The sequence below is a fragment of the Cryptomeria japonica genome, chromosome 8, assembly GCF_030272615.1.
Source record: "Cryptomeria japonica chromosome 8, Sugi_1.0, whole genome shotgun sequence".
NCBI classification, from domain to species: domain Eukaryota; kingdom Viridiplantae; phylum Streptophyta; class Pinopsida; order Cupressales; family Cupressaceae; genus Cryptomeria; species Cryptomeria japonica.
In genome coordinates, this window is record NC_081412.1 from 354548374 (window position 1) to 354620462 (window position 72089).

The 72089-nt window shown below is 36.5% G+C and overlaps 1 protein-coding gene across 5 annotated transcripts; it reads right to left on the reverse strand.

The window, feature by feature from the left end:
- Positions 1 to 5902: 5902 nt before the first annotated feature.
- Positions 5903 to 53773, reverse strand: LOC131045347 (AT-hook motif nuclear-localized protein 7). 5 transcript variants are annotated; one of them, XM_057978932.2, is made up of 6 exons: positions 52899 to 53773; positions 51734 to 51786; positions 28650 to 28760; positions 11230 to 11385; positions 10826 to 11132; positions 5903 to 6189 (listed from the first exon to the last, which is right to left on the reverse strand). In XM_057978932.2, the coding sequence occupies exons 1-6, from the start codon at positions 53407 to 53409 to the stop codon at positions 6125 to 6127; spliced, it is 1203 nt and encodes a 400-aa protein (XP_057834915.2). In that variant the 5' UTR covers positions 53410 to 53773; the 3' UTR covers positions 5903 to 6124. The 5 variants fall into 5 exon arrangements, with proteins under 5 accessions (XP_057834915.2, XP_059065657.1, XP_059065656.1 ...); XM_059209674.1 differs by having other exon boundaries at positions 5903 to 6222; XM_059209673.1 differs by having other exon boundaries at positions 5903 to 6222; positions 28650 to 28775; positions 52899 to 53682.
- Positions 53774 to 72089: the final 18316 nt, after the last annotated feature.

Here is a 72089-nt window from a genome sequence, read left to right on the forward strand (position 1 = left end):
CATGTTATATCTGCGGCTATTTCAATTCAGTTGCTTAAATGACAGAGTTGTGATTTTTCTCAGTATCATTACAGTATCTGATAAGAGTTCTTTATTGTCTCAAAATGACAGTGAATATGGTCCAGGTAGACAACATTCTCTCTCATTGTTGTTTGGTACAAATTGATTGATACAGTTGATTCTTGGAACGTGTGTTGATACCTTGAATACTTTCATATTTCACAAGTGGTGTGCTCTATTGCTTTTGGCAGATTTGTTTCAGTAATTTTTTTTCTCTCTTGATCATGGAGAAAGGGGGAGCATTGCTTACATATTATTTACCCTTATGACACATTGTGGCCTTGTATGCTTTATCTCTCGGTTCTACCCCTACGGTATTTTTTTTATAAGATATTCTATAGTAAGTGTATGTTGCATTCATATACTTCGTGTATTTGTATGCAACCTATATTTGCATGTAGTGTATCTTATCTCAGCATCTCTCCTTTGGCATTGATGTCAAAGGGGGAGATTTTGGGTAATACTTCAGTCTTCAGATTTGTCATTGTTCAGTTTTTTTCCTTATAGTGCATGGGAGATTTCATAAAGAGATTTCGTAATACAAAGATTTTGTACAAAGATTTCAGACAGTTCTTTGCTTTGTGTTTATTAGATTTCTTTATTCTATGTGACCGTGACCAATTTCAGATTATGGGCTTCAGTTATTTGCTCAAAGTTGTTCTGATGCTTTTATGATCTATGTAGTGACTATGAAATTCACACAGGGGTTATGACTCTCAGTTACAATTGTGACATCTAGGTATATTGGTTTTGCTTGTGATATACATGAATATTGGTTTCAATTCTAGTTCTTCTTTTCAGATTTGACACCAATGCCAAAGGGGGAGTTTGTTCACCCCGAGGCATTTTTAGTTGGCATCGTGTCAAATATTCATGATCTACATTGACTCTTGATATCCTTGAAAAGATGTGATTTGTGATTAACTGTTGATGATGAGATGAAAAAGGGGTTATAGAAGTGCCAACTTAAATATGTTTTCTTAGTGACTAAGTCACTAGGCTTTGGTAAGATGATAAAGTTGCCTTGTGACAAGGTAACATATTTTTAATATGTCCCCTCTCAACATGATATTCACGGACACATTATTTTTTCTTTAATATCCCATCAAATTCTTGGTTGTTGAGATATGTATCGGGCTTGGTCATCTTGCATTTGACTGTCGGTTTCACTTCTATACATACATGTAGTCAGTGGCATTCTTCACAGATTAATGATTTCTTGGCATTCCACGAGGGCGTTGATTTGGCACATTATTATGTTGGTCATCCAAGTGTTTTGACAAATGTCTTCATCGGACTTGAAAGATTTGTATACTTTGACATAGTATTTGATTTGGGAAAAGAAAAAAGGGCAAAATGATTTCAGTTTGTTCATTAAGGGTTTATGGAACCCTAGCTGTTGTTTCTAGCATCGTCACTTACCATGCACACCATGGATACGTTCTGTGAAATCTATGAAAGACAAGGAAATAATGTTGTTGTCCCTATTGACTTGGTCGCGCTAAATCGGGGGTTGTGTTTCTGGACAGGGTTGAGTTGGTTCAATTTTTGTCATTTTATCGGCCTGCAAACAAGTAGAATCTTTTCACCATATTTTTGATTCTCTTCTTTTTAGTTAGAGAAGTTAGTCAAAAGAAAGATTTAGATTAAATGAACACAGTTTTTGTTTTTTGTTTCGAAAAATAATTCTTTAAGAGATTAAGCTCATGTTGCAAAAAGATGAAATCAGTTAATCATTTGATAAGTAGTGGGAATGGAAAAGTTTTTTTTACTTTTCTCGCTTTAGTAATTCCATCTCTTTGCAAAAGAAAGGAAGAATTTCAATTGCTTATGAACAGAAAAAGGAAGAGATTCAAGTTTTTATTGCAAAAAGTGGTTACGGTTGTTTAATTTTTTCAACTGTTTTTGAGCTTCAGTTATTTTTTGAAACCCTAACTCGAGGCTTTGTTCTTGACTCAAGTTTTCAGTTGTTGTAAGGGTTTCATTTGTTCTACTCTATAAATTCATGACTTCAAGCCATTGCTCAGTTAGATGATTGTACAAAGGAAACAAAGCATTATGAAAGATTCTTTGTGTTACATTGACTATCTGAAAAGTTTGAAAAGAGGGTCTGTGATCTCTGGTTTGCACAACAGAGAAGTTTATTCAAATCCAAGAGAAATTATATTGTAGTGTTGTTATATACAATACATTTTGTAATTGGTATCATTCAAAATCATACTCTGCATTTTGTATTCATTAATGATTTTGGGATTGCACGATTAGTGTAGTTTTAAGGCTAGTAGTGATTACAAATTATGAAAGTGACTTTGTAGTTTGAGGAGTTGGTGCTCCCAAGAAATTGGAATTCAGATAAGGTGTTGAGTTGATACTCCGCCATTGTAAAGAGTTGGTTTTTGAGTTAAATAAAGAAGATAGGTTTCGAGTGGTTTTTAATACCCCATGAGGGTTTTCCCATTCAAGAAATCCATGTGTTATGTGATGCTATTTATTCTTAGTCTTTGTGCCTAATTGTTCAAGTCTTTCTTTCTGTTCATGCAAAGCTCTGATAGTTTTTCTCACTGTTCAAGTTGTCTAAAAGGTCAATACTCAATTGTTCAATTCTGTCATGTAATAATGTATGCTTAAATGATAAAGAAATCTATCATTTGTTGGCTTATGTGTTCAAGAAAGAATCTAAAGGTTGTTCATTAGTATAGTTGAACAATACTATATCATGCTTTTAACATGAACTGTAAATCTCTCACATTGCATATCATACTGCTCTAAGGTTCATTATTTACTTTGCATTTACAAGTCACGTCCATTTGCATTTGATCAAGGTCTAAAGTGTGTATCTACCTTTTAAGTCAAAAGTTGAATTTATTCAATACTCTGATTCACCCCCCCTCTTAAAGTATTTCCACTTCCAACAGAGGGAAAGAAAGGAAAGACAAAGGCAACATGGGGTCTCTTCAAGAAAGGAAACAATTAGAACAATACAAAGGATTTTCAAGCTTTCCTTCAAGGCAATGAGGATTTTTTTTCTGTTGTACAAGTTGCTAGGATGTATGAAGTGGGTGCTAGGATTAGGTTCATTTTACACAAATATCTATAATAAGCACCTATGCAACTTTATTTTATTTTTAGTGTAATAAAGGGAGCTACCCCACTAGTAGCACTTACCTTAAAATTAAATAATTATAAATGATAATTATGTGTATACAATGATATTTTTTAAAGTATTATAGTATAAGAATGTTGGTTTGCAAAAGGAAAAGATATATGAAATTTCGTTGTGAAAATAAAATTGCAATATGAATGTGAAATTAAATTAATTAAAAAAATAAATAAAGATATTGTAAAATAAGTATATTGTCGATCATTTTCTATTGTAAAAGATTTTTCATTTGACAAAAATGTTTTATAGACCCTATTTCTAGTTATTAAAAATATGTAAACAAATAATATTCAAGTAATTATGGCATTCAAATCTTTTATCACAAAGATACTCCTTACTTTTTAATATAGACCTTGGATGAGTCAACACACTACTTCCATCTCATAGCCTTTTTGGAAAAGAAGGCTTTCTATAAACTTAATTAATCATGATTAAATATTAATGTACTACTAAGAGACATTACCTTTTGTCTTGATGGAACACCTCCGATTGAATGTATTTTTATTTGCATATAAATATACTTGCCTTATTCATTCATTTTCACTTATCAATTATTATATTGTTGTTCTTTGTTGCAGTATCTTATATGTGTGTGACACATTATTTTTAACCATTTGATCAACCTTTTATGAGCTTCAACCATTATAGCGAATTAGCATTAGTCAATAATTTATTTCATAGTCCTATATTTTATTTCACAATGTTCATTATGTAAGGTCCATTTATTTTTGTAACTATCTTCCATAATTATTATGGACATATATATTATAGATCTTGACTTTGATGGAAAGATAAAATAATCACCACAATCATACAAAATTTCGAAAGAATGCATTAATAGAGGTCATCTACTTTATATATTACTTGCATGTAAGCCTATATATAGTTCTAATTTTACATACGATTATGTATTTTTTACAATATTTTTTTCTTTTATCACTTAAACTTAAGAACCTAATTATTATTCATGTCTCTCTTGCATCTATATCCATCTATAATCCTAATTTATACTATTTTTTTTCTTCTAATTTTAGATACAATTCACACAGTATAACTATTATTCATATCTCGCTTTCATTTATATACATCTATAATCGTAATGCATACTATAAACCACCATAAAATTTATAACATTCTTAAAAAATTAACTCGAATAAAATATAATTTTATTTTAAAAATATTTGTTATACTACAAACAATAATGTAAAAACCCATGTGCATTAGAGCAGAAAATTGCATTGCTTTATGGTTTGCATAACATTTAGAGAAAATAAGGTAAATTATATACAATCTATCATAGTATCTCAATAAAGAAAAGAAAAATTGACATATAATTGCCAAGTGATTCCAAACATCGCTTTAGTCAACGTGTGCATCCCAAGTATCATTGTTTTTGTTTTAGTGGGGTTGTGTGTAAAGTGCTAGAGAACTTCAATTAATCTTCAACACCATTATATGTTCGAAAGAGATGTAGGTAATGTTTTTATTGTTTCTTATTTCTTATATTATTAGAGAAAGAGTAATAATTAGATTGTTACATGCGATAGAATATATTTAGTGTTCAAGGTCAATGTGGAGATCCAAAATCAAAGTTCATGGAACATATAATATGGAATTCTAAGTTATGATTGTTAGTCTTTCATAAGTGATTTCTAGTGTGGTTTGTAATGGTGTCATGTTGATACTCATATTAGCAAAATATTTGTAAAAAAATTAACAATATAAAAATTAAATAGAATATTGTTAGTCATTAAGAATCCTAAATTCTTTCAAACAAATTACAATTTAAGTAGTAAATAAAGGATCATTAGCATCAAAATAAATATTATTAAGAACTTGTACTAATCATGGGACAACCATGAATAAAACTCACTTGAGAAAAGTTGTTTCAATTAAGAAAAACATGTCGAGACTCAAACAAATCTAATTTGTCAAACCAACAAGTTTCAAAAGGGGATATCATATTCATTTTTCATGTATAAAAGAATGGGCATCACACTTTTGTTGAAATGACAACGGTAGACATCAATAATCTTATATGTAGATGTATGTATGAATAACATTACGAGTCTTCAATGTTATGTTAGATGAGTAAGAAAATGAATGATACTCTTTTCTAAAAAAATCACCTTTTGATGAACAAGGAGGGTGAAAAGAATATTACATTTCACAAGCAGATTAACAAAAAACTCATACAAGATTAAGCTTTTGCAAAATCAAAACTTACAATTTTATCTGCAAAATCATGATTTAATTTACATGATTTTTCTTAATAAATTTGTCTCTAATTTCTCAAAATTTCTATTGAGTAAATCCCTAATTAATTGAAAAAATATTTTTCTTTTGGTTTGCTAAGTCATCCTAAAAAAGATATTTGCTACTAACAAATCAATTTCCCTTAACAAATTTCTCAAGAAACATCTATTGTATATGACTTATTTATTATTCTTTAATTACTCCAAACATTAAATTGTAACTCTTTACCATTAATTTAGATTTTCATACTATACATGTCCTTTTCAACATTTCAATTGTACAAGAAATTACAAATCAACAATTGCCATTCAAATAATAATTAATGCAAGAGACACTAGAATTTATTTTCTCAATTATACTAATAAAAGTAAATTAAATATCAATTAAAAAATTCATTGAAAATCAAGAATAAGAGAGCCAAAAGAATTTACAAGATATCAAGTACAAGTACTATTAATAAAAGAATTACAAGGAAAAGAGATAGCTATGGAAAGGGATAGCTATGATTTACAAACTATAAAAACGAAGAATAAATCGAAACAATGTAGCCCAAATCTCTTAAAAAAGGTCACGTGTCATGTACTCTTTAGTTTGAATTAAAAAGTTAGATCACAACATGAACATGATCACAACATGATCACAACATGATCACTCTGTATGAACTTCATCTTCACCTTCAACTTTATCCTTGAGGCTTCTGATGTCTGCTGCTCCTGCATGAGATGTATTCAACTTCATTTTCATCTCTTACATACTTCCCATAAAGACAATTGAAATCAATAGACTAAAACCAGGATTGGCAAGACATATATTGGGTATCAATTTTAAAGTAGGGGATAACAAGCAGTAAGCATATAAAATAATTATTTAATGCCAACACCCTATTTGCACTCATCAAAGACCTGCTCAATCACAAGAAGCTTTTTATACAAAATTGTCCAGGCAAACCAACGTCAAACATTTCATTTTGTTAGCATAAATATGACAAATGCTAAACCAATGTCAAACATTTCATGTTGTTAGTACACAAAAAAATGCTAAAGCATTTTTGCTAAAGGTTGTTAATCACTAGAGTTCTGGAAACACCACACCATCTGAGAAATGAAAATCCATCATTGTAAAATGACCACAACTTTACCACTGGACCACATCCCAATTGACCAATATATAAACCTAATGCTCCATTAAGCACAAAAAACAATACTTAGCAATTAAGCCTATGAGCCGAGCTGAGCAATTGCTTAGTAAAACCAACTCACAACGCTCATGCGTAGATTGTCATGTTTCATGGAACACTTTAAAATGGTCTTTTACTAGTAGATTATTCCATATATTTTCTTGGAGATTAATCCAACAAAATGCCGATGAAAAAGCACATTTCATTACATATAAAGTAATCCATAAGGATGAAGATAATAATCCCAATACATGCTATTAGTCAATGCTGATAAAAATCACAAAAATAACAAAACCAAATTAACATTTTGACTACAACTGGGACTGAAAGCCATCAAACGAAATAAGTATACCAGAATCATAGGCATAAAAAAATTTCTCCTAACGAAGACATTTCTAGAAGAAAAGTTACTTTATTAGTTCATGGGCCAGAATCCTAACATGTTAAACCTACCAGAAATAATATTCAACTGCCAAAACAAAGCTCAGAACATTTGTAACGAAACTTCCAGTATAAATGAATAAATGTATCCAATATGCCATCAAGGAATGTAATTGTAATCGAATAATGAAAGTATTTGCCTGACGGTCAAACATAGAATATTCTTTTTCACTGACCTAAACTAAAAGCAAGTATTGAAATTATACTATATGTAATATAATACATTGTTAAAAAATCTGAAATTTGAATTACACTACAAACTTATGAAATGTGTGTCACATTCCTCGCAGTAGGCAGGAAAGACATTTATCAGAGATTAAAGAAAATTTGATGAGGACAAATTTTAAATGGTATTCATGAATTGAGGGGAGACGAATAACAAGGCATTGGCTGCGTAGACTGAGAAATAGGGCTTGTTCATCAAAGCATAATAAACAATATGGCACAGGTATGGTTGCCCTGTCAAAGGGTATGGGATGCCCATTAAAGTAGAATCAAAAGGAGAGTTTGAGGGATGAGAAAGATGTGACAGATCTGGTCTAAAACATCTTCAACTCTCTTATTGGATACGGAATCATAATCATATGACATCTCTTTACTTTCACTTTGGTATAAAAAAAAATAGTTCCATGAAACTATTCTGTGTATCTGTGAACCTAATTTAAAAGATGTAATGTCTAAATTACCATATTATAAGCATAGACTGTATAATGGACCATTCAAATTTCAGAAAACAAGTTGGTATGATAGGACACTGGCAAACCCACAACCTTGTAAAAGTGAAATTTTGTTCAAACGCATGATATCTTGAATTAAAGTTGTAAATCCTAGAGACTAAAAACTATTTTTGAGAAATACTATGAAGTATGGACTTTGTAATCCATGTTGATTTATAATGTATTTGTTACACGATTATTTTAGCTGTCTACTTGAGACCTATTTCAGAGGCTATAGAAATTAATTTATTGTCTAGATATTGTATTTATTCCTTGAAATGAATTGGAGTTTATGTGTTTAAGTTTGAACACTATGGCCTTGTGTCTTCAATCAATGAAACGTATAGCAGGGTATAGGTTAGTCACAAAACCTGGTCTACTACTCTAAATATGTACTTGATTTTGTGTTGATTTTAGGATGATGTTCATTGTGTCCACCTTTGCCAAGTACAAGCAATTAACAAGGAAGGGCATTTTTTCTTTACATCTATTTGGTGCATAAATGTATGATAAGCCTTAAATTAGTAATATACAAAATTGATATATACTCAGGTAGGACATTGTTTAATATTACAATTTACTCCTATGAGTTAATTTATGTCTAATAAATAATATGTGCCCAAAAAACAATTGAATAAAGTGAATGGACTTAATTGCTTTATTAGTTGGTATTTGTTTATGTATATGTGTTGACTGGAGGGCAACTCATGTGGATTCAATGTGTTAACTGTGTGTTGGTAATTCGACCCCAAGGCAATAGGACCTGATGTATAGGTTTGTGGATCACTTTATGTGACATATATCTAAGTCAGCTTGATTACTATTTGTAAACCCTAATGATGCATGTATTTTGTGTGCTTGGCTGTAAGATGACCCTACATGTCAAAATCAAGTCTGATACAAGTGCAGATAATCAAGTGTCACTGATATTGTGCAAGTGAGATGCTATATGCTATAAATCGTATCATATGGATTAATCAATTTTCACTAGTGGCATATAGATGAAGGATGCCAAAAGCTGTTTATGATATGATGCAAGTGTGGTTTAAGTGATTATCACCAATATTGTGCTAGTGACAAATGTTAAGGGGCTAAGTTGCTAACAACCATAATTTAGGGTCTAACCGACTGTTGCTAGCAGCATAGAGGTGATGGAAGCCAAGAGCTACCCATGGTATGATAGGGCTTGGCCAGATTTCACCATTACTATGAGGTTGATAGATGCCAAGAGCTACCCCATACTAGGTTGGACTAGCTTTCACCAATGGCATGAAGGCATCAGGATTCAAGATCCATTGACTTGAAAGGTTTAACGAGCTATGAGATCTTATTAATGGTCTTATGTGATGTGTGTTGCAACATTGACACTTTATCTGGTGATAATTGCAAGTAGTATGGGATGCTTTCCCATCATCACAAGCAACGCAGAGAATTGGGGAAAAGGATCAAACCCACAATGTAGTATGAGATGCACCAACATTTATTTTTCTAGTTGGGATGCACTTAAAGGTTAAGTGTTAGTGAACTAGGCAATAGGAAGATGCATGCAGAGTGTCTGATTCATTTGCCATTGCTAGTTGGTCACAATGTATGTGAGTCAGTCATTGTGTACTTGTGTAAAAATGGCCTTGGGTATTGTGGATGAAGTTATATGTATGCCCTTGCCAATAATGACAAGTAGTATGAGATGCTTGCTTGTCATCCTAAGTGGCAGTTGATTGGAAAAAAGGATGGGACCCACAATGCAGTATGAGATGCATTGACATGCCTTTTTGAGATGGGATGTACTTATAGGCTTAAGTGTTAGTGAACCATGAGAAAGAAAAGATGCTTCTGATAAAGCTTCAACTAATTCCCTTTTGTTACCTGGCGACTATGTGTACTTGTGAGGTTAAGTTATTCATATTGTGTATATGCATTAGGTGCTTGAACTAGTTGCATTGTGTATATCAGTATATGTGATGCATGCACCGATTATTGCAATTGTGTATATATGATGTAAATGTGAATTATTCAGTGTGTATGTGACTATGGTTGGTAAAGCTATGAAGTTGGCACTTCTAATTTAGTTGGAAGATGATTGATCACTAATAGGTTAGTGCTGGATGTGGAAAAAAATAGTAACTAAGGAGCGGTTACAACAACATGAACATGGCTCCTATCTTACACCAATGTAAGCCGCATACAACATTGTCTAACATAAATATGCAAATGATTCCAGATTTCTTTTTGGATATACAATACTCAAAAATGTGTACTGAGCTGTTACCTCTAAACAATCACAGGTAAAAAATTATGGATCAGTTGGGCATTTAAGAAAAGTTCAGACAGTCTAGACTCCACACTGTGAATAATATAATGTAAAGTACAAGTTTGTGCATACTACAGAGTCGAGAATCTACCTTTTAGTAATTCAGATTTAATTTTTTTTCAAATCCCTATTCCTATTAACAATTTCAGCTAACGTGTCAATTTAACACAGGCTAAATTGATGTACTATTTACATAAACAAGGCCCAGCTTACAAAAAATCCAATAAAATAACACGTTAATCCCTAGCACAATTCACCATATTGATATAACACACACTTAACAGCAATTCCTTCAAATATTGTAACTGCAAGATAATTAAATATGGCAAAATATAGCCATTACTAAAGGACAAAATTTCTGCAAAATAAAACCTTGTCTCTTTCATCCTCACTTTATATGTGTGTTTCTAAGTTTAAAGTACAAACTCCGATTCAATCATAACCTCCAAAAAACAAAGCACGCAGATAGTCAATTAGAAACCACCTATCTCCCAAGGTGCAAATCCTCTCAAAAGACAGTAACTGAGAATAATTATCCCTCAGAAAAAAACTGATATTCTCTGAGACAGGTTCCATTTGAACATTAGAAGGCTATTTAAGAATACCCATTGATAAAGTATAAACCAATCTTGAAATTCTGAATTATTTTCATAAACAAAGCGTAAAGAACACAGCTGCAAACTGAAACTATTTAGTCAAACTACCTGCTATTCTTAACTTGGGATTGGATCTCATCTGAGCTTCAAATTCAGCGTGCATCCAATCGATTGGGTTTGAAGACATTGTGCTCAACACCTGAATCTGCTGGGGAAAACTATGGCTGTTGGTATTTTTATCACTGTAGCCTTTTAAGCCTGCCCTAGACTTACCGAATACTTCAGTTGACAGTAAACCAGCTCGAGGTGGTGGCAACTCTGGGATAGGTGATGACATGGTACCACTGAAAATATCACCATTTCCATTCCGTACAATGCCTTTTTTGTCATTCACTACAAAAGTACCAACTATTACCTGAAAGTTTAAAAACAGTATGTGATTAATAGATTGACTGGGTAGGAAGTAACCTGTATGAACATAAGCTTAAAAAGAGCTACTAAAGTACCATTACCTGTACAGGACTTGCGGCCATAAGACAACCTGGCACTGCACCACCCATAATAATCCCATCTGGCCCAGAAAAACAAACACTAAGACCACCAATAGGCCTTTCATCATCTTCGGTACTTTGAAAAGAGCCAGACAAAGAATGAATTTCATAGTGTCCCTGGAAAATGGTAGCAACAAGAATTATATCTGTATTCAAATAAAGGCTGTATTGCCAAATGTGCATTGGTCTTGATCAGGCTTACACCTCATCAACTGTGTTTTAAACTACATGGTGTACAAACAAACCTGATAAACCTCATTAACATTCTCTATGACATCATGGATCACGTCGTTTCAACTCAAAATTCAAGAATATAATTGGAAAAGCAACAAATTGGATTTTAAATTTCAACCAAATATTCAGGAACTCGATGACAAATGTGATGAAAATTTTTGGACAACTGCAATAATAAAGTCCACTTTTACAAAGCATTTCAGAAAATTCTCAAAATTACGAACAAAATCCTCTCTGACAAATTATCTGGGTTTCAATATGCATTAAAAAAATGCTACTTGATTATAACTTGCAAATTCATGCTATACCACATGATTTTAATTTTAAAAACAATCTATACTTTGAAAATGAGAAACAAAGATTGATAAATTCTGTAATCTGAAATAGCTTATAAAAAGTGTTGTTATGTGTATGAGTTCAAAGTGACTAGACTGACATATGATGCAGAGTAATACTATATTTGATATTTACTAATATTAGCACTAACGTGTAGCACATGCAGGAATACATATTGAATATGTACACAAGTTGGTATGGCGAAATAAAAAATCACTATTTAACAACACTATGGCCTTTACACAGTTTAACTAAACTTGGATTATTGACTCCATTTAAGCATATTGGCTCCATGTCAAGGAGTCTATTCAGGAAGATGTTAAACTGCTCATTGATGATTTAGCTACTGTTAAAAGATGACTTCTTTTCCCCCCTCTCTCATGTACAAGCAGAAGCCTTCTCAAAGTAGCTCTCCCTCTAATGCTCTTATGGAAGACCAAATGTAGGATCAAGGCCCATGGCTGGTGGCAGATGCTGGTAAGACACTGGTTGTTATTATTGAACAATAATTAAGGAAATAAGAGCTTTACAACAGACCCAGCAAATATATACTTTGTTTAAGGATTTTATTTTCTGTTCATGTATAGCAAAAAGGGTATGCCCTCAAGGGCCAATGTTTATATGTCGTTTACTTGAAATTTTTAATTTGTTCACGAGTTCTTATTTTTTCATTACATTCATGGACCTGTTAGAGTTCTATCTATAAACAATGTTTACAACTCATTTTAGTTTTGGGATCTCTTCTGGACAGATAGAGACCCACTAGTGCTACTTGTCTTTTTCTAAATAACACAGGTTTAGTTTGGTACATTGTTGGAAATTCGCTAGACAAGAATATTGTGGCAGCCATGAAAATCGTAGTTATCTGTTTGAACTTATAATAACTAAACTTTTTCCTTCCAAAAAAATGTTGGTATAGAAATATGAAATATCCATAACATGTATTTGAATCAATGTTCCACCGGCATTGGGGACGGGGGACGGGTTTTGAGGATGGGGGGCAAAGGGCCTAAGTTTGGGGATGGTGGGCGGGGTGGCGCTGATATACATATAGACTTATAATACTTGAAAAACTAGTTGTGAAAAGATGTATAAGAATTACATTCCAAATGAAACTTTGGCAAATTAGTAAAATTATAGAATAGCAAAATTGCAAATACTAAGTACTAAGATTTCTTGAAATACTAAATAGAATTTGACAACTGAAATTGTCAAATTGGAGATTTCTATTACATCAAAAATATCATAAAGATGGTTACATCATTACAATGAGTAGCACAAAAATATCATAAAGATGATTAAAAATTTACAATTACTAGAATGATATCAAAATAAGTACAAATGTCAATATGTCAAAATGTAGTTGTTGACGTGTTTTTTATGACAGCGTCTAAAGTTCATCAACAATCACTCTATTCTCTCTTGATCAAAGTTATACCGTATGCTAAGATTGCAGGAAAGTTCAAACGGCTAACTCCAAGGTTCCTTTAATCCTGGACGTGACTCAATCGGTTGATGAGTGTGCTGATAACCAAGGGGCCTTATGCATTCACTTGAAGAGGATAACAAATTTGTGCAAGTTCAAGGATTTGATACGAATGATTTAGCTTTGAAAACAATGTTTTTGTGGGACTTTTTGATTTGGAAAATACTAAAAGGAAATGGGGAAAGGGTTTAGAGAACTAAGCTAAGTCTAATCTAGGCCTAAGAACGAAGAGACGGGATCACTCACGCAAAATCTAGCCACACTTTGTTTCGCCAACAGAGCACAACTACGTGAAGGCTGCTTCAAAGGGTGTGTAGAGGGTTTTCAAATCACCAATGAGGACCATCAATTCGAACAATCTTCACTAATAATCGAAGTTAAGCATACACATATAATGGACGCTCATGCTAACAATGCACAATATGCAACAATCAGCTGCACACCAAAAGTATGAGCTCGGACTTTGCAACAAGTAATCCTGTCAAATACAGTTCTTCTAACAACATAAAGCAAAATCTTTTCTAACTGAAGAGAGCAAACCATGCGGATTGCTAAAATAAAACAAGAATACACCATCAAAATCGAACAATGTATTAAGTTGGCTACTTCAACAATCTTAATGCAACAATCTCAGAAAACAATCTCTCCTCCTAGCGCCTTTCCATTTTCATGGGTGCAATTTTCATTCTGTCATGGAATTCAATGTTTTCCATGCTTTCCATGATTCCTTACTTTTGGCACCATGACTCATGCCTTGGGCGCTATAACTCAATGAAGGAGGAATTCCTTCATTTTCAATTTTTCCTTGGCACTGCCACTTTAGCGCCCTAGTGGCTACTTAGGCACTATTTTGCCCTGAAGGAGGATTTTATCATTTGTTGCATTTTTCCATGAGCATCATGATTTTGGTGCTTTGACTGGCACTTGAGCGATGTTTGGCCTTGGAGGAGGAATTCACAATTTTCCTTGAATTCCATGAGGTGAGCATTTTGGCGCCTTCATCCTTAGCTGGGAGCTATTTAGGCTTGAGGAGGGAATTCCAACATTTCCATGCTTTCCATGCATACCTTTGTTTGGCGCCTTTACCAAGGCATGGGCGCAATTTTCCATGAGTGAAGAAATTTCATAAATTTTGGATTCTCCATGACCCACTCCTTTTGGCACCCTATCCACTTCTTGGGCGCCAATTTTCATAAGGCAAGGAATTTTGATGCTTTCAATGAATTCCAAGACAACTCAACTTCAGCGCCCCACTCCACTTCATGGGCACTATTTTGATTAAGGCAAGGAATTTGGAGTTTGATGGCCTTTCCATGGGTGCCTCATCCCAGCGCCCTGTCTCCTGCCTGGGCGCCAAATTCATTATGCCATGGATTTTGGCACAATTTCATCTTTCAGACTTGATCAACTTCAGATGCCTTCAAATTCAGGATGCCATTCATGAACGAAAGGGAACTTTCTAGACTTAGATGATTTTCAAACTTTCCACTTCAGGAATGGATACCAACACTTAGCTAGTTTTGACCGATCTTGTCTACTTCTGACTTTCCGGATTTAGAAATAGTCATGAATGCTCAATCTTCATCGCCCGCTTGAATGGTCCTGTCAGAAATAAACTTTCCAAAAATAGAAACTTTTCAAAACGTCAGTGTTAGACCCCAAAACAGGACGCAAGATGACTTACTATAAATAGAAACTTACTAAAAATAGAAATTACTAAAAATAGAAATTACTAAAAATAGTAAGTTTTCTTTTTGGCAAAATGAAGACATTCCAAGACGCAGTAAAACCCCTAAAAAATAGGAACTTTCTAAAATAGAAAGTTGCTCCGATTTAGCTCAAATTTTACTGGGAGGTTCCTCGAAGGGTCCTGATTCTAGTTTTGCATTTAGTTTTTCCAAAACCCTAACAAAAACCCCTAAAATATAGGACTAAGGGCAAGAACCCTAAAATTGACAAAACGAGCCCTAGACTTAACCAAATTCGCTCAAACGAATGGCAGACTTGATCAATTTAACCCCCACACACACGCAAAGCAGAGAGACTGACGAAACCGCCACCAGAAGACCCCAAAAACCAAAACAAAAGACCGAGAGGGCCTAAAAGTAGGGGGTCCCCATCTGGGATGGGGTGATGTGTGATTAGGTCACAACATCTGGCAACTCCACGAGTGAAGTGTTGAAAAACACTTCATGGCTTGAACCCACGGTAAAACATTCTATCTTTGATTGCTCAGGTGTACATATAATGATTCCATCTCTGAAGACCATCCAAAACTCTTAAAATCAGTTATGACAGGCTAATAGTATCTATACTTCAAAAGCATCTGGGACATTGCCTCGCTGCTAATCAAGCGTCCATAGCTCCGACGAGGTTGTCTCTAGAATTCCACGAATATTGCTCCACTGTTGGTCGGACGTCCATAGGCCCGGTGGAGTTATCTGCATGCTCCCAAAGCCAATAATTTGATAATTCTTTTAATTTTTCATCTTTCTTTTTCTTTCTTTTGATATTTCATTTCATTTAGTCAATTCCTTTGGCTCGTAAGCAGTGAAGCCTACTATGGGTTTCAAGATTCCAATGGCGCTAAAGCATGATGTAAAGTTTTCACCAACCATAACCTCTTCTAAGAGATCTGAATGACTCAGAGCAAATGTTCAGAAGCCGTGGAAAACATAGGTGGAACATAATCAAAAAACAACATCACCACCCCACCCACAAACAAAGACTCCGAACAATTTAGGCCACTCAAAACCCTAGACCTAAGCAAAACCACATGAGCGGACAAGCTCGAGGGAAACCAGCACCAAGGGCTGAAAACCAAAAACCCAAACCCAAACCCAAAGCAAACAAAAGAAAAACAAACCAAAAGGAAAACCAGAACCCGCAAGGGGAAAGAACAAACCAACAAACAAACCAAAATCCCAGAGGGAAAACCCTAATCTACTATAGTACAAAGCAGGCCTCAAAAGGAGACCTACGACTGGAAATAATGCTTGAGGAAATGCCCATTAACGGGCAATGGAACATCCTCCCCTGTTAAAGTCTTCAATTTGAACGCATTATCTCCGAGGATTTCGGAAATTTGATAAGGACACATCCATAACTTGTCAAACTTATTGAGATCACCTCTTCTTTCATGGGCCTTATCCCAATACAAAACCAAGTAAAAAATCCTGAAACATTTAATCTTGGCCTGTTTGTCAAACCATCGTTTGACTACTCCTTGATGCTTCGTGAAATTATCCAATGCCTAATCTCTTTTCTCTTCAAGGTGCAGTAACTGTGAAAGCCGTGTCCAAACTGTGTCTTCGCCATCCAGGTATTCTTGCAAAAACTGCAGAGTTGGAATTCTCAATTGAATAGGGAAGACTGGATCTTGCCCATAAACCAGATGATAAGGGGATGTTCCGAAGGAATTCTTTGTTCTAGTCCTGTTTGCCCAAAGAGAAAACCTTAACTGTGTATGCCAATCCTTGGGATTCTTATCCAACAACTTCTTAATCGTACTCAACAAATTCTTATTTGTTGATTCAGACAGCCCATTACCCCGAGGGTAATAATTTGAAGAGAATTTCAGTGTGATCACATACTCAAAGGCCAATTTGAAAACTTCGGCAATGAGAATGCAGGGCCATTGTTGCACACCAGAGCGTGTGGACACCCAAACCTTGTAATAATGTTCTCTTCGAGATACTTGATCACTACATCCGTGGTACATAATTTCAGAGCTTGTGCTTCTAACCATGGAGTGCAGTAATCTGTGGCCGTGAGGATGTATTTATGCTGAGCCGAAGAAGGGGCATTGATTGCTCCAATAAAGTCTAATCCCCATTGAGCAAACGGCCTCACTTCAATAACTGGTTGAAGTGGCATAGCAGGATTCTTATCTTGAATAGCGGCCACCTGACATGTGTGACATGCCTTCACATGTTCATATGCATCCTTAAACAACATTGGCCAGTAGTATCTTGCTCTAGCAATCTGATGTGTTGTAGCCAAACCACCTCCGTGACTCGTTCCAAATTTGCTATGAAAATGCTCCATGATTTGTTTGGCTTCTTCCTTCCCCACACATCTCAGATAGATACCTTCATGATTCTTTATGTACAACACAACTCCCTGAAGCATGTATCTCTAACTTTTCATTCTTAAAGCTTTATTCTGGACAAGGTTCAAATGTGAAGGGTACCTGTGGTTCAACAAGTAGTAAACAACATCATCGTACCATTCTCCGGGAGATACCTCTTCAAGAACATAGGTTTGTTGTACCAACCTGGGCCCTGTAGTGACAATTGTTTGTGCTAGAGCTTGTCCATAGACTATCTTCATAGGTTGTATCTCTATGTTGTATTCTTGGATCGTGGCGACCCACTTGCCTCTTCTTTCACCCAATTCATTCTGCATCAATAAGGTCTTCACAGCCACGTTAGGAACTATGGCAAACACCTTGCTTCTCAATAGATAATGCTTGATTCTTAATACCCCTAACCAAGGCGTAAGCCTGTTTCTCAAAATTTGGGTATCTTAGCTTTGCTGGTGAACTCATGAAAGCAATTGGATGTTCATCTTTCTCTTCCGTTCTCTAAGTGAGAACTGTTGCACAGGTATGCTCTAAAGCAAAGGAGTATAAATAGAAGGGTTTAGTATAATCAGGGCTAACAAGGATCGGGGCATTCACAATTGCTTACTTGATTTCCCCAAATGCTCGCTTTGTTGGAACTGTCCACTCTATCTTCGCTCCCTTCTTTAACATATCATTCTATGGTTTCACGATCTCAGCAAATCCAATAATAAACTTCCTAACGAAGTTAATCTTGCCAAAGAATGACTTCAATTCTCTTTGACTGGCAGGCAAGCCAATCTTTGAAATAGCTTTGATGCGTTCCGGGTCAATAGAGATTCCTTTCTCTAAAATGACGTGCCCAAGAAGCTTTCCCTCTGTAACACCAAACATGCATTTCTTGGGATTTAAGGATATCCCATACCTTCTGCATCGTTGAAAGATCTTCCTCAAGTCACCAATATGATCTTCCCTTCTTTTGGAAAATACCGTGAGATCATCCATATAAATTATTATGCACCTTCCAAAGTCACGAAATGCAATGTCCCATCACCCTTTAGAAGGTGGCTCCTGCATTGATGAGGCCGAATGGCATCCTCCTGTAGGCGAAAGTGCCCCATTTGGTGGTAAAAACAGTCTTCAATCTATCTTCTTCCTCCATCAAAACTTGGTTATACCCAGAATAACCATCTAGAAACGACATCATTTGAGAGCCATTAACAATTCGTAACACTCGTCCAGAGATGGCAAAGGGTAGTTGTCCTTCTCAGAGGCCTTGTTCAAGTTTCGGAAATCAACACACAACCTTATTTCTCCATTCTTCTTTCTAACCGAATCCAAGTTGGCGACCCATGTCGAGTGCCTAACTGGAAAAATTATCCTTGCTGAGAGTAATTTCTTTACTTCTTGATAAATCAACGGCTCCAGCAATGGATTCACAGGCCTCTGCCTTTGTCGGAAAAGCTTGCTTCCTAGTTTCAGTGGAATGGTGTGTGTGAAGAGAGGTATCATAAGTCTTCAGATCCTCGTATCCCCATGTGATAACGTCACAGAATTCCTTCAAGTTCTTCAATATTCCTTCCCTCTCTTCTAGGGTGCATACTTTCCCAATAAACACATTCTTTACTTGTCCATCTTTCCCCAGGTTTACAGCTTCACACTCACTACCTTCCGTAGTTTGATTCTAGGTTAGTCTATCGGGATCAAAGATCCTTTCTAATCCAATCATTCCACAAGGGATGGTATTTGTTTTCAAATTCATTATTCCCTCAGCATCAAACTCGGCTTCTTCGAGTTCCTCTTATCAATTATCTGTGCCGCAAACACATCTGAATTTGTGAGGAAGTCCAGAATATGCTTATCGTCCTTGAACACCTGAAAATTTGTAACATTGTCGGGCATTGAGGGAGCTGAAGTTAATTCCACTGTGAATTTCTTCAAGCCTTCCATAGCAAGGGGCTCCAATGAACTAGCTGCTTGGGCTAATGCATTCGCTGTTTCATTATTAGCTCTGATCACTGGCATAATGTTGAATGCATCAAAGCTCTCAATCAAGTCCCATACTCTGTTGCGGTAGCAGCACAATCTTTTAGTGACATGCATATAATTTCCTCACTTGCCGCACAACAATCTCTGAGTCTCCAAACACGTGTAGATTTTTTGCACCTTTTCGGATTGCACAGAGCAATCCATGGACTAATGATTCGTATTTCGCCATGTTATTAGTGCACGGAAACTGCAATCTGTAGGCAGCCAAATAAGCTTCTCCAGTTGGGCCGAACAATTCAGTACCAGATCCGTTTCCACTCTTAGACTTGGACCCATCAAACCTCAAGGTCCACACTTGATCAACATTTTGAGCTTCGGGCGGTTGGACTACTTCTTTCTCCTTTTCTTCTTCTTGAGAAATTTCCATTTTTTCATTTTCAGGTTCCGGCACTACCTTGGAACAATCTCCAGCATTACTAGCCTCTGCAATACTTATCATTGTTGGGCTTTGCAGAACCATCTTCATTACTATTTTTAGTAAGTTCTTTCCTGACTTGTTTTGCCCTAATCCTAAAATTTTGAAACACTTACTATTTTTTGAAAGTCTATTTTTGGCAAGATCTTCACAAGTAGACACTGAAGATTAAGCATTCCTAAACATTTCTAAATCTGGAACGTCAAAAAAGCAGGCTAATTGATCGAAAAATGGTGAGTGTGGACTCCCATTCCAAAATTGGAAAGCACTGAAAATCCTCAAGACATAGAAAATCACTTCAATTCTGAACATGGCATCCTAATTCGAAAATGAGCAAAAATTGACTAAGTCAGGAAATCCACTTCAACTTCAAGCATGGCATCCCAAGGCAGAAGTAAGCAAACATAGTCAAGAACAACGAAATTCCATGGCATGATGAAATTGACGCCCAAGAAAGAGCATGAGCGTTGAAGGAATTTCTTCCACCCCCCAAATTTCCTTCACCTAGTGAAATTTCCGCCCAAATGCAAGTGTGGGCGCTAGAAAGGATGTGTGGAGGAATTTTCTTCCACACATAGAATTCCTTCATGATGAGCATTTGGCGCCCAAAGCTAGGTAGGAGCACCAAACAAGGGGTATGCAGGAAAATGGTCTAAGGCACGAAATTCCTCTAGTGTATCATTTTGGTGCCCAGTCAGAGAATCGAGCGCTAGGTGAGGGATGCCAAGGAAAGTCATCAAATTTTAAATTTCCTTCACTTAGTGCTTTTGGCCCCCAAGTCCAGTTGAGTGCACTAGGAGAGGGTGATCATGGAAAACACACCAAGGTCAAAATTCCTTCACTCCTTGGAAATGGCGCCCAGGTTGGAAGAAGAGCACTAGGAAAGGGGACTCATGGAAAAGCAAGAAATTCCTCCTCCCTAGCATTTCAGCGCCCAAGTCAGGTGTGTTGCACCCAAAAGGGGGTGTCAAGGAAAAAGTGCTCAAAGGCAAAATTCCTCCACTGTAGTGTTTTAGTGCCCAAGGCTAGTCGAAGGGGCCATGGAAAAGGTCAACACAAGAAGAATTCCTCCACAGTAGCAATCTAGCACCCAAGTGTGCATCAGGGCGCCAAATCAAGGAAGGCAAGGAATTTCCTTCCAAAGGAGAATTCCTTCACAACATGAATTCCATGCCCAAGTTTAGAGATCAAAATTCCAAGGCATGTGAATTTGAAGTTCAAGGATGAATTGGAAAAGAAAATTCCCCTCAGACAAAATTTTGAAAAATCCATTTTGGGCATCAAAAATCATCCGAATTACAAAATGATGATAGATTTGGCTAAGCAAGTGAATTTTCTCTCTCCTGGACCCTAAAACTCAAAATTGAAAAAATCCCTAAAAAATAGGAGATGTTAAAAATTGATGGAAAATCTCCTCCAAGATAGGGCAACTTCAAAATCTCAAGAAAATTCATCCTGAATTAAATTTTATCTCTTTATAAATTTTCTCTCTCCAGGGGTTTCTCACCAAGTGGAAGCCAGGTCAACGCATGCTGAGGTAGTGGAGCATCTTTTTGCATGTAGCCATCACATTTAAGGCATTATGGCTGACTCTTTTGCATGCAATCGTCGCATGGGGGGATGATGGGCATTTATGGCAGCATGAGCAGTTTTGCATGGAGGAATCTTTATTGCACGATGGGCGATCTTTTGCATGAGGGTGCATTCATTGCATAGTGGGCACTTTTTGAATGTAACGGTTAATTAATGCTTTATGGGTGCCATTTTTGCCAAGATTGTAATTAATTGTATATGGGCATAATGGACATTTATTGTTGATTCCCACCTTGTTGCACCATGTGTGGGGAATATTTTAGGGGAAAACCCTAATTAGGGTTTTGCATGAAGCCTATATAAAGGGGTGACCCCCCTCATTTGAAAAAGAGGGAGATTTGTATGAAATTGTTGCAATAAGTTTTTGAGATAATAACAGTGAAACATTGTTCTCTGATGGTGTCCACTTAAGCTATTTTTCAAAACTTGCATGGTTTCATCTTCCTCACTTAGAGTAGTAGTATAGTGCTTTGATTTCAATGGAGAATGTAATGGTGTTTGATGAATTTCCATGGTTCATACTTTTTGCATCTTGTTGATTATAAGTTGCAATGTAAAGTTAGCTTGAGCCACCAAATTTGTGCTAAGTTCGATTGTGAATAGTCATTTGGATTGCGTCGTGTTCGGTATTCAAATGCACTTTCTCAATGTGAAAATCCTTCAACATCCTCAGAAGATTGCACTGGTTCTTGAGGAGTTGTACTTAAACTTGGCGAAGCAGAGCTTGGTTTTTTTGGAATTTGTCCACTAAAGCATTATCTATTGATATCACTGCCTTTAGGAGTAGATTTAGATCCTTCTAACCCTTTCCCCTTTATTTTCAGTTCATTTTAGTTTAAGCAGAAGCATCACAGAATTGCTATATCCGATGATGAAGTTCCAGCCACAGCAAAGAAGTGAAAGAACGATCCAAACGTAAGTCCCCTTGGATTACTAGCATAACACATCAAGCCAACTGAGTCATGTTCGTTACACATACGAACCTTGGAGTCAATTGTCTAAACTCACTGCAATCTTAGCAAACAATCATATTTTGATCAAGAGAGAGTGAAGTGACCGTTAGGCAACTTTATTTTGTGTTCGATGTTGTCATAAAAAACACGTCAACAAAACCCTCACCAACCACTATCCCCTTGTTCCCAAATCAAGGTCCTTGATCCTTCCATCTCCCCATGTCCCATTCCAAAACTCTGTGGAACTATGCTTATTTACATTATTTCATATATTAGTCTTCCTATAGTTGTCTTGTTTATTTCCGTATATACTATTTGTATTTGATGCTTTTCACAATGTTGTTTCATTTACTTTATTGCATACATTATTGTTCATACACATTGTATCCTTGCTACCTACTTAGTACCTTCTTTGATTCCTTTTAGTGTACACAAAAGAGGCCCTCTAAATTTTCCTATTTAGATTTATAAAGAACAAAACATATCACCATTGTAAGACAAAATAGTGTACTTAGTTATGGAAATTTAGCAGACCATAATTTCTAAGGTGGTTTTTCGAAAGGTTAAATACATGGTTATATTAATAAAAAGATTATAGGTTGATATCAGCATTTAATATCGTTGGTTAGGTGGCTCAATCACCCAAATCAATTGTTAGGCCTCTTATTATCTGCCTACAAGAACAAACAAAAATATGCAGTTGAAATGTACAGAATCAATTCTCTCAAGGCTGCTAGAAATCTGTGATTACAATTAAACATTCAGAGAGAAAACAATAAACCATATAAGCACAAATGTGGTCCTATCATCATGGGGTACTTATAGAAACATTTATAGATCAATTTCCCTGCATATGATGTCTGATTTTGATTTTGTTTTCGAGGTTGTGAGATTTGAAGTTTAGAATCTGATTTGTGCCTCAGTCTAGCTTTCTTTTCTTTAATCCAGTTCTAAACAGTGTATCTTTTCCTTTTTATATACTTATATATGGCATCATTCTTCTCACATATTAGGTGATACTCCATACATTTCAGATACTAGCTTCTATTTCCATTGATTGAATTTGAAGATTCAAGTAGCAACTTTGGTTATGATATGTCCAAGACTCCAAACTGTATCTACTAAAGTAGTAACAATGCCATCCAATCAAAATTAAACATAAAGGGAGTAAACATCCATACTTTTTCCACATAGGGGGGACCACTTCAAATCCATTAGTTAAATATGCTTAATGTTGTCTGTCATTGCATCATAGCCTACCTCTAGAGTCTTTTAAGTTACAAAAATCATAAGCTAATAATCTCTCATAATATATTTAATAAGGCAGAATCTAAACAAAGTCTACCTAAGATAAGATAAACCCCATATTTACTTGAAAATGAAATGGAGGATGCGTGGAGAATGAGCTCTATTAGGGCTTTGTTGCTACCTTGATCTGATTGGATTTTCTACTGTGATGTCTTAGAATCCATCTGTTTATTGGGCTTTCTCCTATGGGCCAAGGTCGGGGGAATCTTCCCCGTCTCCCTACGGATCAAGTTCATCCTTGTGGGATAAAGAAATTGATGCAATAATGAAAATAGAAGGAAAAAGGAAGCTTGGCCAAATGGCATTCAGTCATGGAGGAATCTACGATCATAAACCTCAATGTTTCGAAATTCCAAAGAAATGACTTGTCCTTACATATTAGGAATCTAATTTGTGAATTCTTGCATGCCCAAATTCCCCTTGAAGATTTATATTCCTATGCAAGAAGATAATAAAAGACTAGAGAATATGAGATCCGTTCATGTGCTAAAAGATATTTCATTGCAACTTTTGCTAATGTTTCTAATCATGATCAAGTCTTTAATGGAGGGACTTATTTCTTTTGAACCTTATGAGGAAACCCCAACTATAGCACTAGTCTGGATACATTTGTACACTCTCCCCTTGGAATTTTGGTCCCATTATGTTGGAATGTAATAACACAATATTTAAAGGAAAGGAGAAAAATCTTGCTTGTTCTAAAAGTCTTTCCGTTTAGCATCTTCCAAGAACAAGGAAACCAACATAGAGGAACTAGCTATCCTTAATAAATGGCCCATCATAAGGAAAGTTGACATTAAACCCCCTAAAGCTTCTTGGAATATGCAAACACATTCATGACGCCCATCTCAATAGCTTCGGATGAAGCTAAATTTTGGTGGCACTACAAAAGGGAATCCTAGGATCTCAAGGGCAAGAGCTATACTCAAACCATAAAGTACTCACAAATTCTAGTTTGGATATTCGATCTTTTGGCACCCTATTCACAAGCATACATTCCAACAACATAGCTGAAACAAAAGGTCTACTTTCGGGGCTCTAACTTGGTAATAAGCTTCGCCTTACAAACCAAGTACTGGAAGATTCTTGATAGTTATCATTGGTTTGGAAACAAGAAACATACCTAATTGTGCCTTCAAATTCAAATTTCAAAAGCGACTTCATTGGCATGTACAATACGTATTGCTCAATGTACTCAAGGCAATAAAAAAACAAAGTAGCAGAGAAGGCAACTAACCAAGTCTCAAGGAAAGTTTCCATTCCTTTTCTAGCTAATATCCTTTATAATGAGTCTAAGTAGGTGGAGTAAGGTCAACTTTTGTGATTTTTCATCTTTGAAGAATTGGAGATTTCTACTTCAAATTGACTTTTCTTCTAGAGATGCATGCATGCAAATAACATTATGAAAATGATAAGAACAAATGCTTATAGAAAAGCATACATTCATTTATAAATCCTTTTAATTTATGTTGATTGGTACCCTCTTGGAGCCCTTTTATACCTCGTGGGAGTTCCTATTTTACTTCTTCCTGCATGGCTCTCTTTGCTTATTCACCCAATGGCATTTTTTCTTTAGCTCTGGTTTATGTGCATCAACTGCTTTAGGTTTTTTTTTGTTTTTTTAACTGCTTCAAGCAATTGACGTGTTGGGTTTTGCATCACTTCATTTGCATAGATTTTGCCAGCCTTCCTACTCTTGCTGGCACATTTATCTTTGCCGATTTCGTCAATCCTCCTTTCATTTTCTGATGTCTTGCATGATGGTAGATCTCCATTGGCGATTTCCCTAACTCAACTAGCCTCTCCTCTATTATGTTTGAATCTCAATGCTCTCCTCGATCGTCTCCTACTTCTAGTTCTAACCAACAATGTTTTATCCACATTGATGATGCCAAGAATGTTATGCCACCTCCAAGGTGTATTTGGACCAGCCTTCCTCCAATTATGTTTCAGCTGCCAACGGCATTGGCTCTTCTCCAAAGCACAAATGTAAACATAAGATTAATTTTAATGATCACTCTGAGCAACAAAATGAATGTTGCTATCTCTGGTGATACTCTGTCAAGCAGATCTATGCCAATTTAAATAAAAAATTTGCAGATGGAGGCTTCTTCTAAGATTCAAACCATTCTTCAGGAAATGAATTCTAATCGTATTTCCATAGGGATGTGGAGACGAGGATGAAATGTCCACCCAGCACCACCAACAAGCAAGATTGTCTCAGGGACACTGGGAAGTTCCTGTAGCCTGGGCAGCGATTAAGTTTATTTTTTTAAAGAACATTCTTTTATGAAAAAAACACTTTCTATGCCATGATAACAATTTTGATTTGTATCAAAGCTTTGAATAAACAAACGATGTAATGGGCTGTCAGAAGTAAAGAATATTTACACAGTATTGGAGGCAAACAGACTACTAAAACAATTATTGTTTTTTTACTCGGATGCATACTTAACTTTAGGCAGCTGGTGCACCATGGGCTTGGTATAGAGTGGAGGAAGTGAGCGAGGGTGGGATGGTGGTGGATGTTATCAAATTTTCATAAATGGTCGTGAGTTTCTGCTGACTGTTGTTTGGAGTTTCTAAAAACATAGAAGAAATAATAAAACAGATTTACGAATGACAATATTCCTATCTAAACCTGCACAGCAGCATCCATCGTATACACTGATCAGATGCCCTAGCTTCACTTTTAGTTCTTTGAAGAATGAAGATTTGGCCAAAATAATGAAGATTTGGTGTTGATGAAAACATAGTGATTAAATTATGAAAAAGGGCATGTGCCATGATGATCCATGTGGTCTTGAAGGCCTTAATTTGGGCTTAGCGATAGGGGATCTACCCTACCCTATTTTGCAACATGAAACATGTAAGGGCATTTCTCCAAAACCCCCATGAGAGGCATTGCCCCTTGACCCCCACTCTTGTTTTAAAAAGGAAAAAAGAAAATTTGTTTTGATCCCATGTTTTTAATTTGTGTGTATGTCGATATGTATTGGGTCCATGGTCCCCCCATCTCCCCTTTTGAAACTCCCTAGAACAATGATTCCAATTGGTTGAATTACTATCATGAATTCAAATAAGAAAGAGCTGTTTTCCAAACCTCATCATTCATGACTTGCTAGATAACAGAAATAGTCACCTATTTCAAATTCAGCAAGAGGGAAAGTAAAGACAAAATTTACTTGAAGATCATCCAAAAACCCTAAATGTTATCAACACAAATGTGGGTGGTATAATGGATGATTAAGGAGGTCTTTGTATCCTATCCAATGAGCTAAGAAGCTTAGAAGGACAGATCCATCACTGTATCTTTCATTAAAACCAGCATGTCTGAAACAATTCTCAGATTCTTGAGGCTAAATTCTAAGTTACCAGGTTCGCCCTTGGACCCCCCTGGTACCGGTCCTGGTTCGAACGGGTTCCTGGTTAGGGTCCGATTTGGACTGGGCTCGACCAGGGTTAGAAAAACCTAGAGGTGGTTCGTCCCTGGTCGAACCCAAGCAAACCCGGGTCGAACCCAGTCGAACCAGGCGGCTGGGTGGCCCAAAAAAGAAAATTATATGCAAAATTTAATTTTTTTTAAAATTCCGCCTGCTAAAAAGTGAAACTTATACCCTAAAAGTGACTTCTAAAACATTATATTCACTCATTTCACCTCTAAAAGTGGCATTGGCTCATCTAATGTCAATGTCAATGAGGAGGAGGAGGAGGATGAATTAGATGATCCATTTGATGATTAAACTTTATATTGTTGAAAGTTGAAACAATGATACTTGAATATTTTGTTATTTTGATATTAAACTTGATGTATATGATGCTATTATGGTATCATCATGATGCTATGATTACAAGCTTATGTTTGTTTTGTTGTTTATATGATGCTATGTGACATGCAAATTTTATTTCATGCTTATAGGCTTCACAAATATCAAAATATATATATATATATAAAACAAAAATTTACATGTTTTTGTACTAACGAACCCAAACCCCTTTTCAAAATTTTGCCGTACCGGCGAACTGGTGCCCGAACCCGAACCGGTAACTTAGGCTAAATTGAAGAACGAATTCGAAGAGAATATGTAACCTTCCCTCTTCTAGCTCTTAGGTGGTGATCTTCTCTAGATGCTTGTGTTTCTTTTCATATGTTTCCATGTAATAATGGAATTTATGCCTCTTCGATATAATAAAATAATAACAATTTTACCAAATAAATAAATCCTACTGACATTTATCAAAATTAGAAAGTATTATAAAAACATTTGCATGAAACTACAAGAAAATACTTTTGAGCACACTGCATTGTGGTGGCTGTCTGGACCCTCCTTTTGTTGACAATTATGTGGCCTTTGATATAAATCTTATACCTCACATGGCACCTAGCCACATGAAGCACCCATTTTAGTTCAACTTCTTTTTATTCCAATCAATGTAACATTACATGTGTCTGCATTTAAAAAAATAAAAGAAAGAAACTAGGCAAATTAGTTGTCATTTAAACAATGTAACATCTGTTTACAAAAGCAGCATCATGTGAATCTCCTACGCATTTCTCTGCTAGATATTTATAGCCTGATATAATTTTAAGCTTTGAAGGATCTTTCTATAAGTAGAAATCAGAGCAATAGTACTGTAGGTTTACAGGCTATGATGGATGTATATCTTGGATTGCTGGAAGAGTGTGGAATTCCAGCATGAGATAATCCGTTCTCGGATTCAGCACATCCTTGCCTATGAGTATGATTATCCTGGCATGGATTGAATCATTATAATGTGTAGAAGTTTTCCTATCTTTAAATTTGATTATGTAGTGAATAAAATACCATCTGCAGATGGCATCTTGCCACTTATTGCTAGGTCTAGGGTCCCTTGACCACTGCTATCTTAAGAAAAACGTTGAAATTTTAAAAAAAAAGATCAAGCATGGTATCGAACCTTTACCTCCAATGTTTTCTTAGTAAGGGTTACATTTTCAATTGCACCTTTAGCAGAGAGCACACAAACTACCCCAGGTCCATGTTGCAATAAAGCCAATATTTTCTCAGACACATCCTGCATGCCATATATCTTGTCATAACAATATTATCATATCAGGCATTCTGCAAGTTAACAATACTGATGCAACTGGCAAGCATTTCCCAGGGAAAATTAAGAATCAATCTCAATTTCGTAATAGAATATGCCCAAGAACACCCATTTTAGCAAAAAAACATAAAATATAGTTTAAGTATGTTATACCATACACATTGATGATATAAGATAAATACATGAGGGACAAATTTTATTTTAATTTTGAAAAATTTCCAGTTTTGATAAGAATTCAGTTTCAAAAACTCAAAAAAAAATATTTTAAGTTTTGATAGTTAATCAGAACCTAAAACCCAAAGCTATATTATACACAAACAATTAAATAATATAATCACATAAAAATCTAAAGCGAAAAATCATTAAGGTATAAGTTTATGATGTAAGATTTTGTTTCAGAACATTAAGACTGACAGTGTGGGTGGGCTCCAAATGAAACTTCATAGGAAAACATATTTAACAGAGATTGTGCTATGAGAGATTTAAAGACAATGGTTTCCATAAATTCCATGAAAAGTACATCGCACCTGAAACCCAAGTATTTCTCCCTTTTGAATTAGTTAATATACATAAACAAAATATTCAATTACAAAATTTGATGTTATCATTAATAATTTTATCAAACAAAGCTTAATAAGATATAAATAAACTCCCCATTAATGGATTAAAAGAAAAAATAAAACAAAAAAGGTGGCATCGAAGCCAAACCCAAAAGAGTTTTCTGAGCTAAATTTTGATAGAGCATCAAGACGCAATCCTAGATTGGCTGGTGCAGGTGATATCATAGGAGACAATCACAACTATTTTGTGCAAGGGGGGGGCATATATTTGGGTACCTGCAAGAATAATATGATGGAATATGATGCACTAATTCTTGGTTTAACCTGTCCTGAATCAAAGGGGATACAGAAGCTAAAAGTGGAAGATGACTTACTAGTGGTGACTAATGGCTTTCGTAATGGAGCTTGTGCAAACTAGAAATTAAAAAGATTCTTGGAGGAAGCTAGGAAGCTTTGCAGATCAGTCAGACCTTTGATAAAATTATCAGCTTGCATTATCATAAAGAAGCCAATGAGGCAGCTGATCTATTGGCCTATTATGATAATGACCAATTCACTCACCAAAATCAATTCAGCACCTCACTAAATTCATCGTGTGGCTTGTGTACACTAATATCATTTAAGCCTCCTTAAGCTATGAATCCTCATCCACAATTTCCATATACTATTACTACCCACTTATATCATTATATGTGATTATATCATTGGTCATATCGTGGCAGTCAATATTCTTTTATGATGACGACTTTGATTTAACTTCCCATGCAGGGATTTTGTTGCTATTTGGGTGAGAGAATGTTTTAAATTCATGGTCGGAATCTGGAATCTTGTGGTTTTTAGTGTTTTGTTGTGTTGTTGATTCGGTGCAGTGTGGGGTTCCCTGGTTCAATGGGTTGTTCATGTTTGTTCTTACAATTCATAATATATTGTGTCAGCAAGCTAAGTCCTATCCATTTAATAGGGGCCAGGTCTCAGATAAAAGCAATATTTTTTGGCAACTTGAGGAATTGAACAATAGAATTTATCAAAGAATTGCTTGGTGAGGATGGAATCAGCAAAGATGGTCTGCCACAGTTGTAGGCCTGCATAAAGGCAGAATTTGTTGTCAAACTCTCAATGGCGATTTCCAAGAAGGCACTGAGCGGCTAGCCTCTCTGACTGTTTCTGCCAGAGATATACCAGCGAATTTGTTTGCCCAAGGCTAATGTTTGTTTGTCAAGGAAAGAAACTGTAATAGTATACCATGTTCTTCAAGAAGTGAGCACATACTGTAAGGATTTGGGTCAAATTGTTGAGAAACTGCAGTCGCACACAATAATGTCCTCCTAGAGGTTTCCAGTGCAGTAAAAATGCCAAAGCTCACTCAATGGTAATAGTACCTTCCAAACTCCACCAGAAGATGTTCAAGCATCCTAAGCTTTCTCCTTTCACTATAAATCGCATGAATATTCCAGATGGATGAGGATAACCAGGGGGTATGGAAATTTCCTTGCATGAAACAAAAGGTTGGGAATAAGTGGCCAATAGTGGTGTTGGTAGGTAGGGAGTACGCAGAGATATGTAGTGTCTTTTGATGTTATCTAGACTCTACCTTTTGCACAGGGCTGTAGGCAGGATTGGAAATCTGCACCTGTTTTGTATAAATTCTATGAAAAATCTGGCCTAGAATCTGTCTTTTTTTTTCTTTTTAGAGGCATACAATTGTTTGAAAATATGGCTGATAACTATTTATTTAGTTTCTGAACTGAAAAGTATATTGACATGCAATACTTATATGAATATAGCTTACATTATGTACTGAAAATATTATCAGGTGAGGGCTCCGATAGAAAACTCTCCATTTAACATATAAATAAACTTTTAAAATAGCTTACACCAATTATAACCAGGGATTACAGAATCTTAGATGAGCACTTGGAGACTAAATTGAGATGGGGAATATGTCGTGTTAAGGTGTATGGGAAAACTTACAAAGGGAAGAAAATGGGTTCAATTCAGACAAGGATTTCACAACACAATGCAGGCATCTGTCTCAACAGCATTACCAGAGCACTTGAATGAGACTAAACACCACATTGGAGTAAGAAAGGCTGAGATCATTGCTAAAGAGGCTTACTTCTACAAATGAAAGCTTTGGGAGGCAGTGCAGATTGGTAAATATCCAAATAATCTGAACAGGAACGATAAATTTAGCTTAAGTAGCTCATTGAAACCCATCATCCTTAAACATAAGGGAGCTTCCAAAAAGAAGAAAGAATTAGTTAATGTGTCAATGAAATAATTCAGTTAGTAGGTTAGACAAACTTTTGTAGTGGCAAATTGTAGAAAACAACTACAAATTTAATCGATGTTGTAAAAGCTCCAAGTGTCATCCAAACACATCTTCACCCTAATAATGGAGCATGTTGTGTGATCTAAAACATAAATTAAATTTTCCCATCACTGGAAGCATTATTTAAATTTCTATTGACATATATAATTTAGAATTTAAAAAAGATAAAATGAAACCCTAGAATGTGCCTTCCTAATCTATGTGACACTTGTTAGCCTTCCTCTGTAATATTATCAAATAATTCTATGCACTAATCCTGTAATTAAACCAAACGATAAAGCATGTCATGTTTTATTATCCCTCTTCTTTCAATGCATCCACAGTTATATGCATTTAAAGCAGTTGCTTTCATAAGGGACCTCACCCGCAATATACACAAGCTTTTTCTTGGAAGAGACAATTTGGAGAATGTAGAGGGCATATAATGACCACCATCAGACAAGAGGAATTGGCTTCACCAATAGGTTGAGAGATTCCACTATATTTTCATTCAAACAAATATTTAGAAAACCCCTAAACTGGTTTGGACCGGTTCATTCAATCCAATTATTCAGTTCATCAAGACCATATCCAACCAAAAGCTGGTAAATATGGTAAGAATCGTCATTATCTCTTCAAATATGCCTCTCATTGATGACAGTGAGGTCCTTTAACAAAAGCACTTGTCTTTTGCATGATTAAGTATAGATTGAACCCAAACAAACAGAAATGATACTGGCTTAAACATCTCCCAATCTACCCCCAACTTGGAGACATTGTTAGTTCCTCCTCTGTTGAGAGGAATTGATCCTTACATAGCTTCATCTACTTTGCCAAGAGGAAAAGGCATAACTTTACAACAATAGAGGTGTTAGTTCTTGTGTGTGGCAAGATTCATGTTCAAGCTAAAATAGCCCCAAAATATTTGGAAGGACAAGTGATGTAAATTAGGATGGATGTTCCATACACTGTACATCAACATACAGATTTAATGAAAGAAGTCAAGTCTTGTAAAGTTGACAATCATATAACTTGTAATGTGTAAATGAGAGAAAACACCATGCACAATTGAGACAAAGGATTTAGCCTAGAGAAATGCATGTGCGAGAAAATTCTAGCAAAATGTGAGCTAGATCTCACTTAAAATCTATTAAATCAAAGGTAAATACAGTCCCTGGCCACTTTGGGTGCACCACTAGATTGAATCTCAATGAATTCAGTTCCTAAGAACTCTAACACAACTCTCTTACATGTCAAATTAGATTACAATGGAAAATTGTTCGCTTAGCTGCTAAAATTCCCTTCATGAACACTTCAAACCCCTCAAACTTCAAGCTTAGAATGCATTTGCAATGGCATATGTAGCTTCACAAGGCAATACAAAATCCCAATAGTTGATAGAAGTCTAAAAAGCCAAGAATTTGGGATACCATGGGTCATTTTCTTTTTTAAAGCAAAATTACCACTTTCTAATGAGAAGTGGTTCCAAAATTGCCACCTTTTGCAAGTTTTTACCCTTCTTCTAGAATCCATTAATTCTGCATACAGACTCAAAACAAGGTGCTTTATTAAAAAAAAAGGCATAATTTTTCAAGTGGAATCCAAATATGCAAGAATGCTTAGATATTGGTGCAATCAATGACCTATTTTTAGGCCTATAACAAAATAAGTTATGTTGAGGAATCTAGATCAGAGATAGAGAAGACAATAGTCTGATAATATGTAGTAAGGATAGACTTTTGATGAGATCACTGCAATAATATTTTTACCACCGATGTATATATATATCTCTGTTTATTCACCTTCTATGACAACACTAACTGCTTGCTGGATCCTGAAATTGCCACGGTTATTGGTTTCACTCACCAGCAAGTGTCGATGCCTTTGCATAAATAAAGGGATGAAGAGTCATGTCCACATAGGGGCATGACTTCTACATGGCTTATGCCACGTAGAGTCATGACCCTACGGGGACATGACCCTTCATTCATTGTTCACCGTTTATGTTCATTGGTTAACGTTATTAATGGTGCTCGGGCTTACTAACTACTTCGACTGTCATCGGATAGTGCAAACGATGACAGTCACTATCTATGTCTTTCGACTTCAATAGTTATCGGGATTATTTTGCTGTAGTAAATCTGAAACATGTCAATTAATATATGAAATAATAAATGTGTATAGATATATATATATATATATATGTATGTATGTATATATTGCTTGCTTCAATCCGAATGAGGCTATATCCTTAACACTCCCTCTTAGCAAAAGAGGATTGAATTTCATAATTAAGTTTTAAGGAACAACATTCTAGATACACATATTCATTTGACACGATCATTCATTCAGTAACACTTACTAGTGAAATACTTCATATCTCAGAGAGATATGGATTATCTGATATCCAGCACTCTGGGACAACAACTACTTGAAGTCTTATCAGATTACAACCTTGATTCTAGTGACAATTGTAACATTGTCATTATCACAGGTGAAATAATTTTAGTATCATGATATCCGGCACATTCCAGGACAGCAAATTAATGTAGTCAATCATGATATGATTGTTATCATAATTTCCGACATATTTCGGAACAACCATTTAATGATAACAATTCAATAACTCATCATAGCAAATTTAGTATCAAGATTTCCGGCACATTTCGGGACAACAACTTAATGTAGTCAATCTTGATAACAGATCAGGCTATTGTGAAAGTCGTCACCTTACAATAGCGATCTTACACTTACATCACATGAAAGATCGCCACCTTTCATGACATAACACATACATGCAATATTGCATCCAGGATATTCATGAATATATCAAATTACATATGATTTAGATTAATATCATTAAAATTTAGTCATACCAAGTTTACCTCTAAAGTACTCCACTTTCAACTTTGCAAGAGGTTTGGTGAATATGTCGGCACTTTGTTCTTCAGTGCTGATGTAGGTCAATTTGATAACATCTCTGTCTACCATATCTCTAATGTAATGGTATGGGATTTCTATATGCTTGGATCGATTATGAAAAACTGGATTTACGAGAAGTTTGACGCAGCTTTGATTATCACAGTGAATCACAGTGGGGTTTAGGGTCTTCCCAAATAGTCCAACTAGCAATTTCCTTAACCATACTGCTTCACGTGCTCCCATGGAGGCAGCCATATATTCGACTTCAGTGGAACTCTGAGCAACTGCTGACTGTTTTCTGCTAATCCAGGATATCATAGCTGATCCAAGACTAAAACAACACCCTGTTGTACTTTTACGATCAATGGAACTGCCTGCCCAGTCAGAATCAAAATACCCTTGGAGTTGTATCTCAACATTTTTATACTTCAGGCCAAGTCCAATAGTGCCACGCAAGTATCTCAGAATATGCTTAGCAGCCATTAGGTGAATCTTCTTAGGTTCGCACATGAAATGACTTAGCACATTGGTAGCGTAACAAATATCAGGGCGAGTGTTTACTAGGTACATAAGAGATCCAATAATTTGTCTATAGTATGAAGGATCTGTAGGTTCTGAGTCTACTGCTTCACTTTTGAGCTTATGAAGATTTGTTTCCATTGGAATGGATAGAGGTTTACAATCTATCATACCAAATCTGGTTAGGATATCAGTGGTGTATTTTCCTTGATTTAGGAAAATATAATTCTCTTTTTGCCATACTTCTAGGCCAAGAAAATAGTGCAGTAGACCTAGATCCTTCATATCGAATTCAGCCACAAGATCTTGTTTGCAATTTGCAATGAGGCGATCTTCTCCTGTTATCAACAAGTCATCAACATAGAGAACAAGTATTAACATGTCACCATCCGATATTTTGAAGTATATGTTAGAATCTGCTTCATTTTTGGAATACCCTAGTTTGGAGAGATAACTATCTATCCTTCCATACCATGCCCTGGGAGCTTGCTTAAGGCCGTAGAGAGCTTTTTTTAGTCTACACACATAGAGATTTCTATCATGTGTAGCAAAGCCTTCAAGTTGTTCTATATATACTTCTTCCTTAATAACACCATTCAAAAATGCGGTCTTTACGTCCATTTGATGTATCTTCCACCCTTTGGAAGCTGTAATGGCAATGATGGTTCTTACAGAAGTATATCGGGCAATTGGAGCAAATGTCTCTTTGTAATCAATTCCAGCCTTTTGAGAGAACCCCCTGGCAACGAATCTGGCTTTGTGTTTTTCGATACTACCATCTGGTGCATATTTGATTTTGAATAACCACTTTGATGAGACGACTAATTTGTCTTTTGGTCTAGGTACAATGTCCCAGACATCATTTTTTAAGATAGATTGGTATTCCTCAATCATTGCATCTTTCCAAGCTTGACATGTTAAGGCCTCTTCAACATTTGATGGTTCAGATTTTGTAAGTTCGGTCATGAGTGCAGCATAGCATGATTGACTTCTTGTTTTCTTATTCTCTTTGAAGATTTCATCAGATTCCACATTATTTTTTTCAATCATCTTTCTTGCCCATAGTGGTCTTTTCTTGTTGTTAGCATTTTCAGCATTCTCGAAATTAGGTGATTGAAGTTCATGATTTTCTATGCTATTCTCCCTCTGATTCTCAATTGTAAGATTTTCATCTGATTCTGTGGTTGGATCATCTTCTGCACTTAGAGAGAGTTTATAAGCAGCATCTTCTTCAAATTTGACATCTCTACTGATTTCAATAGATCTTCGTCCTGAAATATAGACTATGTATCCTTTAGTGGTTTCACTGTAGCCAACAAATATGCCTTTCTTCCCGGAGGGTTCTAGTTTGGTTCTCTTTTCTTTAGGAACGTGAATATACACGTGACAACCAAAGATTCTTAGATGGCTTAAATCTGGTTTATTTCCTATAAAGGCTTCTTCAGGTGTTATATTCTCTAGGATTGAACGAGGGCATCTGTTTTGAATGTACACAACTGTATTTGAGGCTTCAGCCCAAAATGAGATATGTAGATTTTGATCATGCATCATGGCTTAAGCGGCTTCGATGATGGTTCTGTTTTTTCTTTCTGCGACTCTATTTTGTTGAGGATTATAAGGTACAGTACACTCCCTCTTAATCCCAACAAAAATGCAGAATTCTTTATAATTTTCAAAGATATATTCACCCCCATTATCTGATCTTAGAGTCTTTATTTTCTTCCCAATTTGATTTTCCACTAAGGCTTTAAATTCTTTGAATTTCAGTAACACTTCATTTGATTCTTTGAGTTTTATAAAATAGATCCAAGTTTTCCCAGAGTAATCATCAACAAATATCACGTAATGCAAGAATCCCCCTAGTGATGGTAATGACATTGGACCACACAAATTAGTGTGGACAAGTTCTAGTACAACTTTTGATTTGTGTTCACTTGAGGGAAAGGACCCTTTTGAGTTCTTCCCTAGAGCACATCCTTTACAAGTTCCAACATGATCAGATTTTAGATTGGGCAATCCTATGGTAATCTTTCCTATAGAAGGTAGGGCACTAAATCGAAGATGTCCTAATCTTCTATGCCAAATTTCATTAGAGTTTGATACTTCATGATTTAGTGCTTGTTTTTTAGTATTACATAATTTGTATAAACTACCATCTCTAGATCCTATAGGAATAGCATTCTTTATGTTAGAATTTTTAGGCCAGAGTAGAACTTTATCTTCATGGAAGGTGACACGATATCCTTGATCAGCTAGTCCTGAAATAGAGACCAAATTCCTTTTGATAGCTAGTACAAAAAGAACATCTTTCAATTGTAATGTAACTCCTGTTCTTAATTGAATTGAGTAGGTCCCAATTCCTTTCACTGGATAGGTATAATTGTCTCCTATTGTAACTTCTTCGGTTGAGTGGCCTCAAAGGTTTCGAATTGATCTCTAAATCTAGTTATGTGTCGTGATGCTCCACTATCGATTATCCACATGTTTGTTTGAGTTTAGTTCGCTTGATAAGGCTAAGTAAAATAGAGGATTCTCTACTTCCTTGACTTCAGCTATGGTTGCTTGAACTTTCTTTCTTTCTGGGCAAAACCTGTGAGTGTGTCCAAATTTATCACACTTGTAGCATTGAATCTTGGAGAAGTCTTTGCTTTTGTGATTATTTCCTCTCTTCCGTTTGAACTTCCTTTTCTTCCCTTTGTTGCTTGTGTTAGCATGTAGTGCTTGAATTTCCCCCTCTTTGTTTGGACCCAATCCTCTTGTGATTAGTTGAGATTCTTCTTGAGTGCAATCATTCTTGAGTTGATCGAATTTTGGTAGTGTCGGACGAGCACTAATGCCTTGAATAAAGGATTCCCAACTGGATGGTAATCCCTTAAGTGCTATTAGAGATAGCTCCATATCATCTACATTATTTCCAATAGTTGACAATTGGCCTTTCAACTCTGAAATCCTCATGAAATAGGATGTGATTGTTTCTTCTTTGTTCATGTAAATATGCATTAATTGTTGTTTTAAAGTGAGCAATCTTCTTGCATTATTTATTTCATATGAGTTTTGAATGGTCTTGAACATATCATAAGTTGTAGTTAGTTTTGAGATGGTTGGAAGAATGTGATCTTTAACAGCATCAATTATGATTTTCTTAGACTTGTTGTTGTGTCTTTTCCAGGTTGTTTTCTCTGGTTCATCTTCGGGCATCTTAGTATCTTCTTCTATGTATGCATCTAGTTCGAGTTCTTGAAGAATTGCTATTATTCGAATTCTCCATGAGCCAAAGTTGGATGTGCCTTCGAGTCTATCCTCCACTCTAACACTGTTCACCATGATTGTTCTTCCTTTGATTCTGAATGCAAGTCTGAATTTTTTTAGAAAAGAGGTGTCACTATTTTTATAATTTCTCTACCAACTTGGCTCTGATACCATGTTAAGGAATCTAGATCAGAGATAGAGAAGACAATAGTCTGATAATATGTAGTAAGGATAGACTTTTGATGAGATCACTGCAATAATAAATTTACCACCAATGTATATATATCTCTGTTTATTAACCTTCTATGACAACACCGACTACTTGATGGATCGTGAAATTGCCACGGTTATTGGTTTCACTCACCAGCAAGTGTCGATGCCTTTGCATAAATAAAGGGATGAAGAGTCATGTCCACGTAGGGGCATGACTTCTACGTGGCTTCTGCCACGTAGAGTCATGACCCTTCGTTCATTGTTCACTGTTTATGTTCATTGGTTAACGTTATTAATGGTGCTCGGGCTTACTAACTACTTCGACTGTCATCGGCTAGTGCAAACGATGACAGTCACTATCTATGTCTTTCGACTTCGATAGTTATCGGGATTATTCTGCTGTAGTAAATCTGAAACATGTCAATTAATATATGAAATAAAAAATGTGTGTGTGTGTGTGTGTGTATATATATATATGTGTGTGTATGTATGTATGTATGTATATATTGCTTGCTTCAATCCGAATGAGGCTATATCCTTAACAAGTTATGGTCACCATGCCATGGAGTCAAACAAAACCAAAACTATTTACGAATCATAACTCCCCAACACAGATGTTTTTGGTCCCCCAAAGCTATGAAGAAACAACAAAAGAGGGTCATTCTTCCCAACTAATAACATGACTACCATCTCACCTTACAAAACAATAGGAAAAACCAAACATGATCTAGAACCTTTTGTTTTCAATTGTCTAAATGATGTGCTTCATCAATGTGTTTGAACTTTTTAAAGAAACCATGTCAACATTCTTTCTCTTGCAAGCAAGGGGAATGATCCAGGTAATTCTACTTAACATACTCTGTGCTCCTAGATTCAACGCCCCTCCTTGCCTTTTGTAAGTATTCAACATTAAGTATCGTTCATCTTTGCACAATTAGTACATATTGGGCCTCCAGAAGTACACAATTTTCCTATCATACATGTCGGGGCTGCCAAACACAACTCCACACGCATCCATAGACAAAACACCACTCCATATGGGTGAAGCTTTCTAAATCACCCAATGGACGGGTTTGGAGTAATAAATGCCTTTGTGCATTGAGTTAGTCCGTTGATCCATTATATTAATGATTTAAAATCTACCTTATCAATCAATATGTCGAATTTTTGTTAGGAACTTGTCCAAAGAAATGTTAAAGTCGTTCATTTTCCTCATCCAAGGACATGTGACAAAGTAAACAATATATCCATCAAATTTCAACAAAAGAAAACCATAGCTCAAGAAAAGCCAGACTTATAGACCACTACTTTCAGGAAAAATCAATGAAGTTGTAATCTACAACACTGAGAAAGTGGGAAAATGAAGAATTCCGTTGCAAAATATAATGCCCCAGATTGGATCTTATACACGAGAACAAAACAAAAACTAACAAACAAACTGCAAAGAGACAAAAGAAGACGAACAATCAAGAATACTAAACACAGTCCACAAGAAAAGGCCATAAAAATGGCAACAAACAACAAAAGTTGCCTATTCCAAGGACATAGAACTATTACATATACCAGAATCATAACACTGGGACACAAACACATATGAAACAATTGCAATCACCTAGATTGTGATGTGATGACAATACAGATTATAACACAGTATTTAATAAAAAATTGTATACATATACCATTCAGAAAACTATATATTAGAATTCCAAGAGGGGGAAGTTAAAACTACACAAAGACAACCATATCTACACACCTATAGTTTTCAATCCATAAATAAAAGCTTGTTTGGAGCTATTAACATCTACAATAAGTTACCATAAATTGATGACATATTACCTGACTATTGGTAGCTCTTGTATGTTTCTATAACACTCTATAGTTATTAATGACATCTAGATGCAACAAATGTCAATACATATATAGCCTAGTATATACACAATATTCACAATTTTGTAAGGTTTCTTATCTATAATATTTTAAATTTTGAAGACCCAACATTATTAGTTATATTCTTAAATTCTCAAATTCTTTTAAAATGTTCAATACTGTTGTTTATAATTAGGGCCTGGCGGATTCCAATTGCCTTGGGCAACATTGGAATCCACCTAAGGGGGGGCCAGCTCTTTCTCCATTATATAGGGCCAAGCCCTATACCTTTCGGCTCTCCAAAAGATCCCCACGCTACACCTTGATAGGGCCGACCCTATCTTCTTCACACAAAAGAAATTAAATGAATTAAAGAAATTAAAAGGATTAAGCCGACTTGATTAGGAGTGTTTGCTCTCCTATAAATAAGACACATACCTATCACAATAGCATTCAAGGCAGTCCTCAAGTAAATGTGAAATATATCCTTCTTGTGTAGTGATCTTCTTTACAAGCAGCAGATCACAGCAAGCCTCATTCACAGGTAGCAGATTATCAATTAGGCTACAGCGAACTTCATGTAGGTGCAGATCACAGCGAACTTCATGTATGTGTATGAAAGATCCCTGATAGATCTTTGCTGTTAACCTGCTGTAATTTTTTTATTTTTTATTTTGTTTTCCTGTTTATTTAAGTTTTTCTTACAGAACTAGACAGAAGTGCAGAAAGGGTTGTTTGTTTTTGTGTTTTTGATTGTTTTATAGCATAGGAAGGAATAGATAACAGCAAATATGAAGCAATACTGAAATAAATGAGGTATACAGCAAAAGTCAGAATTATTGCAAATCGTACCAGGCAGATTTGTCTGAATTACAAAGCCAAACAATGAATCCAATGTATTTCCCAAGCTCTCATACAAATTCGAAGTCAAACTGGAAGATGAAGAATGTTCTCCAACCCCACATACACTGGAAGTGAATACAAGCAATACCTTATACACCACGTGGTGTATTTGCTGCAAATGGCATTCCTCCAGCTGCAATGAACCACGTCTCCACTGGAAAGATGGTAGGCTACGCTGAAACCCTACTGAGAATTGATGCCTCTGTCCTTAATCACCACGCACAATGCCTTATAAGTCCGGTGCCAAAGATTGCTGAGGGCTACGTCCCAGCCAATCCTAATCCTGGGGTTTGCGTCCCAGTCTAGAAATCGCTCTCCAGAGCAAATTCATACAAGTTGTCAAATATGCAAAAGATAATCATAGAATGAAGCTCCTATCCCCTTATAACCCCTCTCAATTGCAAATCGAACCCTAATTGTCTCCAAGTGGCGTGGTCTAGTGGAAATGTTATAATTTCTTATTTTAAAGTGGTCATGTTACTAGAAAATGACCTTTTTCCCCATAGACAGAAATCCGCTCACTGAATTGCCCTGAGACCAAAGAGAAAGATTTGAAGAATTTCAAGATCTTTCCAACGAGCTATCACACAATAGGATGCGCATCCAGATGAGGCCAAAAATCCCCTTATTACTCCAAAATGGCTAACAACTTAGCCTTATTTAATTATTAAACGCTAACTTAGGAAATATTAAAAATATAACCCAAATAGCCACAAAATGCCCAACTGACATTACAAACCCTAAAATCATCCTGTCACCTGTCTGTGACTGAAGTCGGAAATCAAGGATTCACTGGTAGTCTCATCCCTAAAATCTAGGGATGCTCCTAAAATTTAGGAAACAAGCCCAATCTCTCTGAAACTGAACCCAAAGAGGCATCTCATGGAGACCCAACCTTGGGCATGATCAAACCTCCTAAAAAGTAGGAACTGCCTCCTAAAAACAAGGAATGTCTCCCAACTGATCAATAACTGCTAGAACACCAAGTCTCCAACACTGAATAACCAAACCGGGTCTCTGTCCAACCCTGTCAGCCTACAAGACCCCATAATAAGCTGACTCACATGTCTCTGCTAGACTGAGCTAGAGTGGGGACATGACAGTCCTCCCCTCTCGGAGATGCTTGCCCACAAGCAACTGTAATGCTGGATGCTGTAAAATGCTCTCACCTTCCCAGGTGGCATCCTCTATGGGAAGATCTCTCCATCGAACCAAATACTCTCGAATCACCCGGCTTCTCAGCCGTCGTTCCCTCACCTCAAGAATCTCATCAGGAACCAAAATCAATTTACCCTCCTCATCCATAGGAGGTAACTCGGGTGAAACTGTAATATGCTGTCCAAGTGCCTTTTTCAGGCAAGATACATGAAATACATTATGAATCCTGCTGCCAGGTGGTAACTCAACCTCATATGCAACCTCTCCCACTCGCCTGAGTACCCTGTATGGACCATAAAAACGTGGTTTGAGCTTCTCAGCTCCCCCCCTTTTTAGGGTGCTCTGCCGATATGGTTGTAAGCGCAGAAAGACCATATCATCCACCTCAAATGCTCTCTCAATCCTGTGCCTGTCTGCGTACATCTTTTGCTGATTCTGGGCCTGCTGTAAATTCTCCCTGAGAGATCTCATGGCATCCTGGTTCTCCTGTAACCAATCCTGAGCCAAAGGAACTCTACTATCACTAACTGCCAAATCAGTGAAAGATAATGCCTCATATCCATAGAGAGCTCTGAAAGCCGTCATGCCAATGGACATATGGTGAGTGGTATTATAACAATACTCACCCAAATACAACCAACGTACCCATGCTTTTTGTTGCCCTGACACATAGTTACGCAAATATCCCTCAACCCACTTGTTGACTATCTCGGTCTGTCCATCAGTTTGAGGGTGGTAACTAGTACTAGGTGTCAACTCAGTGCCTGTAAGCCTGAAAAGTTCCTGCCAAAAGGAACTCATGAACCTGCTGTCCCTGTCACTCACAATGGTCTTGGGAAGACCATGGAGTCTAAATACCTCCCTGAAAAATAACTCAGCCACCTGTGATGCTGTGAAATCCAGTGCAATGGGAAAGAAGTGGGCATACTTTGTTAGCCTATCCACAACAACATAAATACAATCTTTCCCTTGAACCCGAGGAAGACCTGTAATGAAATCCATTGAGATCCCTGTCCACTTCTGTTCCGATATAGGTAAGGGTTGCAACAACCCCGCTGGGTAGGTATGCTCCGACTTGTTCTGCTGACAAGTCATACACTCACGGACATGGCGTAAAACATCATCTTTGAGACCCTTCCAAGAGAATCTCTCACGAACCGCCCTGTAAGTCTTACCATATCCAGGATGTCCTGCTGTAGGAGTATCATGGAGAGCATGCAAAATTTGTTCCTTCAACTGAGAACTCGGAACAAGATAAACCCTACCCTTGTAGTAGATAATATCATCTACCACACTATATCTGTCATCCACTATCAAACCATCCATGATCTCACAAGCATGCTGATCCTTGGAATACTCAACTAAGAGTTGAGCCTTCCAATCTGCTGAAATCTCGCTCAATGAGCAAAGGGCAGCCAATGAAGGTTTCCTAGAGAGTGCATCAGCCACAGTATTATTCTTCCCCTTTATGAATTCGATATCGAAGTCATAAGCCTGAATTTTGCTAATCCATTTTTGTTGTCTATCATTAAGCTCTGTTTGATTTAGGAAGTATTTCAGACTGTTGTGATCAGTTCTTACCACAAATTTGCTGCCAACAAGATACTGTCTGAATTTGGCTAACGCATGCATGATAGCCAACATTTCCTTGTCGTAGGTAGAGTACAACCTCTCATTAGTTTGCAACTTTCTGCTCTCATAGGCAATGGGATGTTTGTTCTGCATCAACACGGCTCCTATACCAAATCCTGAGGCATCACACTCTAGAACAAAGGGCTGCGAGAAATCAGGTAGTGCCAAGACAGGACAAGTGCTCATCACCTCCTTGAGTCTATCAAAGACCCCCTGCGCTTGTTCTGTCCATCTGAAGGCCCCCTTTTTTGTAAAATCTGTCAAAGGTGCTGCCAACTGAGAGAACCCCTTCACAAATCTCCTATAATAAGCACACAATCCAAGGAATCCACGTAACTCCGTAATGTTCTGAGGGACGGGCCAATTCTGAACTGCTTGAATCTTCTCCTCATGCACCTTCACTCCATCAGCACTGATCACATGTCCCAAATATAACACCTCCCTCAATCCAAACTCACATTTGGAAAGCTTAGCAAATAGAGACTGATCCTCCATTATGCCAAGTACCTCCTCAAGATGTCTGAGATGATCCTCCCAAGTACAACTGTAAATCAATATATCATCAAAGAACACTAGAACCGACTTCCTCAGCTGCTTGTTGAAGATATGGTTCATACAGGACTGGAAAGTAGCTGGTGCATTGGTAAGGCCAAAAGGCATTACCAGGAACTCATAATGCCCATAGTGACAACGGAAAGCAGTCTTGTGTACATCCTCAGCGCGTACACGAATCTGATGGTAGCCTGAACGAAGATCAATCTTAGAGAAATAGACAGCCCCATGTAACTCATCCAACAACTCATCTATGCGCGGAATAGGATATCTGTTTTTTATTGTCTTCTTGTTCAAGGCTCTGTAATCAATACACATCCGTAGAGTCCCATCCTTCTTCTTAACCAACACTACGGAAGAAGCAAACGGGCTAGAACTCGGCCGAATGAAACCCATATCTAATAGTTCATGAATTGTTTTCTCAATTTCATCCTTATAAGCTCTAGGATGACGATATGGGGTAGTAATCACTGGCTTTGCTCCCTCCTCCAACTCTATACCATGCTCAAAACCTCTATCTGGTGGCACTCCAGGAGGTATATCACCAAATACTCTACCATGACGATCCATTACTGACTGAATGTCCACATGAAACACACGGCCATCCTGGGGTGTGGGTGTTTTGGACTTAACCAAACAATGCGTAGCCCAGAGTACATCATTATGCCTGAGGATAGTCTCCATCCTGCGAGAAGTCACTTCCCTAGGTCCACCATCTGAAGCTGCCCTCAAAATCACTTTCTTCCCTCCAGACAGAAACTCCAACTGCATACGGTGGTGATCAATAATGTAACGCCCAATACCCTGTAACCACTGCATGCCCAAAACCACATCATAATCCTCTATAGGAAGCACATAAAAATCATTAGTCAAAGTATAATTCCCCATCTGAATACTAAGCTGTGGAATCCGTTTGGTGCAACCCAAAACTGCACCATCTGCCACCTTCACTCCAAAACCACCAAACTCCTCATACTGCAAGCCACGCCTCTCAACTAATTTCTGATCAATAAAGTTATGCGTAGCACCTGTGTCTACCAAGCTGGTGACCCGCTTACCCTTAAGTGTACCTTTCAACCGGAAGGCATGAAACTTAGGATAACTGGAGAGAGTAGCCATAGCTACTTTGGCTGACGCCAACAGCTCAGGGATGTCTAGCTCCAACTGTGTCTGAACCTGCTCAACATCCTCTGTATCATCCTCAATATCAGTATCAAGAACCTCCTCATCTCCTAACTCAGAAGTCACCTCAATCAAATGAACCTTTCCTTTACCCATGCAACGGTGTCCTGGTTCCCAAGGTTCCTTGCAGGAAAAACATAACTTTTTCCTCCTCAATTCATTCCTCGTTTCCTGATTCATCCAAGGGGTTTTCGCTGAAGTCCCTTCTTTGTTCTGGGACGTGTTGGCCTTCTGTGCAGGCCGTGAATCTCTAAATGGTTTCTTATCTGCCTGATAAGAAGTGGGAACAGTATCTAGTCTCAATGTCACCTCAATAGCCTCCTTAAGAGTTGCTGGTTGGAAAGCACGCACTAGTCCCTTTAGCCTATCCTGCAAGCCCTCAATGAACAACATCACACTACGTCTCTGGGGCATATCCGGTACCATCACTGCAATACGTTGGAACTCATTAATATAGGCTTCTGCATGACCGGTTTGTCTAAGGTGAGCCAACTCCCTGTAATAAAGTTCTGTATCCTTATGGTCAAACCGTGCAATGAGACGCTCAGTGAACTCAGTATAGGAGTGAACTAAGGTGTGATCCTGGGTGACCAATCCATGGTGCCACCAATCATAGGCAATCCCCTCTAAATGCAATACAGTAAACTGAATAGCCTCACGCTCAAGCATGGGCCTCAATGAAAGATATATGTCCAGCTTGTGGACCCACGCCCGTGCGCTAGTGTCTCCTGTGCCATTATATGGGGCCAATGTAATCTTCCCAGTAGCTCTATTCAAATCATAATTCTGCTGCTGCTGGTGTGGTCTATTACCACGATCTCCCATGAACCTGGTTGTATCTCTACGCTGTGCACAATACTGGGGAAGAGGGAAAACGTCCCTAACCTCAGGGGGTAGAGCTCTCCACTCAGCTGTGGCTGCTAAAACTGACTCCTGGAACCCAACCTCCGGTGGTTCCACTTGTGCTGGTTGTTCACCTGGTACGAACTGAGGAAGCAATGGCCTATTCGTAGTAGGTGTACGATGGCGGTGCCTCCTGCTGGAATGATGGGAACTCCCAACTGAAGATTGGGACTGATGGCTGCGGTGACTACCAGCCACTGAAGGTGACCTACCACGCCTACCTCTGTGTCCATCCATATCCAAACGATCCAAGGTATCTTGTAACCTATCTAATGCCTGGGCGATCCTGGGCTGAGTAGTGATAAGAGTCCTCATCATCTCTCCCTCTTCCTCATCCTGATTTCTTCTGCTGCCCACCTGTTCCTCAGCCATGACTGGATCCTGTTCTATCCCAAACTCACGCTCGTACTAAGCTCTTATGCGTGTGTAATACCTATTTATATCCGCTCTACCCGAATGCATAGAAATAAAATCTGATTAACCCCACAGGCTGGCAGAATACATAGCTCTGATACCACTGAAAGATCCCTGATAGATCTTTGCTGTTAACCTGCTGTAATTTTTTTATTTTTTATTTTGTTTTCCTGTTTATTTAAGTTTTTCTTACAGAACTAGACAGAAGTGCAGAAAGGGTTGTTTGTTTTTGTGTTTTTGATTGTTTTATAGCATAGGAAGGAATAGATAACAGCAAATATGAAGCAATACTGAAATAAATGAGGTATACAGCAAAAGTCAGAATTATTGCAAATCGTACCAGGCAGATTTGTCTGAATTACAAAGCCAAACAATGAATCCAATGTATTTCCCAAGCTCTCATACAAATTCGAAGTCAAACTGGAAGATGAAGAATGTTCTCCAACCCCACATACACTGGAAGTGAATACAAGCAATACCCTATACACCACGTGGTGTATTTGCTGCAAATGCCATTCCTCCAGCTGCAATGAACCACGTCTCCACTGGAAAGATGGTAGGCTACGCTGAAACCCTACTGAGAATTGATGCCTCTGTCCTTAATCACCACGCACAATGCCTTATAAGTCCGGTGCCAAAGATTGCTGAGGGCTACGTCCCAGCCAATCCTAATCCTGGGGTTTGCGTCCCAGTCTAGAAATCGCTCTCCAGAGCAAATTCATACAAGTTGTCAAATATGCAAAAGATAATCATAGAATGAAGCTCCTATCCCCTTATAACCCCTCTCAATTGCAAATCGAACCCTAATTGTCTCCAAGTGGCGTGGTCTAGTGGAAATGTTATAATTTCTTATTTTAAAGTGGTCATGTTACTAGAAAATGACCTTTTTCCCCATAGACAGAAATCCGCTCACTGAATTGCCCTGAGACCAAAGAGAAAGATTTGAAGAATTTCAAGATCTTTCCAACGAGCTATCACACAATAGGATGCGCATCCAGATGACGCCAAAAATCCCCTTATTACTCCAAAATGGCTAACAACTTAGCCTTATTTAATTATTAAACGCTAACTTAGGAAATATTAAAAATATAACCCAAATGGCCACAAAATGCCCAACTGACATTACAAACCCTAAAATCATCCTGTCACCTGTCTGTGACTGAAGTCGGAAATCAAGGATTCACTGGTAGTCTCATCCCTAAAATCTAGGGATGCTCCTAAAATTTAGGAAACAAGCCCAATCTCTCTGAAACTGAACCCAAAGAGGCATCTCATGGAGACCCAACCTTGGGCATGATCAAACCTCCTAAAAAGTAGGAACTGCCTCCTAAAAACAAGGAATGTCTCCCAACTGATCAATAACTGCTAGAACACCAAGTCTCCAACACTGAATAACCAAACCGGGTCTCTGTCCAACCCTGTCAGCCTACAAGACCCCATAATAAGCTGACTCACATGTCTCTGCTAGACTGAGCTAGAGTGGGGACATGACAGTGTAGCAGATCCAATTGATGATCACAGCGAACTCCATGTATGTGCAGCAGATCTAATTGGTGATCACAAGTTATCATCATAGACAGGGATGTCCATTGAAGACTCAAGTAAAGGACTGTAAATTATAATCACAGTCAACAAACTAGCTGTGTAGTCTTCTAGATCATCTACCTTGTGACTGCAACTTCTATACTCCAGATAAGTGTGTAATTGTCAATTTAAAACCATAATCAGATCTGAGGATCTTTTCTGGCTGGGTTTTTCTTCCTAGGAGGTTTTCCTAGGGTAATTTTTGTCTTGTCTCTTTTGCATTCAGTTCTTACTATGCTTAAATCTGAAAATCAATTTATCTAATTAACCTAGTTAAAAACAAATTCTAATTTTCTGAGTTTCATCTAATCTGAAAGTACTAAAATTAACAAATACATAGTTCTCCCAACAAATTAAGAAAGATTAATAACTAATTGTTCTCTTGTTTCAATTTTTCCGAGATGGTCATTTAATCTCCTCCAATTTCTTCATGATCTCTCTCTCAATTACTTAAGCGTCCTCCCATAAAATCATCCTCAACTCTTAGTACCTTAATTCCTAACTCACAAATTTTTTTTAAAAATTCATATATATTCTTCATGTCAAGGATAAGACATTTGTAGCGTCAATTGCCTACAAGATGGATAGACTCAGTAGTTCTTTCTCTTTTAAGCGATGACTAAGATATATGGAGATGAATTTATAATCAATTGAGTGTAGATTGGGAACAAACACAACAAAATTTTAAAAGCATTAGGATAGACACTCCTAGGATGCAGTAAATATGCTACAAAAAACTATAGAAATTTGAAACTAGCTTTCATAAATTTGTAAATCTGGCATTAGTAGCAAAATAATACAAGTTTAACCAAAGAAGATAAATCTAACCTTTTTAATTTATTTTTTGGGTTGGATACCTTATATGTTTTTTGTCCTAGGTAGAACATGGCCCATGTACCGATTGGGCAATACCCTACCAAAATTTGCCTACAACATATCCAAGCAAAGGGCATGTCAAATAAACAAGAACAGTTTTTTTTAAGATGCAATTTTACCTAAAAACCACAGTTTAAAATGTAAGCGTACATGAATACAATTCCATGTGCTCTTACTACTATGCCATCTACACAATCCAAGTTCACGGTGGTGGGGAAATGCATACATGATTACACGAAAGGATCAAGGCATGCATGCACCAGCCCTTGGTAATTACTGTGCAAATCATTTATTTCCAATTGGTCATGTGAAAACATCTCTAGAAATCAAGATGGATGAGAAATGATCTATATACTATAGCAAGGGTATGGATGAGAAACGATCTATAGATTCTATACTATAGCAAGGCTTGTAAAGTGTAAAAAAATTCCTGCCGCTATATTGAATGGCAAAATGAGTTAAATTGCATCAGGAGAATTTAATCCCATGGTCATTTTGCATTGACTATTGGAAAAGGAACTTCATGGGAAGTTTGAGGCAGCCATAAAGCATAGTCATGGAGACCCGTTTCCTATATAATGTCAACTGACCAACTCTCATATTGCCCCAGAACTTCAATAGGAGTGCACCCATAAAAATCATATATCCATTCTTTTGATTAAAGAGACTTGTTCTAAGTTGCTGCTACGTGTCACTAGATACTAACATTGTCATATTCCAGCTACGTGTGCCATCTTTTGATGGGTCTATATGGTCTCCTCAACAAGCAGTGATGTAAAATTATAAATATCATTTAGGTTGCCCACCACATCAATTTTATCTTTACAGATGGCCCCCTGATTAGTGTCTAGCTGGTAACCATGTGTTCTTGCCTTTTTAAAACCTATATGTATGCTTTAACCCCACATCGGCGTTGTTCTCATAGCACCATGGTCATCCCGACAGTGGACTAATATTCAACGTGATACATAAGTTGGGCCCACAACATTAATTTCTATATGGAACAACAAGCTTAAAGTAATAATCTTAAAATCAAAGGCACCTGTAAGATTCATGTCTTAGTGGAGAAAACAAATCCTAAATCAGTCATATTGAAAAAAGGTGCACAGAAAGTGCTTTGAGTTCCACAATCCTTTCTATAAGAATAGCTGCAATACGAAAACTAGACTCATATTTTTCGTAGTGAATTTTTGTCCTTTCTCAGATAAAGATACTGAACAATGGTATATTAATACGATTGCGTTCAAACATTTATATAAATTTGTGTGCCCATCAATTGACCCAGAAAAAAGGACCAGTCTTCAAGAACTAAATAATAAAATTACAATTTCATAAATGGCAAAATTGTTATGTAACACAATCTGAAAGCCACGAAAGGTAACATGAAAGCCTTAGACCTTGAATTTCATCAGATTTTATTAGATATCGTCAACTGTAATTGTGCAAATTTCATTTTAAAAAGGAATTTTCTAAAATAAAAATAAAATATATGCAAGGACATGCACCTAGGTCAGCAGCTCACTAGGTGTATATAGATCATGAGCGAAAGAAAAATACTATTTAGAATAATTCATGTAAGAAATAATGATAAAACTATAAAATCAGAAACCAACAGGGGTATCCATGATATGACCCAAGTTGATAAAATCATAAACCAAAGCAACCTATTTATTTGGTTAGTCCCATTCATAGCAGGAAAAAATTACTGTAGAAAATAGAATGTATGAATTGAATTAGAAACGTGATTTAGAAAGTTGCGGGAAACTGACCAAAAAACAATATAACAAAACATCTATCTAAAGAGCTACTACTAGGTTTGAATCTGATAAAAATAGTTGCAGTTTAGAAAAAATTGATATTATGCACATCCACGTTGAAATGCTATACAGAATAATTCGACCTCTGGCATCAAAGAGTAAAAGAAAACTTAAGACCAATTCATTAAAACAAAAGAACTACAAGCCTAAGCATGCAATGACAATATAATATATATAGATAGATAGATAAATGACATCTGGAAAAAAAAAATTTAAAATAACCAACATCTTCACAAAATATAACACCCAGTTGTAACAAAGAAATAAAAAAGCACATACTTCCCCTGTTGCAACATGTAAAATGTGGGTGGTAAATCCCCGTCCAGCACCTCCTGTAACAAAATATAATTTGTAATTTAGAAAATGAAATCCATAATGAAAGGCGTAAGCTAGAAAGCTTCATAAAATTCACAAAATGCTACAGAAGCACTCAGACCCAAACACAAATTTCTACATTATTACACAGAATTTGAAGCATACAATTACTTGGACATATCTAAAGTTGGCAATCTATTGTAAGAACGAAAAGAACAGTCATTAAAGTTAAATTCAACAAGCATTACAGAATTTATTTTACGAGGGCACTAGTGGCACGCCCTAGGCTCAAATTTTGATAAAAGGACTAAGTTTTACATAAAAATGTAAAATTGGAAAAAATAAACAAAATGTCAAAACATGGTATTATTCAGCAGCTTATCCCATGCCTTGATGCGGTTGTTTCTGCTTAAATTTGAGCAGAATTTATAATTATGAAAAAAACAAAATTTAGAATCATTCCTTATTTTAATAAATCAGAATTTAAAATAAGCTGTGAAAAAATAGAGAGATTGGAAATAAGATATTGTCAAATATATCACCTGTTTCACAAATTTCTTGCCTTTTTCTACATTTTCTTTTTATTTTTTTCCCAGATTTTAACTGTATTATTAATACTATTAATATAAAATTAAGCTGACTGGTTAAAAATAAGTAACAAATTAAATATCCATGAACTATCAGTTCCATAAACAATTCTAAATAAGTTGAACTGCTAACCAATATAAACTAAACACTCACATAATAGCCTGCCCTTAGCTAATATTTTAAATCAAGAACTGTTCAAAAAATTTAGATTTTTGGGAGCTAATTTTATATTTAAGTAATTATCTAACTTTTTAATAAAAAATGTATATTAAATTTTAGAGGCAAATCTGAAAAGAAATGTAAAAGGCAGCACACGTCAAAATTGTAGTTAAACCGTTACTGAACAATTTCACCCAGGAAAACTTTCAAATCTTTAACCATAACTAATTCACCATTTTGTTTTTTTAAATTCCAAATGATACACAGTGCTAGTTATAGTTTGTCATATACACAGTACTAATTAAAAGCTACAGAAAACCATGTAACTGGAAATTCATAAAAGCGGAAAGTAAAAGGTGTAATGGGTCAATTGCAATCATACCGAGTGCTGCCATCTGAGCTTTCTTCATCCCTCGTTCGAGTTTATTGGAGAGCGGAGGCGATGAGAGAAGATCATTCCCGTATTTTCTAGGCCTCCCTCTTTTCTTCTTCATAATGATCTCCTTGCTCCCTTTTAATCTTTGTTGGGCAGGCAGATGAGAGAGAAACGAAGCAGAAGCAGCAGAGTTAGAGCCAGAGCCATCTCCGTCTCGCTTTTGTGAATACAGCAAATTTGCATTACCAGTGGGAAAAGGATTGGGTCGCGAAGGCGCAGGGACTAGAATTCCCCCATGCGAGTCCGGAAAAGCATCCACACTGGATGTAAGAGAGTTGTGAGAGTAACTGAAGTTAGAGTTCGAATTGACATATGCGTTTTTGTATCCTCTTTCGTTGGGGAAGAAAAAGGTATTCTGAGAATGAGGAGCGCCCAAAACACCCAATTCCCCAGAGATCAAATCCCCTACTTCACTCATTTGTCTGTCTTTCTCTTTAATCTTAGCTGTGTTTTTCATTCTTCATACAAATCCAAGAAAAGATTTCTCAGAGTAGCTACTCCTCTGTTAGAGTTAAACATTCAGGTAGCTCAGAGCAGTTGATAGAGCTGAAACGTTTGGAATGCTGGGGTGGGCAAGGCAATGGATGGGGCTCCGACCAACCGTTTCCCAAAGTGAAGCCGTTCAGTTGCAAGATTTGAAGATTTAAAGGTTTGCCTGCAAAGGTTTTTTTAATAAAAAAACGCATAAAGAACGAATTGAAATAGAAAAGGAAAAAAATAGTGGTCATCAGTCGCAGACGTGTTAAAAGGCAACGCTTTAGTTGTGTTTTTTAATCTTGCATTTTTTCCCACTATTGCATGGAAATCAAGTACCTCTACGTTTTCCACTACTTCCATGAACCCAATTAGTTCTTTATTTAGGAGAAAAAGAGTTTTTTATTATAATATTTAGACATTCTCTTCTTAAAATAAGTAATTGTAGTGTTCCAAGCAAATTTTTAGTTATAGGAAAATGATAATTTGGAAGCTAATTCTCTATTTTTATGGAGTACTTAAAAAATCAAAATAGGTCATGGCAGTAGTTATATATTTAGAAAAATATTATGTGGCTACATATATTTCTTTCTCTACTTTTTTTAACATTTGCCTTGAACTTTTCATACAAATCAGTGGAAAGTATATGATTAACTTTTTTGTTTTTTTAATGTTTTATTGTATACAGATGTATATTTGTTTGTCCCTACCTACTCAACATAGGAAAGTTATTTTTTTATTTGTTTTCTTTGTTAAGACCGGGCTTGATCGAAAAAATACATAAAGCTGTAATGTTTTACATTTCTTTGCATTTTATATAAATAAAATAAGTTTAAATTTATTTTCACTAGGTGAATATATTTTTCGTAGAGCTTTTTTTCTCTCATATGCTAAAATACACTAGATTTGCAACTAGCTTACATGGAAATGCATAATAATTATAAAAAATAGAATTAAGAAACTAAATTAAAGTTGACTATTAAAAAATAAGTCAAAGAATCAATACCCATGGGGTCATCGGCTCCACAAATTACTACTTAAAATGTTGAGTAGTGACTACTAGCCAAAATAAGCTAAGCAGCATGGGGATCTACCAAAATAAGCTAAGCAACATGGGGAGAAGTGGTTTATTAAAGGTGAGATTAGGATTATCCACAAAAAATCCATATTGATTAATAAATACATTTTTATTATAAATAGAAGATGTGGAGAATGTGTGGCTCGTAAATAAATGCTTTTTTACATTAAATAGAAGACATGGAAAATGTATGGCTTAGTTATGTCTTATCGTGCATGTTTTTCCTATAACCCTACCACTTCATGAACCATGTTATCCATTTATTTAGGGTAGAGGGATACAATTTTTCTAATATGTGATCAATATAAAAAAATAAAATATTATTTTTGTAGGATCAAAATTTTAATAATATAAAATGAAACATAACTAAACATGTGTAGACACATAAAATTTGTCTCCACTTCATTTTCATGCATTATTCCATCTATTTATTCTTCATCAAATATAATATCATTTATCTATTTTCACAAATACATGCATAAGCATTTACATTATTCATTCATGTTTTCTCCTCTACCCATTTGCATCCACCTCACACATGTGGGATCAAACTCTCAAGTCCTATTATTTATCCCACATTCATCTCATAATCTGGATTCACCTGGGGAATGCTTATAAAAGTAGAGCGCCTCTTGCGATACACAACTTTGCATTCCATTATTTTGTATCTTTGATATCTTTCATGTGTTTTTGCACTTTGGTTTCTTGATCAGTCTCACATTTTGATTTACTTTGCATTTATCTTGAAATATGTCCTTCATAGCTTCGTGTGCATGTGCTTTCTAAGAGCATCCATATTTTAAAGCACACATATTTTGAACACAAGATCTTGAGTGGTAGGAGAACAATGGAGGAAAATTCCTATTAATGCATGTGTGTGTGTTTTGTTTATTTTGGCTTTGCATGTGTGTGTTTTATTTATTTTAGCTTTGCATGTGTGTTTCTCATAAGATCTCAGGCTTGATTTTGCATCTTCAACTGGCACACTCGGTGGAACAGCCTTGTCCTTTCATTGATTCAATTCTTGCTTGATAGAAGGCATTTTTTTTCATTTGCAGGTTGTTCCATTTATAGTTTGTTATTCATATTTTGATCTTTGTTACTGGTTAATTCTTAGATTATTGGCATTACCCATTTTGAATTTAGTGGAGAGCCTCGGTTTCGAATTTGTTTGAATTTCTTATTGCAGACAAAATCTAGTTTTTATCCTTTCATTATTTTGCTTGAATAGAAGTTTTTAGTTTTGCTTGAGGGTTTTTATGTTTTTATTGGTTTTGAATTTTGTGGAGAGTCTCAATTTTGAATTTTTTTGAATATGTTATTGTAGACAAAATTTGGTTTTTATTCTTTCATTATTTTGCTTGAATAGAAGTTTTTAGCTTTCTAGCTTATTTTGTTGCAGGTTTTTGCTTGAAGGTTTTTATGTTTTTATTGGTTGCAGGTTGGCATTAAAGGTTTATTTTCAGGTTGTTTAAAAGAGATTCTATTACTAGCTCCATACACTTCATAGTATTTTGCATTTAGAGGCATTTTGTATTTAGAAATATTGTCTACATATTGCCTATGCTTTGATAAGAATCTGATAAAAATTTATATGTGGCTTGCTCTGATATCCACATTGTCTTCAAGTTCCATTTGAAGCTTTAACTTTTGTTTTGCAGATTCGTTTCACTTGCAAGGGTTGCTTAAAGATCTAACATTTTGTTTGGAGGCACAATCCATATTTCTGAAATCATCTGCGAGTTTTAATCATTTCTTCTAATGAGAGTGGTTCGTTTTAATCATTTCTTCTACTGTGTTGCGTGAAGTTTTTGTTTTGTTTTTTCTTAGTTTTTAATTTTTTCATTTAGTTTTAGTTTTATTTTTTGTTTTTTGTTTTTTTAAATTTTATTTTTTTCATTTAGTTTTAGTTTTAGTTTTCTTTATTTTAATTGAGATTTTTTAGTTTTTTTAGTTTTTTTTTTTCAGTTTTTAGTTTTTATTTTAACATTTGATTTTTAAGTTTTAGTTTTTAAATTTTTAATTTAAATTGTTTTGTTTAATTTTTTTTGAATTCAATGTAGTTTAGTTTAATTGAGTTTTAATTTTTTTTTTAATTTAGTTTTAATTAGATTTTTATTTTTTTTAATTTTAATTTAGTTTTTATTTATTTAGTTTTTAATTAGTTTAGATTTTAATCGATTAATTTAGTTTAGTTTTTTAAATTTGTTTATTTAGATTAGTTTTAGTTTTTTTTGTTAATTTAGATCAAGTTTTGTTAGTTAGTATTTGTTAGAGTCTTGGGTTAGCATGCTTAGTGTCTTTTGTTATTTCGTTGGTCTTTTTGTTAATGTTTGTTTGAGTTTGTGTGCTTATTAGTGTGTCTTTGGGTCTTTTGTTAGTTGTTAAGGGGTCTTTGTGTTGGCTTTCTTGGTGTGGTAGTTTTCAGTTTTGTTTCGACTTCTGGTACTAACCATGCAGGGCAAACAATTTGTGCAGGACATCCAATCTCGTGCGTTGAAAATAATATCTTGAAACTACTAATGACATTTGGTGTAGGACATTTGGTGCAGGACATTTGATGCAAGACATTTGATGAAGACTTGAATTTGAAAGTGATTGTCTTTTTAGTATAGTGAATACTTCATTTTGGTGCTTAAAAAGAACTATGTTTGTCTGTCATGTGTTTTAAATTTTTACATGCTTTGTGTTAACCCAAGGTGATGACAAAAGTTGTTGGAATAAATAATTTATATATTAATTATTTACTTAATTGAATTAATTCACTAAATAATCTTAGTTAATTAATTAATTACGAATAATTAATTAATATTTATCTCCATGCATAATGCAAACTAGGAAAAACAAACTATGTTTAGATTTTCAAGAGTTTCATGCATTAATTAGTCTATTATGTTATTTGTGCATGCATGACTTATTCATGCATTGTGTTTCAAACTCTCAGTCTATCTTGTAAACTCCACCATTTAGAATTTCTATCTTTAGAGTTATATTTCTTTATAAGGATGTCATATCCTTCATTGTAACTCAAGCAATACAAGCAATTTCAAAGCAATACATTTAATTATTGTTAATTGTCTTCAATTATTCTTTTTTGTTCAATTCTCTCTTTATGTGTGACGGGTATTCATGCAGAAGACAACTGGGCTTGTGGGATTTGCATTTCACAAATCCTAACATGGTATCAGAGCTCCAGATTTGAAGATTCTTGTTCGCTTTTTTGGAGATTATTGGCATGCACAACAAATTGTTCATCTTGGGTTAATTTGGATCACACAATTAGTTCCAAAAGGCTCGAGAAAAATAGGATCACCTTTTGTTTCGTTGAAATCGGATACACAAAGTCCATTTTGCAAGGGTTCGAAGTTCGAGGGTTTTCTTTGTTCCAGAGAGTACTTGAAATTTAGAGATTTTTGGGACCAAAAGGACCTCATAGCTAGATTCAGAAGGTTGATTCCATGAATTTTGATATATAATTTTCCCATTTTTAGTGATAGGGGCATCTGGGGCATGATTTTGCACGCTTTTCAAGGCACAAAAAATCCGTACGACCATAGCTGCACTTGTGTTAGAAATATTTTCAAAAAAAAAATCAATTGGCTGATCAACCTTCTGCAAAAAAAAGTACCTTGCATCATCATTGACGTTAGCGGTATAGTCAGCATACATGTCCCCTTTGGACCCTCTTTGTGCCCTAAAAGAGGGGGTTGGTATTTTGCTCATAACTTGAGCATACGGAGTCAAAATCGCGCAAACCATATATCATTGGAAAAATCTTTCTGAGCCCTATCTAGATATGGAGGTATATTTTATTTTTTTTCCATTTCTCAAGTTTTTTTCCCAGTTGAAGTCAGAAGTTGTTGTTTGCACTCTCGGGGGCATATCTTGTGCATCCAAACTCCTTTTTTTGCAAACAAGATATCATCGAAAAGATGATTCAAATATCTATCCATATTTTGGGTCCATTTTTTCAGATTGATTACCATACCACTATCTCATCCTTCCGAAGTCATCAGTGACTTTCTGGCCCTATTTTGCCCTCCTGTGATCCAAGCTCCATCTTTCTTGTCACATATCTCTATTTTTTTAGCATCGTGGAGAATAGTATTCAGATTCTCAGTACCTATCATACCTCTCCCTTGTCAGTGGTTCTAATGGTCCTTGGTTTTGTGTTGGAGTTAGCTTTGTATTCAATACTTATTCCTATGTACTAGGAGATGCGGCACGACCATTTACCCATGCATTTCGTGAGATGGAACACTTACCATATTGACACTCTTGCACTCCTATTTCTGGAGATTCTTTTTTCAACATCATAGCAATAATTCTACAATAGTGTTCGCAGCTTCTTCATGCTTCAATGTTTCTTCATTCTTGTCTTTTGTTTATCTTTTGGAGAGGAGTTTTGTTCCCATTTAGGGTTTTCTCCTTTGTTCTATTTCTGAGAAACTTCCATGTTTGTTCATGGGCACCTCATCAGGCTTTAGGTCGAGACCCATCATGCATTCATCTTTGCATGTTTTTTTCCTATATCTTTGTCTCTCTCCCAATTGTGCATTTAGGGGGGGCGTTGGAATAAATATTTTATATATTAATTATTCACTTAATTCCATTAATTCACTAAATAATTTATTATTTAGTTAATTAATTAATTAAGAATAATTAATTAATATTTATCTCCATGCATAATGCAAACTAGGAAAAACAAACTATGTTTAGATTTTTGAGAGTTTCATGCATTAATTAGTTTATTATGCTATTTGTGCATACATGACTTATTCATGCATTAAGTTTCAAACTCTCAGTCTATCTTGTAAACTCCACCATTTAGGGTTTCTATCTTTAGAGTTATATTTCTTTATAAGGATGTCACATCCTTCATTGTAACTCAAGCAATACAAGTAATTTCAAAGCAACACATTTAATTATTCTCTCTTTATGTGTGACATGTATTCTTGTTGAAGACAATTGGGCTTGTGGGATTCACATTTCATGAAGTCTAACAAAAGTATCCTCTCCCCTTGCCTTCTAAAGGATCTTAGGTGCAAGAGAACCTGTTCTCGTCTTTAGAGAGCTTGCCTCTCGATTTGTGAGAAGGAACGACCCAAACGATAATGGGCTAAAGCCAAGTCACCTCTCAGTCACTATATAGAATATGTGGGATGAAAGTCTTCACAACGGGTGCTAATTGCCACCTACGTTGACCTCCCTAGTGCCTATGTTCTATAGGAAGGAAGCCTCCTGAGCGAGAGAGAGAGTGTATATGGATGCCTGAAAGAGAGTCCCATACTAAAGATCTTTTTATTTTAGCAGCCAAAAAACCTTCTACTTGTTGACTCAGGCATTGTCATACGCACATGTTGAAGAAACCCCTCATGTACCCTTCAACTTGGGATAGAAAATTTCTCAAGATCTTTGGGTCTTCAGAAATTTGAAGCTTGGTATGTCCAAGAAGTGAGTGTTGTAGAGTGGAGCCAGTGCTACCAGGCTTCTATCTATCTAAATTGAATGTGGTATTCTGGGCACCTTAGGATTTGTGCTTGAATGTGCTTTTATTTCATTGCACAATCAAACAAACATTTTTTCTACCGTGTTTTCTAGAGTGTGTTCAAAACAAACAAGAACAGTTCACAATCAACACCACATTTGAAACTGAAACATTAAACTTGAACTTTCATTGGTCTATCTAGCAACACACTTATGTCCCACAAGTTCATGAAGAAGTCCATATACTGTCACTCTAGGAAAAGGAAGTCAAAACCAAAGGTCATTCAGAAGAGGAGATGGTTCTTATACAAAAACCGTAAACTTTTGTTGAAACATCGCACATTTCTACATCGTTATCGAGATTTCCAAAATGGTCTTACAATATAATTTAAACTTGAACCTTGAGATCACAAGCTTTCTTTTTTAGAAGAGCCTTATCACAAGAACATAACTAAGGACAATACATTCGAACATCTTATCTCCCAACACCAGTAGGATTGTAGAGACATCCTTCTACAGTTCTGATATTTTTAGGTTGTTGCATAGTCACGTCATTCTAGCTTTCCAAACCTTTAGGTCCTTGCATATCTCACTTAGCCATACCTAGTTCTTGCATATTTAGATCATCCCATTTAATTATACATTCAGTCCTTGCATCACATCTTTAGTCCTTAAATCCTTTAGATTGATTCATCTCATTGCATATTCAATCCTTGCATTCATTCATTGGTCAAACAAATCTTAGCCTTGCATTTAGGTCACTCTTACAAGGTATTGAAACAAACATTGGCTATCAATCCTCCTATATCACTCGAGGCACATCATCCTTGAGTTAGGGAACATTTTACCATCTTTGAGCTAGGTGGTCTACTTGGAGTTCATTATATCCTACTTAGCACACCCTCTCTTGATCATTGTCCTTGTGTCTATCCATCATAGCACAAGTTAATCTTGCCTACATAATCATTTTTAGACCTAGAGTTACCTTTATCTTACTTTAGATTTGTCATCATCTGAGTCAGTCCAAATCCCAACATCGATCTTCATAATCCATTTGAGTCTAGTCTTTGCACTCCTTAAGTTATCCTTGCATTCTAGAACTCGCATATCATTCTGTCTTGAGTTTCATACATTGTCATACTTCTCATCTTAGTTCAAAGATCATAACTATCACATATGCCTATGGCCACCTTGGCTCAAAAAATTGAAGATCTCAAGAGTTAGAAATATATGGCATTCAAGTCTAACAAAATGAATCAATGACCCCACTTGAGAGACATATTTACAATAGAAAGAGTGACAAACTTCAAGGAATGCTAAAATGACTATATAAGGTGAAAGAACAAGTAATTGAAAATCAAAAGTCAAACCTCAAGAAAGATCACATGACTCCTTCACCAAGACAACGTGACATTTCTTCCAAATATCCCTCAGATGGATAGTTTACACCTTTGGGACAATCTATTGAGTTGTCTTTGAAAGAGCTTCTTGAGCATAATCTTATCACATTACCTAACACAACCCCACAAGGATGTAGATTTTTGAGTAACTAGTGTGCATATCATAGACAAAACAAACATAAGACTTTAGATTGCATGGAATTAAAACATAAGATTCAAGACCTCCTTGATAATGGTGTCAACAAAATTCAAGATCATAATGACTCGCCTAAAGAGAAACAAGAAACTTTTCCTAAACAAGATCAAAATCATACACCTATGTCTAGCAAGGCTCCACATGTAGTGTCCATCTCTTTCACAGTGCCTTCATCTCCTAAAGCTTCACAACAACAATCCATACCATCTCCCTCAAACAATGAACCTAATGATGACACTTTTCATGTTGACCCTCAAGGGCTATCTCCTATGCAAATACAAGCTAATCCCAATCTTGATACAAGTTCCTCTAATATTTTAGAAATCCCAAATCCTATGCTATCATGCACTCTAATTCCAAACATACCCACTCTAAAGAGTCCCATCCAAAATGCTTCCCCATCATGCCAAAACATGAACACCTTCCAAGGATCCCCCATGGATATGAAAAATCCTCTCCTTTCCATAGAAGTGGCTCCATGTCAAGAGTATAATCCAAAGAATGAAGAAACAAGTCCTATCATAAAACAAGATCAAGACCCCAAAACTCTCCAATTCCATCCAATGGTTGACCAAGATCTTATCTCCCTAGAATCCTATGATGATCCTCTTATACCTTTCCATTTCTTCCAAGATGATATCCTTCTATCTCAAGAGATAAGAATCCTTCCAAATTCCATTCCTAATCTACCTCCTAAGAAATATCATGATGCCTCTTCCACCTTTTCAAATAATCATATATAAAATAAAGAGCCAAACACCCTTTCCACTCTATCCAATGGTCCACTCTCATGTCAAGATCAAAGTATACCTTCATTGCCCTGTCATAATCCTCCATGTCCTCCACAAGATCTCATCTCCCATGATGAACTATCAATCCTCCCATTTCACCTAAAGTTCCCATCGTGCCTCCATATCCACCTAAAGGTGCCATCATTTCTCTTAGTCCCCCTCATGACACCAACATCTCTATGCAAGTTATTAATGAGTCTTTTATAAGTCAAATGACTTACTCTGCTTCCATTGGGTCTAGTCTACTTTGTGACACTATCATTTCTTTTGTTTCGTATCCATACAAAAATGGACTCACGTCTTCTTCCAAAAGAAACAAGTATTCCATTAGTTAAAGGATTAATCAACATCAACATTATTTCTCCACATCTTTTATTAATAAAAACACATTTATTAATACATTTAATTTTGTAGGTTGCATTGAATTAAGGTGTGCATTGGAGATGGAGAGAAATTTTGAGTGAAATTTATTTGTCAATAAGGACATCAAGGCAAACCATCAATAGTTTGTGAATGGGCATGGCAGGCATGGTGGCAAGAGGTAGGTTCAGACGAAGGGTCATGTCCTCTAGGAGAAAATTCCATCCCATCTGGAGAAGCCATCAAAGAAGGATCAAAGGAGAAACCTAGAACCAAGATCATTCCACTAAGTGGACACCCTCCTCCAAATTGAGGTCAACATAATTTGGCAAGGAATACATAGAATGTCCAACCTAGGTTCAACCCAATTTGTGTGGCCTTAATCCACCTAGTGTTAGACAAGCTTCACTATAGAAATACCAGAGGGATCACTCTTGGCGAAAGGTAAACTTGGGAATGAATGGGAAATCCTTTTCCCCACCTAATCAAATAAAGAAATCGATGGTCATTTCGTCGAACATCACAATTCCGATCTTTAACCATTACAAAGATTGTGGTCTCTTCTTCAAATGAAAAGGTAAAGAAGTTGACAAAGTGAATATCATCCAATGGTGGGAGGATAATTAACATGGCCGACTATGTATCAGAACTCTTCCTAACAACTTCTTCCTCTTGGATTGTGTATATATTAGCATAAAACAATCCATTTTGTATGGAGAACCTATTTTCTTCGAAAGCTTTTTCTTTTATATACTGGACTGGGAACCAAACTTTAACCCTAGGTTGCATAAACCAAAAATATTTCCCTACTAGGTAGAATTTGGCAATCTCCCATCAGATTATTGGAATAAAGAATCTTTGGAATGCAGTGGAGAGGCTTTGGGTTTTCTCATTGGCATCGAGGAAGAATTCTTCTTTGGCGAATCTGAAAATCCAAGGGTATTAATTGACTTGGATCCAGATTTTTAATCCCTAGACAACTTGGACATCATAATGAGCAGCAGGCTCTGGAAACAAAAATTAATGGTTGATCTGAGTGGCAAAGGAGGGAGATGCAATCTTGGCCAAAGATTTATTGTACACAACCCACTATGTAAAGGGAAATGAATATATCACCCTTTTGGTCCAGAGATAAATGTGAACCCTGGTCATAGCAATGAAAGTGATTCCTTTAGGGAGTGTTTGCCCCCATCCTCTATCATCCCATGCAAGGAAATTTGCAACAACCCCATTTAGGATTAAGGCAAATTGGATAAAAGCTCTTAGCTAAGAGAGCGACTCAATCAGTTATTAGTTGAAATAGATATACTGCAAGAGGAAATCAATGGGAATTTAAGGACAACAAGCCTATTAAATAATGATGAAGAGATAGGAGAACAACTAGTGGACAATATTACTGGATTGGGAAATACCTTTTTTCGGGAAGAGAAACACACTTCCTTCACCCCTACCATCAATGACTTGGATGTGGAACCACCCCTGATGGAAGAAGTTGAGATGGGTTCCAAGATGGGGGGCAAGGCCTTGAGCTTAATCAATGAGGTAGAGGAGTCATAATGACATCTTAATTAGCAAGATTATAGAATTGGAGAGAATGAGTAAAGCAGGGGCACGTGTGGATGATGTTAATGATACCCCTGGTGATGATGAGGAAAGCTCTGATTCTAAACTTGGTATCATTTAAGAGGTCACAAATAAGAGGATTGCAGACTATGGAAAGGGCTCTGCAAACAAGAAAGGAAGGAAGTCTTTTTTAGATCTTTGGGCGAAGGATGGGGAGATAGAAGGAAAAATGAAGATCACAACCTTGCTCTTGCAGGGGAAGGGAAATCCCCTTCCTCAGGAGAAATGAAGCTCCTATCCTGGAATGTTAGGAGCCTAGGTGCCCCTAACAAGCAATGCTTGTTCAAGCATAGGTGCATTGAAATTTAGGTTGATATCCTACTACTACAAGAAACCAAATCTACTACAAAATAAATGTTGAAATTTGTAAATAAACTTGGCTTCTGGCAAGTGGAAGTTGTCCAAGTAGAAGGAGCCTCTAGTAGACTAGCCATTCTGTGGAAGAATAATACTTTGAGATTTTAACCTTTGATTGATGAGAGAAACTGGCAAGGGGGTGTTGTGAAATCCTTGAGCAACAACCTTCAGTTTATTCTCATCAATGTTTATGGTCCCATTCCCAATCCAAGGAAGAGGGATTTTTGGGTAGAAATTGATCAACTGATGACAAATTTTCTAGATTCTCACATCATACTGGGTGGTGACTTTAATGTCATTATGCATCCATTAAAGAAGAGAGGTGGTTCTCAATTGGTTGGCCAATCCCAGCTTGACTTCAAGGATTGGGTAAGCAGGAATATTCTGTTGGAGATTGAAGCAAGTAAAGGACTATTCACCTAGCAAATAGAAGACTGGTTTTTAGTTATATTGCGAAAAAAACTTGATAGATTCTTCATCAAAGGGATCTATCATCCCTTTCATTTGATCTCAAAGATTCAATTTAGCCTTGGTTGGGTTCGAATCATTATCCAATTCTCCTTGAGATACTTGGTGATAAAAATCCTCGGAGGTGTCCATTCAAATTTGAGTTCATGTGGATGAAACATAAGGACTTCTCTCTAATTTAGCAATGGTGGAATGTGTTGGCATATGATGAAGCGGTGATAGTGTATGTTGTCATTGATGTCAATAAGTGAACTGGTGTACCAGTATGAAGACTGGAAGCAGCTATAGTCAGTCGAGATGGTGTGAACCGGTGTTAGGGTTCGCAGTCAGGGTTCACTAAGTGTGACTACCGGTTGGTAGTCTCTGTTCAGCTCTAGGGTTTCCAGTTTGGCTTATGCGGTGCAACCGATGGTGTTTTGTGAACAATAAGGATAAGGATTAGGATACCATGTCAGTTATGTGCATGTGAAGGATTTCCTTGAGGATCTTGCACATGAAGATCGAATGCATTGAATGCCTACCTTGGGAATGTGCGATTTTCTGAGCAGTGTGTGATGGGCGCGTGATGGGTTACTAATTTCCAGACACAGTGAAGATTGGACGATGTAGAATGACTTGAGATCTATTTTAGATCATTTTATTCTATGCAATGTGTTTGAACAGTCAGGATTGGACTGCTTGTGATTTGTAAACCTAAAATGTTTAGGGTTTAGGGTTTATGCTACCGCCCTAATTGTTGTCTATAAGGTCGATGATGTTTGTTATTGTGTTGTGTTGGAAAATGTTGTGTTTGTGTCCGCATGTTGAGATACTTGCCAATCTAGAAGGTGGAATCTGCAGAGTGTGATTGCAGAGGAGAGGAGTTGAAAAGGATCTGCCTTAGCAAGTAGTGTTGTTATCAAATCAGAGCTTTACCTATTGACTTCTAACCATTTCAAGAGAAGGAAAATCCCTTGACTAGGTAGCTTTAACAGGCTTGTTGCAAATCCTCTAACCAGGTGACTCAAGTTCATTGAGTTCTTTAAATCCTCTAGTGAGGTAACCTTTAACAGGGTTTATAGCCATCCCTTAACTGGGTGATCCCTAACAGGATCGGTTCCTAACAGAACCTTATTGTAAAGTCTTTAACTGGACTAGGCTCCTAATAGAGCGAACTTAAAAAGAGTTCAAAACAAGCTTGTGGGTATTCATCCCCACCGTGGTTTTTCCCATTTGGGTTTCCAGATGAAAAATTTGTGTGTTATGGGTTGTGAGTTTTCATGTGATGATTGAGTAGCTTTTGATTAAAGTTGAATATGCATGCAGTGCTAAATGAGTGTGGTATTATTGATGCAACTCATGCATGACTAAACTGGTAAAGTAGCTATCAAGATCTGAGATCTGTTGAATGTTTTTTTAAGTACTTTTGGTTAATCGGTTTAGCTATCTGAAGAATTTCTGTTTAATCGATATTTCTATGGTTAAGTACAGTGGTATAGACAATCGGTTATCTGTGTTAAGAGAGTGTCAAAATATTGAAGCAAGTTTTTGTCTGTACTGATTCACCCCCCCCCCCCCCCTCTCAGTACCAATTAGGGTATTAGTTGTTCATCATTATTCATCAATTGGTATCAGAGTGACTCCAAGTCCTCGGTGATATAAGCTTAACCGCTTGAGGAAAAAGATCCTTCTTTAATGATGAAGAGGGAAGGTCCTAAGTTCAGTAGGGATAACTTCAAAATATGGAAGGTCATAATGAAGATTTATATCAAGAGTTTGGGTGCTCAATACTGGAGCTATGTTGAGAATGCCTATGTAATCCCCACTGGCACTGTGACCGACGATCAGAAAAGAGAGATTCAATAAAATGGGCAAGTCATAGAAGCCCTTATTAGCAGCCTGTCCAATATTGAGTTCATTGATGTACAAGATAAGGGTAATCCTAAGGTTGTATGGGACACACTGAAAACCATTTATGGCGGTGATGAGCATGTCAAGTAGGCTAAGGAAGAAATCCTCAGAGGAAAATTTTAAGACATGAGGATGGTTGAAGGTGAGACCATTCAACAATATGGCATAAGGATCAAGATTGTGATTGGAGATATCAAGAGCATTGGTGGAACAATTGATGATGCCACCGTTGTCAGTAAAGTTCTGAGATCATTGTTACTGGTCTATGCAATCAGGGTTGCCGCTATTCAGGAGTTAAGGTCTATCGACAAGACAAAGGTATCTCTAGACTCTATCATTGCAAAGTTGACTACATATGAATTGAATAGCTATGATGGTAGTGTTCAAGAAAATGGGCAAGTCATGGAAGCCCTTATTAGCAACTTGTCTGATATTGAGTTCATTGATGTACAAGATAAGGACAATCCTAAGGATGTATGGGACACACTGGAAACCATTTATGGTGGTGATGAGCATGTCAAGCAGGCTAAGGAAGAAAGCCTCAAAGAAAAATTTGAAGACATGAGGATGGTTGAAGGTGAGACCATTCATCAATATGGCATAAGGATCAAGACTGTGGTTGGAGATATCAAGAGCACTGGTAGAGCAATTGATGATGCCATTGTTGTCAGTAAAGTTTTGAGATCATTGTTACCGGTCTATGCAATCAGGGTTGCCGCTATTCAGGAGTTAAGGTCTATCGACAAGACAAAGGTATCTCTAGACTCTATCATTGCAAAGTTGACTGCATATGAATTGAATAGCTATGATGGTAGTGTTCAGAAGACAGAGTCAGCCTTTAGAGCGTCTGTTTCCTCCGCACCAGCTAGAAAAGGAAAAGAATTCAACACCAGTTATGAATCTAGGCCAAGCAGAGATATGGATGATGAGGAGATTCTGATGGAGTTTGAAGCTCTTCTTTCCAAGAGACTTCCAAAAGGCATCGGAAAATACAGAGGTAAGCTTCCTCTAAAATGTTTTTCCTATAATATGATAGGACATATAGCTGTTAACTATCCTAACAATGACAATAAGGATAAACCGGAAAGGTTTAGAAAGTATAAAGGAGGAGGTAGGAGAAATTGTCTTGTTGCAGTGGATGAATGTGTTACCGATGAAGAATCTGAAGATGAAGAGAATGAGGACATAGTGTTTGTAGCTTTAAAGGAAGAGGTGTCTGATCAGAAAGCCCTTGTCTCTCACATTGACAACTCTAATGAGTGGGCCATTGATAGCGGGTGTTCTCACCACATGACCGGTGATTGAAGAAAGTTTCTATCTCTGGAAGAATATGATGGAGGTGTTGTCCGGTTTGGCAACGATGCACTTTGCATGGTGAAAGGAAAAGGATCCATCTCTCTGAATGGAAAGAGCAGTGTGGATGATGTTTACTGGGTGGAAGGCCTTAAGCACAACCTTTTGAGTGTTGCTCAACTGAACGACAAAGGACTCATTCTGGAGTTCAAAGGTGGAGTCTGCAGAATAATTGGAAAGCGTGGTGAACTTATTACCACCGGTAAGTAGACCAGAGGAAACCTATTTCAATTGAATGCCAAGATTAGTCAGTGCCTGATGGCGAAGTTTGGTGAGAGTCAGATATGGCATAAGAGACTCTGTCATATGAATTTTGATAATATTGTAAAGGCTAGTAAGATCAAGGTAGTAAGAGGATTGCCTTTGCTGAACAAACCAGAGAATGCTTTTATGTAGAGAATGTCAACTTGGGAAGATGTCTTCCTCAACATTCAAAGGTAAGTCTTTTTCAGCAGAGAACTTACTTGATCTAGTGCACACCGATCTGCGTGGTCCGATGAAAACTAGAAGCAGTCAGGGAGATCGATATTTCATGATTGTTACCGATGACTACTCAAGAATGATGTGGGTCACATTCTTGAAAGACAAGTCTGAGGCGTTTGGAAAGTTCAAAGGCTTCAGAGCATTGGTGGAAAAGGAGAGTGACAGAAGAATAAAATGCCTAAGAACCGATCAGGGAGGTGAATTCACTTCTAATGAATTCAACAAGTACTATGAAGAGAACGACATCAAGAGGTAGTTGTCTGCCCCAAGGACACCACAGCAGAATGACATAGCAGAAAGGAATAACAGGACTATAGTTGAAGTGGCCAGAACTATGCTGATCCAAGGAAAGGTAGCTCACACTTTTTGGAGAGAAGCGGTGAGCACTGCAGTCTATATCATGAACCAGGTACTCATCAAGAAAGGTAAATACAAAACCTCCTATGAGTACTCAAATGAGAGAACTCCTAATGTGAGTCATTTCAAAGTGTTTGGTAGTAAGTGCTATATCAGGAGAGGTGAGCATCTGAGCAAGTTTGATGCTAAATGTGATGAAGGAATATTTCCGGGATATTCTACTAAAAGCAAAGCTCTCAAATGCTATAGCAACAAGACTCAAAGAATTGTTGAGAGTATCAATGTCAGGGTTGATGAATCCCTTGAGGAGCCTGAGGAAACCTGCAGCAAGCAAGCGGAAGATGAACTGGGTGTAGCCTTTTGGGAACCGGTTAAGAAGTAAACAAGTTGTAAACATCAGAAATACCTCAGTGTTCCTATACCGGTAGAAGCTGCACCAGGTGAAGAAGAAGATGGAGTGGAAGAAGAAGAGGAAAAGCAAGCAGAACCAGCTAGGGTCATTCCTAAGTATGTGAAACTACATCATGATTCGAAGCAGATCATAGGAGATAAAGATGCAGGGATACTCACAAGCTTGCATGATTTTAGAATTTGAGCCTAAGACCACTAGAGAGGCACTTACCAATGAAGACTGGATAAAGGCAATGGAAGAGGAGCTGGACCTGTAGACACCTAAAATTAATATTTAATTAATTTAAGCCTATCAACATAATTAATTAATTTAATTGTGTTGTCCTCATTCCTCTTAGAATCAATTAAATCTAATTTAATTAATTCTATCACTATTGTCCAATAATTAATTTATCAAATATATTAATTATTCTCCTATTCTTCTAAAGTCCCCTCCAATAATCATTTCCTCTAAACCCACTCAGTTAATTAATTCTAATTAATTAACCGTCATGTGATTCCTACAAATCACTTTTTCTAATCTCATTAGCCTAATTAATCCTTCTAGAATCTCTCATAATCATGCTTATCATTATCCCTCAATTTTTAATTCCCACTCATGTCACATCAACATTGAGCCTCTCAAAGAAATTCAAATTTCTTTGAATCCCTCAATGCATCCTTATTTTGGAATTTTTAATTCCTCATTTTGAATTCAAATTTCCTTTCCCCCCTCTTCTCAAGGAATTTTATATTCCTATTTATTTTCCCAAGGCAGCCTTGATCCATGCCTTCCATCTCAAATCAATCTCAACCCTCCATAAGGAAATAAATCTTGGCCCTCCATTCGCCTCCTCCAATCTATAAATTGGAGCCTATTCTCCTCACAAATAATCCAGTTCTCATGCATTGTCATGCTGCTCTTTTCTCCTCTCTCTTCATAATCCTCTTTCAAATCCATCCAAATCCTTAATCTTTCAATCCAAATCCAATCCATCAATCTATCTTGTTGAGCACAAAGGAGATCAATCTACATCCAAGTCAAGCAAGCAACACATCAAGTGGAGCATCAAGGGCGCATCCTCATCATCCACTTCATCAAGCTCAATCCGAAGGAGAAGGTAAAATAGCAAAGGTATAAAATGATCTCTTGATGTTTTATGGTTTTCTTATTTATTTTATTGTCATCTTGATAATTTGACCTTTCACTCTGTTTTCCCATCTTTATTCTGGCACGCCTAGTGGGACCCACGTCCCTAAAAACTAATGTTTTTTGAGTTTTTGTGAGTTTGCAAGTCACAGGTATCGGAACAACGTGAGAGACTGCAAATCAATGCAAGCGATTTAGGTTCAGCGTGACAGACACACCATTTTGGCGTGTGCGCAAGCACATCAACGCGACCGTTCTCAAAATTCAAAATTTATCCCGCTTTCGGTTTTGTTTAAAAAAATGTACTCTCTGTTTTGTCTATTCGACGCATGTGTAGGCACATCAGTGTAGGCGGGCGCGTTTCAGCACGAGGGAAAATTAACCAACGTGACCATTTTTAAAAATTATTGCCCTCAGCAAAAATTTGGTTTTTGAAATTTGAATTTCAAAATTTAAACTGTTAACTTTTTTTTCTTTGTTTTCAGGATTTTAACACGGGCGCAGGCGTTTCAGCGTGACTGATCTAGACTAGCACGATAGACAGGTATAAAATCACAACTCTGTCTGCTTTAATTTCTTCTTATTATTGTTTTTTTGTTTCTGTCATCTGCAGTGCGTACGCAGGCATTTTGGCGCCTGCGCAGGCGCTTCAACACGATTGACTGCATTTCAACACGTGCGTTGTATGTGTAGGCTAGTGACTACTGATTTCTTTTTTTGAGTGTTGCAACTTTTCTCGATCGTCCAAGACCTATAAAACACAAAAAACTACTAATCTGAACTGTTTTGCAGGTTGCCTAGGAGTTCCAACCAAATATTGTGTCTTTTTTTTTAACTAGGCACCTAGATTTAATTAAAGGATAAATGAACCATTGTCTTGTGTGTTTTGTGAAAAGCGTAAAGGTAGGAGAGTATGCTCTCATCTAGCTAGATGATCAAAAATCTAGACCCTCCAAGTTTTTCACGTTTGTTGCATGCTTACCTTTAGCGGGCCTGCCCTCCCAACTTGCTCTTTGAGAAGGTAAGAGGGGAACGACCCAAGTGAGTACACCCGGATCTGGGGTTCCCAACTCACTATAATAAATAGGCCATTGATGATGAAAGGGTCAATGGTTGGGGCTATATGAGAGTTCACTCTCACATTGGGTTCTTAGTAGGATCCTAGAGATCTCAATCACGCTTGCGTGACTACTAAGTTCTTGATGCTTCGTTGGGCTATAGGCCTCAATTGCGCTTGCGCAACTGCGAAGGGTAGCTCCTAACGAGAAGACATATTAAAC

Excerpts from the sequence above, each read along its gene's own strand:
- LOC131045347 (XM_059209673.1), bottom strand. The coding sequence starts at position 53,409 with ATGAAAAACACAGCTAAGATTAAAGAGAAAGACAGACAAATGAGTGAA. Across the intron at positions 51,787-52,898 it reads AGCTCAGATGGCAGCACTCG|GAGGTGCTGGACGGGGATTT; the intron begins GTATGATTGCAA and ends ATTTTGTTACAG. Across the intron at positions 11,386-28,649 it reads TTACTAAGAAAACATTGGAG|GGACACTATGAAATTCATTC; the intron begins GTAAAGGTTCGA and ends ACCATTTTCCAG.